This window comes from Mus caroli, chromosome X, assembly GCF_900094665.2.
Source record: "Mus caroli chromosome X, CAROLI_EIJ_v1.1, whole genome shotgun sequence".
Classification (NCBI taxonomy): domain Eukaryota; kingdom Metazoa; phylum Chordata; class Mammalia; order Rodentia; family Muridae; genus Mus; species Mus caroli.
Window position 1 is genome coordinate 95,032,337 of NC_034589.1, and position 71,030 is coordinate 95,103,366.

General features: G+C 46.4%; 1 protein-coding gene across 7 annotated transcripts; it reads left to right on the top strand.

Annotated features, from left to right (window-relative positions):
• Nucleotides 1–6,256: 6,256 nt before the first annotated feature.
• Dlg3 (discs large MAGUK scaffold protein 3) lies at nucleotides 6,257–57,569 on the top strand. 7 transcript variants are annotated; one of them, XM_029473221.1, is made up of 21 exons: nucleotides 6,257–7,352; nucleotides 10,245–10,298; nucleotides 10,553–10,603; nucleotides 10,996–11,120; nucleotides 11,306–11,475; nucleotides 11,762–11,898; nucleotides 12,206–12,350; nucleotides 12,994–13,153; nucleotides 14,691–14,847; nucleotides 15,263–15,365; nucleotides 35,630–35,744; nucleotides 45,661–45,837; nucleotides 46,351–46,426; nucleotides 49,033–49,078; nucleotides 50,640–50,681; nucleotides 51,864–51,914; nucleotides 52,476–52,577; nucleotides 53,339–53,511; nucleotides 53,948–54,057; nucleotides 54,363–54,454; nucleotides 55,373–57,569. In XM_029473221.1, the coding sequence occupies exons 1-21, from the start codon at nucleotides 6,996–6,998 to the stop codon at nucleotides 55,477–55,479; spliced, it is 2,550 nt and encodes an 849-aa protein (XP_029329081.1). In that variant the 5' UTR covers nucleotides 6,257–6,995; the 3' UTR covers nucleotides 55,480–57,569. The 7 variants fall into 7 exon arrangements, with proteins under 7 accessions (XP_029329081.1, XP_029329083.1, XP_029329084.1 ...); XM_021152820.2 differs by lacking the exon at nucleotides 49,033–49,078 and adding an exon at nucleotides 47,225–47,324 and having other exon boundaries at nucleotides 6,690–7,352; XM_029473223.1 differs by lacking the exon at nucleotides 50,640–50,681.
• The last annotated feature ends 13,461 nt before the right edge of the window (nucleotides 57,570–71,030 follow it).

Consider the following 71,030-nt stretch of genomic DNA (forward strand, 5'->3'; position numbering starts at 1 on the left):
CTTCTGTAGTGGTTTGGCTAGGAATGTCCCCCATAGGCTTATATATTTGAACATTTGGTCCTTAGAGTCTGGCAATATTTGGGCTGGATTACGAGGTGTGACCTTGTTGGAGTAGGTTTGGCCTTGTTGGAGAAAGTGTGTCACTGGGGGTGGACTTATGGGTTTCAAGGAACCAAGCCGGAACCAATGGTTCTCTTCCTCTCCCTCTCTCCCTCCCCCCTCTCTCTCTGTATGTATGTATGTATGTATGTATGTATGTATGTATATATGTATGTATGTATATGTATCTTCCTGCTGTGTGCAGATCTGGGTGGAGAACTCTTTACTCTCTCACTAGCACCATGTCTGCATGTCTGCCACTATGCTTTCTGCCAGGATGACAATAGACTTCTGAATCTGTAAGCAAGCCCAGTTAAACATGTTCCTCTATAAGAGTTACCATGGTCATGGTGTCCCTTCACAGTAAACAGAACAATGAGAGGAACTGGTACCAGGGAGCTGGGTATTGTTGTGACAGGCCTGACCACTCTGCTTGTTGGTGGAATGTGGACTTTGAGACTTTGTATTAGGAAAGAAGTTGGATGCTTTAAGCAGATCTTAGTGGGCCATGCTAGCAGGAACATGGAAGGCAGTGGTGCTGAGAGCAATGGAGATCATGATGGCCCAGCTCAGTATGTTTCAGAGGGGAAGAATACTAGTAAGTGGCCTAGAAACTGTTCTTGTGCTGTTTTGGTAAAGAATGTGGCTGTTTTCTGCCCCTGTCCTAACAATCTGCCTGAGGCTAAATTGAAGACTTGGATTAATGGTGTTGGCAGAGGAGATTTCAAAACTGCCTATGTCACATGGTTATTACTGGCCAGTTTAGACATCTATAATGAAAAGGAGCAAACCAGTAAGCAGAATTCCTCTATGACAACTGCATCAGCTCCTGCCTTCAGATTCTTACCGTGTTTGAGTTCCTATTGTGAGTTCCTTTGATGACAAAACGTGATGTGTAAGTTAAGCCAAATAAACCCTTTCCTCCTCTGCTGGTTCTTGGCCACGGTGTCTCGTCACATCTAAGTGTGACTCTCAAACTTGCACCTTTTTCTTTCTGTAGTAGACAGAGATTAATGAACTAAACTCACAACTTGTCAAAGGCCAGAGAATAAGTATCTGTGATAAGCCAGCCACAAATGGCACACCTACATTATCTGTCTGCTTATAGGCTTAGGGACCATTGCAGAAGCAGAGATAGAAAGATTGTGAGAACCAGAGATTGGGGAGGACCAGGATCAAACAGTGTCTTCTAGACATTATAGAACCGCTATACTTATGAAACTACAACATCAGTGTTTGCCAGCAAGAGGCCTCTACAACATCAAGCAAGTCAATATTCTCACATGTTTATCAAACCCAATTATGCATTCTGAAGCTCGGAAAGTAACTACAGTGCAGGTGCGCATTTAACCTACTGCGAATAAGACCTCTGCTAAGATCCCATTGGTTACCTTATGTTCTTAAGTCCCTCTGACTGAAGAGCCATGCTCTCAATGCCATTTGAGATCTCCAGGAATTAATGTCAATTCAGAGCCAATGTAGGTACTAAAACATCTGATTATTTCCTTTCCTCAACATACAGTTATCATGGCAAAAGACTGTAGATTCATTTTAGGAGAGATTGGAAAAAGATTAATAGTAAAAAGAAAATGGCTGGGCAGCAGTAGCACAAGTCTTTAATTCCAGCACCTGGAGGCAGAGATAGGCAGATCTCTGTGAGTTCAAGGCCAGGCTGGTCTATAGAGTGAGTTCCAGAATACCCCGGTCTACACAGAGAAACCTTGTCTTGGAAAACCACACACACACACACACACACACACACACACACACACACATACACACACACATGATTGTATAGTAAGGTCCCTCCTCAAAGGTATCTGGTATCCATTGATTTCATAGGCCTATAAATTGTATAAGGTCTGGAAATTGGTTGAGGAGCTGTGATTCTTTGTGGCTATGATTCAAGATAGACTTTTGCTCATTTGCTCTGGAAATACATTTCTTACATGGATTAAACAAGAACTTAGTAGACTTCCTGTATATTTCACGCCTCGGAATATCATGGTAGATTATCCAGCATCCTAGCTCTACATAAGAGAGACCATCACGGTCATTCCTTTGCTTCTGCTGTCTGTTATGGCCAGCACCCTCACTTTGCCTTTGGTAATTGGTCCTCGGAACTCTTGCACCCTTATACCCATCACATTTAAGTTATCCAATTGAGTGGCTATGGCTCGTACCCTAAGGTCTGCTATACAGAAAAGAGTAATGACAGAGCTCTTCAAGCAGCCTGGTGCTTCTCTCCCAAGTCTGCTTCTTACAGTATTATTTGAAGGCATGTCATCTGAACTTTCCCATGATAGAGGAATAGATACCAATATTTCAGTTACACTGAGCCATTGATTCCCTTCATCAACCTTAAGCCAAAGGACACCAGGCATATCCAGCTCATTCACAGTAGGTCATTTCTTGACTCACACTTCATTCAACTAAATAAACCATTATGTGCAGTGTGGGGGTGGGGTGGGATGCGTCTGGGTGTGTCTGGGTGGATATGTGAAGATATGAATGCAGAATCTGCAAAGGTCAGAAGAGGGCGTTGGATCCCCTGGGGTTGAGGTGACAGGAGGCTGTGAACTGTTCCATGTGGATGCCATGGCAGCTGAAACATTAAACTGAAAATCTATTTGATGAGGTTCACATCAATAAGTCTAGCTTGGAATGGTTTTGTGTTCTACCCACCACTATGCTATGCCCTTAAAATCTATTAGCACACACATTCTCCAGACTTCTACTTGTATGAACTGGAAAATTCAAGCAGTTCTTCTGGAACATAGCACATCTCCTCAGGGTCATAATGTGTTTCTCACCTCTAAGAGCCTGCTAAGACTTCAGTCTAGTTATAGGTGTAGGACTAAAGATGGGTGGTAAGGAGGTGTTCTGAGGGGCATCAGCATTATCTTGCATGGCATCTCCTTTAGAAAAGGTAATTTCTAGTTCTATAGATATTACAGGATTACTTCCATTGGATAAGGATGGAGAGGACAATATTTTGGGAAATAAGTTAGAGGTATACCTACCACTAACACTAACAGTAGGAGACAGACACGGAATTTACATTTGTACACACACACACACACACACACACACACATATGCACACACACACATGCACACACACACACACATACTTTAAAATAATCAAGTCTTAAAACGTGAAACCCAGGGCTGGAGAGTTGGTTCAATGGTTAAGCACACTACTTGTTCAATTCCCAGCACTGACATGGCAGCTCACAACTCTCAGCTCACAACTCTCTGTAACTCCAGTTCCAGGGGATCCAACACCCTCCCTCATACAGACAGACATGCAGGCAAAACACCAATGCATGTATAAATAGATAGATAGATAGATAGATAGATAGATAGATAGATAGATAAATAAATAATTTAAAAAAAAAGAAAGAAAGAAACTCATCAGTAGCTGGGGGCTCAGCATTCTGGCCTCATTAAGGTTCTCCTACACTTCTCCATCTTAAAGTTGTAGGATCCCAATCTTTACCAGTCAGTATCCTCACTTTAACTACAGACAGTTTTTGAGACTCAGACCTAAACTTGTACTGTAAGTCAGATAAACTAATAATGAGAGTTTGTGTTTGGTTTTTGGCAACTTCAGCCCTATGGGTGCCAAAGAGAAGATTCTCTCTCAGGCCAAACATAGCACCTGTAGGATTTTTTTTCTTTCCTCCAAGTCCCTTCCCCCACTTCCCCTCTTCCCTATCCCTAAGCAGTCCTCTCTTTGTCCTCAGAAAAGGGGAGGCCTCCCGTGAATACCAACCAGCCTTGGCATATCAAGTTGCAGTAAGACTAAGACCGCTTCTCCTATTGAGGCTAGGTTGGGCAACCAAGTAGGAGGAAAGGGTCCCCAAGGCAGGCAACAGAGTCAGAGACAGCCCCTGCTCCCACTGTTAGGAGTCCCACATGAAGAATGAACTGTTTCATATGTGCAGACAGCCTAGGCCAGTCCTATGTAGGCTTCCTGCATAGGTTTGTCAGTTCAGTCCCTGTGAGCTCTTACGAACGCAGAGTGGTCGACTCTGTGGGGTTCTTGGGGTGTCCTTCACTCCTCCAGCCTTTAGATTTTTAATGCACACCTGGAGCTGAAACACTGTATCTCTGAACTTATATTTTCCCTTTGTTACTTTGTTTAGAGATATAAGAAGCAAGCAGCCTATAACATTATATTGTCTGTTTCCCAGAAATACTCAAACGTATTATGTATAAACTCACCCAATTCCCTGCCTCTCACAAGTAAGTGTTGAATCAGGAGTGCCCAATGCATTTATTGTGCATATTTCTTTAAACAGTTCACACCATGGATTGTCTGTCAGTGCTCTCCATGCCATCGGGAGGATGTTTAGTAACTTTCGATATAAGTAATCAAATGAGAGACGTGCAGAAATCACGTCTTTCTCTAGAATTGCTTGTAGTACCAAAATCTGCAGTAGACAGGTCTCTGTAAATGAATAGAACCAATTGAATGTATACATATTATAATGTGGGCTTATTTGATTGGCTTACATGATAGGGAAACTAGCAGTCCAACAATGGCTGTCTGTACACTGGCAAGGCATGGAATGTGGTAGCTGCTCAGACCAAAAAAAAAAAAAGACATTTCAGTAGACCCAATCCAGTGCCAAAAGCCTGGAGAGTCACTGAAAAGTCACTCGTGTTAAGTTCACTTGGATAAAGTCTGGTGGCGGCCATTAATGGCAACAGCAGTGATACGTGCAGTCAAAAGGAAGAGAAGAGGGAATAAAGGGATGGCTCAGTAGCTAAGAGCACTCGTTGTTCTTGCAGAGGACCCAAATTTGGTTCTGAGGGACAACTATCTGTAACTTCAATATCCGAGGATCTGACACCCCCTACTGGCCTCTGCCAGAACTGCATGCAAATGGCTCACATACATACATGCAGGTAAAACACTAGAACATAGAAAATAAAACAAGTCTACAAATAATCTTTGAAAAGGAAGTGAAAGCAGGCATAGGCTTGCTGCATTTTACTCAGACCTCTCTGTATCTGGGTGACCCATTGGAAGATGCCACTCCCACTGAGGGTCTGTTCATCCGCACTTGAAATGCCCTCACAGATATGCCTGCCCAATGTGGACCTTCTAGGTGATTCTAATTCTACTGAAGTTGACAACCATGGCCAGTTACCATTACTATATGGTTATCTGTTCTTTGCTGCACTTATGTTTGTCTACATCCTCTCAGGGACTGGGTCTGTTTGTTGTATATCGTACTGATCTATTACTATAATCTAGAACAGTGTTTGACATGAACATCTGTTGAATTAAGCCCAAGTCTCTATTCACAACACCCATGTGATGGCCTTACACTGGGTAAGTGCTCAATTAATGTCTGTTAAATGAAACGGAGACCTAAAATCTGCAGGAGAACTTAAAGCACAGTGCTTATCTGAGTAGTTTAGAGCGTGGGTTCCAGTCAAATGGCAAGAACTTTCATCTCTCAGTTATGCTACCTAGCTGTTAGCACCGCTGAGCTTACAGTTCTTATTGGTAGAATGGAGGTACCTTTAGTACTGCCTTGATAGAGACTTTTGTTTGTACTTCAGACTTTGTAACGATTCAGTCATTGTCTGTTAAGGATAAAACAAGGACAGCAACAAAAAGCTAGCCTGGGTGGCACCTGTAATATCACCAATCAAGTAGTTGAGGCAGGATGATCACTCTGTCTCAAAAAAAAAAAAAAAAAGATTCTTTCTGTCTTATGATTATCCTTTCCCCACCTTCCAACAGCGTGAGTGAGGAGAAGTCAAGGAGACCTCCTTCAATCGGGATTCCTGGGTGCTGTGCCAGACCCACAGAATTGGCTTCTTTCACTTTAGATCTTTTCTTACCACTTCCTTGTACCCGAACTCCCTTTCCTCTTAACATTTCAAGCCTCTTTTCCCTAACATAACCATGGAGTGGAGGCAGAAGTGTCGGAGGCAGGCATAAATAGTTTTCTCTCGTTGCCGGTTCTGAGGTTAAGTCTCTCACTGGTGATGTAAGAAAGGTCGACTGTGAGAGATACTCATTACAGGGCCTAGGAAATGAAAGAACAATGGTCCTGATGAGGATGCGCTGACGGACCTGGATGCTGCCCTTTTCCTTGGTCCCCTGCAGGAGGCAGCACTTCGCACACCCTGTCCAGATGCCCCTTTGGTCGGTTCTATTGCTGCCTTTACTTCTGATGGCCCTAGCTTAGAGCAAGCTTAGGGACCCATTGAGCATCTCACTGCAACTCCCTCTTGCCAGTGGGGCGGGGTAGAGCGGGCAGAAGACAGCCTGAAATTGGCAACACGAGAACACAGGATCGCAGGATCATACTCTTCAGCTCTCTAATGGCCCAAATCTCAGCCACCTAGACTAGGGTTGCCAGTAACTCCACAGAATAGGGGAGATGTGTCTGAGTCCGGGGGGGCGCCTCTGCTTCTGCTCCTTTAAGAAGCCGCTGTTTAGCATTCCTGCTGCTGCCGCTGCCGCTGCCTGACTCTGCGCTCTGATTGGCTGGAATCAATTGAGAAGGGAGCCAGGGAGAGATGCTCTTGACTCCACTCAGATCCATCCTGGGGACCTGAGCAGAAGAGGTTCTCGCCGCACCTAGCCTTTGCCGGATTCTTCTTTTACCGCTGGGCCTCGGCCCAGAAGCCACAACGGGCGACACGGAGCCGCCAGTGCTGGAGGGGGAGCCATGGGTGCGGGGCAGCGTGGGGGCAGAGGCCCCGGGACGCCCGCCCGGCCCCAGGCCCCGCTCAGCCCGGGCACCCCCACGGGTGCCCCCCCCTTCTTGGTCTGAGCAGTGCGAGTGTGCTAGGGAGCCCGGCGGCGGCGGCGGCGGCGTGGAAACTGGCGTGGGCTGGGGGGTCCGAGCCGCGGGGGGCAGTGCCATGCACAAGCACCAGCACTGCTGTAAGTGCCCCGAGTGCTATGAGGTGACCCGCCTGGCCGCCCTGCGGCGTCTTGAGCCTCCTGGCTACGGGGACTGGCAGGTGCCGGACCCCTATGGGCCAAGTGGGGGCAATGGGGCTAGCTCTGGTTATGGAGGCTACAGCTCACAGACCCTGCCTTCACAGGCAGGGGCTACCCCCACCCCTCGCACCAAGGCCAAGCTCATCCCCACAGGCCGAGATGTGGGGCCAGTGCCCCCTAAGCCAGTCCCCGGCAAGAGCACCCCAAAACTCAACGGCAGTGGCCCCGGCTGGTGGCCCGAGTGCACCTGTACCAACCGGGACTGGTATGAGCAGGTAAGGACCGGCAGATGAGGAGGAGGGGAGGCTGGTGGGACAACCCGAAGGACTAGGGATTGGGGTCTAGGAAGTCTAGGGAGCAGTAGAGGTTGCTGGGGCTCCAAGTCTATGGATCTGAGCCTTTAGCAGCTGACCAAAGAGAGACTGTTGAAAATACATCTTCTATGTGTGTCTGTTTAGGGGGTCTCCGTTTGGAGGGGATTGGGAGGAGCTGTCTGTATCAGGGGGTGATGGTATGGCGGAGGGGCACATTTTTCTAGTGTGGGGGATTTGGGTTTGTCTCAGTGCAGGGCGGGGGGTGGCAGTGTCTCTGTGTCTGGCAGGGGGCGGGAGGTTCTGCGGGGGTTGTATGTGGTGTGTGTCTCCATAGGAGGGGAGGAGGGGGCATGGTGCTCTGCGTGGGGGGGGGGACATATGTGTTTGTATGTATGTTGGGGTGTGTGGAAGAAAGCAATGGAGCTTGTGTGAATGTATGTATCGGAGCCCATGTGCCCAGATGGCTGAGCGTCATCTCTCCATACCATGAGTCCCTCTCCATCCCAGTCCCTTTGTGTGTGAACGTGCACATGGATATGTGAGGATGTGTCTCTGAATGTGAAGGTGTCTCTGTCGATGAGGTTGCAGGGATAGCTGTGTTCGCCCAAGGGTGTCTCCATGTATATGTGTGTAAGCATGTGGCTGCAAGAGTGTACACGTGTGTGTGTGTGTGTGTGTGTGTGTGTGTGTGTGTGTTGTCCCTGATCGCTTGACAGGCAAAGGTGGGGGGGGGGGGAGACACATCCCAAGCAAGGCTGAGATGCTGCTGAGAAGGACAGACTCTTTTGTCCAAGCTGCTCTGAAGTGTGTGTGCTGCGGGGGGTTGGGGGGCAGGGGGTGTTAAACAAGCCTTCTTGCTCCAAAGCAGGCATATTGCCTGGAACCAGGCAAAGGGTAGCTGCCCTAATGCAGGGTCTTCTCTGAGTGGGGCATGGCCCTTATGGGTACCCACAGATGTGAGAGAGCTTAGCTCCCCAGCTCTGATTTGGCACAGCTTGGGAGCCCCTGGGTGCTGGGCACAACTCCGGCTTCCACTCCCAGCCTGAACTGCCAGCTTAGAAAATGGAAGGAGCGTCTGTAGGAGAAACAGCAAAATGGAGGCTGGGCCAGCAGAGCCAGGTCTCTGGCACGCATGGCATGGCGGAGGGCCTGTCTAGTTCTTCAGTTCTGCAACCCCCAGGGTGGAAAGAGAAGAGGAGAGGCTTTGCTCTCTATGGAAGGTGCTGACTGTCCCAAGCTGGTGACCATTCTGGTCACCCCTGTCCTCTTCGGAGAATAGGATGTGCTTTTACCTAGAAGGAAAAGAGGGGGCTTCTTGGAGATCAGAATTCTCCATTCTGTATGTCTGTCTGTCTACACCTCTTCCTATGTCCCTAGCCTTGGTTCCTTGCCCTCTCCAGTGAGTCCCCTCTTTTTTGCCCCTCCTTTATAAGCACACGCTCATGCTTGGCCTGCCTAGTGAGAAATAGGTGCCAATTCCAGGGCCGGGCCTGTTGGGTGATCTTTGGATGGCTCCTAACCCTAGAGGCAAGGTCCCTGAGTGGAAGTGGGACCAGAGCTAGAGGGTGGACTACTGGGAGCTGAAACCTCCAGGTGCCACCCAAACTAGGTGGGCATGGCTTATCACATGTGAAACACACATGGTACACTAGGTACACGAAAGAGCTAGCTGCATGGGCTCTCTTCTGCTCTGTAACGGTTGTATGACACTTCAGTTGGCTGTGTTGGTTTTGGGGGGGGGGTCTCTGAAGAAGCAGTGATTTTTCTTCCTGGGACCAGGGTGAGGCTGTAGCTGGAGTCCTCCCCACTGACTCCTTAAGACCACAGAACATGAAGGGGGAGAGAGAGGAGGCTAGCCAGCACTCTTGAAACCAGTGCTGCAGAGGATGAAGGTGGGAAGGGGGAGGCAGAGCAGAATATGTTAGAACATTCACCCTGTGTGCTCTCTTCTGGGGCCACAACTTCAGAAGAGTGTAACACAGCCAGAGAAATTTGGATCAATGCTGGGACACTTGGTGAGAGAGACAAGGGGCTTCCTTCAGTCTTGAAAATGATTGTGGGAATGAGGAAGCAGGTGTACTTGTCTGCGCAGAATCAGATTTCCACTTGAACAAAGGCCACAAGTATGTCCTGTCTGGAAGGCAATGTCTATTTGTTGCTGAAAACAACCTGTGTGTGTGTGTGTGTGTTTTTTTTTTTTTGAACCCCTTACTGGCCTGTCTTGCCATGGCTACTGTGTGCTTAAGATCACAAATTCCACAAATTCTGATCCTACTGTCTATGGGTCATCAGGTTCTCTGTCATTGGGAATTTTGTCCATCCCAGTCCAGTCCTAACCCTGATTTGTCCTCAGACTCCTGGCCAGTTCCCACCCTGACCCTTTCTTCTGGAGCACAGAAAGGGTTCAAATCAAAAGTTGCTTTGGAAAAAAATTGGATTAGGATTTTCACTCCTGTCCATTTGAGAACTTGTATTTCTGGGACCTTTGAAGGAGGTGTAAAAATAGGGCTTCCAGGGAATAACTCTGATGGAAATAACATAGAGAAGGGATGATCAGCCAAATTACCACTGGCCTCGAAGCCTCCTATAATCCAAAGAGTACCTGGAGATACAAGTTCTACATCTTAACTCCCAGTGTCCTTTTGGCACACCCCACAACCACTCTGGGCCTTCTCAACTGTCATGTGAAAGTGGTGTATGTTGTCTTTCCATATCTGACATTGTGGGACTCTATGATCCCAAAGTCAGGGGAGCTGTTGTTCAGAAACGGAGAGGTTCCCTCACCGGGCTTCCTATGGATTTTGGGTGTGGTATGGTTTGCCCACCATGCTCCATCTCTGCCATCCCCCTTAGGCCAGCCCTGCACCCCTCCTAGTGAACCCCGAGGCCCTGGAGCCCAGCCTATCGGTGAGTGCACCACTGGTTGGCTCAGTCTCAGACAATTGATCTGGGCTAAACAAGCAACTGGTTTTGGACTGATATGGTTGGATACAAGGGGAGGGATGTGCTCGCTCAGGGTCAGCCTGTCCCCATCTGTGATCTAGAGATGCCTTGTTGTGTGCTTGGGATCTTTGTGGGAGTGGGGAAGGAGTAAACTGCTGAGAGGGCAGATGAGTAGGTGGGCAGAAGACACTGAAGGAAGTGCTTCTGTCTTCTTTTAGGTGAATGGCAGTGATGGCATGTTCAAGTATGAGGAGATAGTACTGGAACGGGTAAGTTTTCCAGGAGGGAGATTGGGAAACAGGAGGCAAAGTTTACATCCAGGAGAGGGGAGGGCCCTGAGCAGCATTTCAAGACTCACGGGGGAGCCCATACTGAGGGTATGAGGAAACAGGGCCTTCAGAAGCCACATCACTGCAGCTACCAATCAACTTACAAATATTGATCTTGTTGACTGAGGCCTGGAAACTTGGGATGGGGGTTGGTTTGCTGAGGCCTCTCCACCAAAATGGTCAACATAGACTGAGAAACTGCGAGGTTTCTGATGAATGTGCCCCACCCTTCCCTTGGAATCTGGAGAACCGACTCTGGGATATGGAAGGAGATGGAACCCTCCTGTGTGCTCTCAGAATGAAATGACTGTGCCCTTCCACCCCCTTCTCAGGGCAACTCTGGCCTTGGCTTCAGTATCGCAGGTGGCATCGACAACCCTCATGTCCCTGATGACCCTGGCATCTTTATTACCAAGATCATTCCTGGTGGAGCAGCTGCCATGGATGGGAGGCTGGGGTGAGATGGCCTGGAAGCAGGGCTGTGGGTGGAAGGGACAGGATGGAGATGAGGGACAAGGATGACCCTTCCATTATATTGGAGAAGAAGAGGGAAAGGAGGAAGGGAGAGCCGAGGAGAGGGAGGATACAGGCAACAGTAGAGGGGCGGCACACACTGTCATGCCTCTTGGGCTTTCCCTACAGGGTGAATGACTGTGTGCTACGGGTGAATGAGGTGGACGTGTCCGAGGTGGTGCACAGCCGGGCCGTGGAGGCACTGAAGGAGGCAGGCCCTGTGGTGCGGTTGGTGGTGCGGAGGCGACAGCCCCCACCTGAGACTATCATGGAGGTCAACCTGCTCAAAGGGCCAAAAGGTGGGGCCCTCCTGGTTCCCGTGCTCTAGCAACCCACCCCCAGCCCCCGGGTTCATGGCCACCCCATAGGTGAATGGAAGGGAGGGGTTTTTCTCCTGGCATGATTAGTCCAGTCCCAGATCCTAGCCTTCTTTCTTGACCTCCGATTTCAATCCTTACTGACCTTGGAATGATAGGCTGGTGAAGCTTTTGGAGAGGGCCGAGGGAGGTGATTGGCTTCGAAATGGATGAACCATGCTAACTTCTCCCTGTGGCTCTCTCCCACTTCCTGCTGGCTGCCATTTAGGCCTAGGTTTCAGCATTGCTGGGGGCATTGGCAACCAGCACATCCCAGGAGACAACAGCATCTATATCACCAAGATCATTGAAGGAGGAGCTGCTCAGAAGGATGGACGCCTACAGATTGGGGACAGGCTGCTTGCGGTGAGATAGCCTTCAAGGGGATGCCAAAACAGTAGGGTAGGGAGGAACAGCTCTGGTACACCCTCTCACTCCATCAAAACCTCACGTCAGGATAAGGCATTTTGGCAAATTTCAAGATCACCTGAGTTGGTCTTACTCAGCTAACAAGGCCCTAGTTTTTTCCCATGGTGGGGCCAACCATCCTTATATTATATATCCCTTTAACCTTACCCGACTGTGACCTGTTAGTATGCTGAAAGACCACTCCTTTGAGTGCCCCGAGAAGTTTTCCCTTCTAAGACCCACCCTAGGGTGTCTCCTCTTCTAGGTGAACAATACCAATCTGCAGGATGTGAGGCATGAGGAAGCTGTGGCCTCACTCAAGAACACATCAGACATGGTCTATCTGAAGGTGGCCAAGCCAGGCAGCATCCACCTCAACGATATGTATGCTCCCCCTGACTATGCCAGCAGTACGTACTCATTGCTTTTTGGCCCTGGTTTCAGTGGAGACGGTGTCTGGCCCCTTTGTTCAGAAAGAACTAGTACTGATGGTATTGTCATAACTGAGTTCAGGTGCCAGCCTTGTGCTTTGGAGTTGGGTGCCCTTGGGCAAGACCTTTTCACAACTTTAGTTTTTCTCTTTAGTCCAAATAAAGCTAATGGTGTGTGTGTGTGTGTGTGTGTGTGTGTCGCCTTCCTCATAGGACTGGTGCAAGGATTGAATGAGATCATGGATGAGAAAGCCTTTGGAAAACTATTAGGCTACAGAGATGTAAGGGATTATTATTAGTCACCTCTAGTCATGCCTTTCTTTGTAGACTGCTTTGACTTCAGCTCTTTCTAAGACTCACAGGAGTAAGCCCAGGGTTTAGAAAGGGACAGAGGAGGAGGAACCCTGGGGTGAGGGTGGGTAGTAGGTAGAGCAGAGAGCAGTGGCCTAGGGAATCAGCATTCCTTGGTCCTTTTTGTTTTTTTCTTTCTTTCTTTTTGTACCTGAGGTAGGATGTGAGGAAAAAATCCTTTGAGGGGGTTGGGAAAAATTCTATAGTGGGACATCTCTGGACTTCTCTCTCTCTCTGTCTCTGTCTCTGTCTCTCTCTCTCCCCACCTCAGCTTTCACTGCCTTGGCTGACAATCACATAAGCCATAATTCCAGCCTGGGTTATCTTGGGGCAGTGGAGAGCAAGGTCACCTACCCTGCTCCACCTCAGGTGCCCCCTACTCGTTATTCTCCTATTCCCAGACACATGCTGGCTGAGGAAGACTTTACCAGGTAAGACACTCCCCTGTTCTTTCAACCTAGAGGGGGTGAGAATAAATTTTCTGGCTGTTGACAGGCCTTCTTGTTGTATGGCAAAAGGGCAAGGCCCTCAATCATCCCCAGCAGTAAGATCTGGGGCCCTTCTCTGTGAGGCCTTAGGACTTCAGAAACAGAGGTGGCTGCAAGGACGACTACCGCCGTCAGGGGGAGTGCCAAGCAAGTGGCCCAGATCCGAAAATGCAGATCCGGGGTGGGGTGAAGCGCCTAGGGGGCTGAGGAAGTGTGGGCAACGGGGGTCTTCCTGCCCTGCGACAGTAGCAATCCTCTCTTCGGCAGCCATCCATAGTCGCTGAAGAAGGCCTTTTAGCTGACGGGGTTGGCGGGAGTCAGAGAGGCCTCCAAGCCAGCCCGGGACCGCGGGAGGAAGGGTTCCGCCCCATGGTGATGGCGGCGGGCCGGGGCCGTTGAACTGGTCAGGCCGGCCGGGGTTGCAGGGGGACAGGTTTGCAGGGTGGGGCCTAGGTGGCTGCTGGGCCAGCAGTGGTGGAGACAGAACAGTAGGCTGACCCGGGGAGAACCAGAGGAGCCATGGAGACGGCTCGCAAGTTCTCAGGCTCAAGCTTGGCCCTGGGTTTGGGCTCGGCCTCTGCTTCAGCCTGGAGGAGGGCTTCGCAGAGGTGGGCCTGGCCGCTCCGTTCCCTGCGGCCTGGAGGGGATGCCAGGTAGGAAGCATCAACCCCGAGACTCGGAACTGCAAGAAAGGAAGAGGCTCTCTTGAGACCTGGGCTTCCTCTCAGGAAAGATGCTTGTACCAAATGAAGATGGCAGGATGGGACAGTGTCCTGGGGAGTCGGGCTAGTTGTATGGATAGCCATATGCAGATAATTTCCACTCACCTGGTGGCACTGTGTGTGTGTATATATATATATATATATATATATATATATATATATATATACTCCTCTCTTAAGTTTAAGTTTAACCTATTTTGGGACCTGGGATTTCCTCATCCTCATCGATTTCTTCTTCCACACCATTGGTCAGTGGAGGCTGCCATGTTGGGGGAAGGTAGAAAGGGACATATATAGTTGAGAGTAGCTTTTGGATGGTCAGGGAGATCAACCCAGGGTGACTCCACTGCCCTTACCAGGTTTCTCTTTCAGTCCAGGGCCTTTCACAGAGCTGACTAGAACAGAAGACTCAGGGAAGAAAATGAGGGAGTGAGCTGTGAAGTTTGGACTCCAGAGTTCTGGATGACGTTTTTGTGGACCTGAGAGTGCTGAGGAATGCCCATTGGGAAATTGACTAGGAGACTTTAGGAAGGAGGGGCAAGGAACTGAAACTTGGCACCTGGCATAAAAGAGCAGCCAAGCAAGTTTCAGGACTCAAAGGGGAAGCACAGGGCATCACATTAGAGAAGCCCGAGTCTCTACTTCCTATAGCAAGTATAGATTCTGTGATGGCCTGGTCCTCACAGCATCAACAGTTCCTTTCACCCTTTCCTGACTGCCCACCCCACCTTGTCTTATCTTCTTTCATTTCTCTCCAGAGAGCCCCGCAAGATCATCCTGCACAAAGGTTCTACAGGCCTGGGCTTCAACATTGTAGGAGGAGAAGATGGAGAAGGCATTTTTGTTTCCTTCATCCTGGCGGGAGGCCCAGCAGACCTAAGTGGGGAGTTGCGAAGGGGAGACCGGATCTTATCGGTGAGACAAAGTCGGGGTGGGAAGGATGGGTAAAAGGGAGGAGGGGAGTCCCTGTGTCCACCAAAAAGTGTTTCTTGGGACAGAGGGAAGGGCTGAGACCTGAAGAAAATGTAAATTGTTTTTATAAATATCTTTAGGGAAAAGAGAACAAGACTAGACTTATTCTGGAGGAAGAAATTGAATGTCTCTAGATCTTAACTTTGATTGGCATTTGATTCCCACAAAAATAATTATTACCCCAGAGGTATTGTATCCTTTAGGCCTAATTTGTGGGGACAGGGTGGAATTTGTGGAAGACCAGTCCAAATAGGCTGAGAGATAGGTTGTACATCCTCTTTATAACTGCTATAAGGGGGGGGGGGACTCTCTCTCTCTCTTGCCTTTGAGGTAGCTCACAACTCCTTTCTTTGGACAGGTAAATGGAGTCAACCTGAGGAATGCTACCCACGAGCAGGCAGCGGCTGCTCTGAAACGGGCTGGCCAGTCAGTCACCATTGTGGCCCAGTATAGACCTGAAGGTAAGAGAAGGGAAGGTGGAGAAAGATGATGAGTTTCAACGTATGCTTAGCATTGACTTCTCCCACCGTCGGTAACAAAGACATTTGACCAGGTTCGCGATATTCTGGTGCAGTCACCTCTTATTTCCTTTTCCCTCTAGACAGTGTGGTAGCTATGGTGGTTTGGGAGCATCAATCAAGGCAGTGCTAAGATCCTGCAGATGAGGAATGCAGTACTGCAGGAAGCCTGTAGTGGGCAGCAGCCCACGAGAAACACCACTAAGAGATTTTAGGGCAAATGGGAAAGATAGAGGGGGGAATTTAGGGCTCTGAGGCGGTCGTTGGGAATAGTGTGCCCTGAGAAAGAGTAACTCAGTTAGAAGAACTTCAGAGAGTAAGAAATCCGACCTCCTAAGAGATCTCGGAGGTCCCACTTATTTCCCTTCATCAAAATAAGGTGATACCAAGCCCTTGGGATGGGGGATTCAGGAATAGAATCACACCCATTTGGAGATCTTTGTATTCTCAGCTAGTAGGCCCTCCGCAGGGGCGAGTGGGCGGAGCCGGTTATGCAAACAAAGGTGTTTGATTGGCTCGGGCCAGCGGAGGCCCAGGTGAGGAGGTGAACTGTAGGAAGGCGCGCCCCAGCCTGCCAGCCAGCTGGACAACCATTGGTGCGCCGAGCGCGGCCTCCAGCCGTACGCCCCGCCCCCTGACCTAGGCGGAGGGCGACGGGCGCCCCTCCTCCCTTCTCGCCTCTGGCGTCTCCTCCTCTATCCCCTCCCCCTCCTCCCCTTATCCCCTCCTCCCGCGCGCCCCGCTTTGTGTCCGTGGTCTCCCGCGCGGGACAGAGGGACCGGTCGGAGCCGGCGCTTTCTCGACAACTAGACCTGGACTCCGACTGGGCGCCAGGTGAGGTGGGACGGACGGGGGCCAGGCCCCCTCGCAGTCCCCCCAGTCTCTCCACTGTTCTGTTCTCAGCCTCTTTTCCAACATTCCGCCCCATCTCTGTCCTCTTCCCTAAAGCCTGCGCTGTACACCCCGAGGCCCCTTCTCCGCCACCTTGGCTTTCTCGACTGCTCTGCAAGGGGCTCTGCGCCCTCTGAACCTCGTCTGGCTTTTACCTCCGTGCCATCACTTCTTCTCACCCATCAACTGTTGCCCCTTTTCGTCCTAAAGCCTCAGTGCAGCCCACAGCCTCCTTCCTGCTGAGTCCCCAGCTGCCCTCGATCCCTCAGAGGAATTCTAAATCTTCCTCCTTCCCCCCCATGCTCGTTTCTCTCCCTAACCCTAGGAACTCCAGCAACTAGTTTAGGATTCTTGTGTCCCCGGTCTTCTCAAGGCTTTCATTCTTTACCAGACATCTCTCTTCCCTCTTGTAATCCTGGCCTTTGTCCCCTTAGGGCTGCAGTGCCTGGGTTCCTTGGACACCCAGGCCCTGCAGGCCTGTAAGCCCTGTGGAGGAGGAACCTGGTGCTAACAGGTGCTCTAGTAGTGCAAGAAGAACGGAGAAGCTAGGATCCCTGTGACAAAGCTAAGAAGGCTCAAAAGCGACCACCTTTGTCCTTCCCGCCCCTCCCCCACGTTAGTTCCTTGCCCTCCGAGCCCTAAGAGAAAGGGCCCTGTCACCCTTTCTACCAGGCTTGATGCAAGACAGGAGTGCAGGCAGGATAACTAATAGGAGAGCTTGTTGGTCTAAGATAATTGGAGAGAGAGATGCAAAAGGACACTTCAAATCATTTCTCTCCATGTTTGGCTTTCGGCTTCCTGACAGGGAATGCTCCTTAGGGATATTGTTTTTTTATGAATCAGGCTTATGATGTTTGCTTCTGAAGAGAGGCTTCGCCACAGGATTTTTCTTAGCAGCTAATATTTATCATTTTTTTTTTTGCCTTCAATTTAAGAGTAGATTCTGCAAAGGAAATGGCTTCTCAATGCCTGCCTGCCTGTCTGCCTGCCCCCCCCCCCGCCGTGTGTGTGTGTGTGTGTGTGTGTGTGTGTGTGTGTGTAAGAGAAAATGGTTATTCTCTCTGATGCTGGGCACATGGAAACAATACTGAGAATTTGCCTGGTGGCAGTATGCTGGAAAACTGGTGACTAAATATTTCTATGACTTTGGTTTGGGGAATGCAACTGGTCTGCATAAAAAGCCGTGAGTGGCTAAAGTCATTCCTGCAGTGGTTCCTGCTCTCTCAGTGGAGTTTAGGATGTAGACTGAGATGCTGTGTGTGTCAGGTCTTTCTACCCCTTGTTGCTCAAGTCCGCCCTTTCAGAAATTCGAAGCACCGTGCTAAGCAGTGCCTCCCCAGTCTTTATTTTTTCTTTGGTTTGCTCCATACAACAGAGCCCCAATAAGCAAAGTTTTTCTTCATTTGAATATGGACTTTTAGGTGCTGGTATAGATAGGCCATCAAACACTCTTCATTAAATCCATACTTTTCTTAAATTAAATCCTTGTATTTAAGAGTAAGGGTTACATGTGGATAATTGTACAAATACATTAACTATGGCTCTTTGGAGGATTGCATCCTGGTGGCTGTTTGCAAGGTTGAATAATCTAACTTATGTTCATCTGTTGGCAAAAGTGGCAGAGACTTCTCATGTTGTTGGCTAAGCAACCGTTCATTATTTGGATTTTCTCATAGAATGTGAGCACGGGAGGGGGTCAGATCACACTCTGCGTCCCTGCTGTGCAGGCTGGAACTACCCGGGAGAGCTAGAACTCAACTGGCCTGAGGTCACTTGGGGAAAGTTGTGGAGGATCAGCAAACTATTTAATTTTGAGGTCCACTGGGGACACATAGAGTGGTTCTAGCAACGGAGACCTAAGGCTAGTTCAGAGTAGAAGGATAGAAGGGAAGAAATAAGAGCTAGGAGACTAGGGAGGGAATGAGGGAAAGAAAGCAGTGGATGGAAGGAGACTGCAGAGGCACCATTCCAGTGCCCCCTTTGACTACATCAGAGTTAGCATGAGAGCTTAAAAATAGCTTTGCCTAATTAGAACAGTCAGGATAAGAACTTTTTTTTCCTGCCTTTTAAAATGTTTTAAATGAGATATAAGTCATAATAGCATTCACTTCCCACATGTAGGTCTATAGTTCAGTGACACAGAGTTGTGCCTGTGTTGCCACAGATAAATTTAGAACATTTTCATGATCCTCCATTCCTTGGAATACATAAAGAGGGACAAGCATTGGAAGCTGCTTCCTAGTTATCTCCCTTGAGCATGCAGGGGGTGAGGCGGGGGGCGGGCTGGGTGACAACTTAGACATGCTCCTAAAAAGAAATTTTTGGTCTATGTGGCTTGCTTAGTGTGGCTAATGAGGTATAGAAATTGGGTCTTTCTATTGGAGCTTTACAGTGTGCCTAGCACAGGTGCTTTACAAAGTGCTTTCATGATGAAGTTTTAGAAATATTAATTAGAAATAGAAGCAGACTGTTTGGAAATGGGTCTTATTTGTCACTGGCCCATGCAACTGCAGCAGGAAGATAGAGATGGCCTTGGCATTACAGCAGTTTGAGATCCACACCTTCCCCCTGCTTACTCCATTCCAGCCTCTGCTTATCAACTGACCTAGTGTTTTTGTGGAAAGACCTTTTTGTTTTTCAAGTAGAAACCTGATCTCTCAGTCAATAAATAAGCCAGAAATGGATCATATAAAGTAGCCCAACTGGGGACTGATCCTTTGTGAAGTTTTGTTTTTGGTTTGGTTCAGTTTTAGTTTTGGGTTTTGTTCTTTTACTGGAATGTAAATCTACATAGGGTAGAAGTTTGCTAAGTGAGAGAATTCTTTTTCCATTTTAAGGTGCCCAATGGGCTCATCACAGAAACCCCTCCACCTAAGCCCTGGAAGAGCTAGGAAATCAGGGCTGATACCATGAAAGTTCCAAAAGGTTATTTTTTTAAACAGCATTTCCCCATATTTAGGAATGAAGGATGTAAACATAGCTATCCTATCAATATGATCTCTCACGAGGGCAGAGGTCAAGGCAAAGAAAGTTTTGAAATTCCTGCTTTCCTAAAGCAAGGCTCAGGCAAGGGGAAGATGAGTCCTCAGAGTGAAAAGGTGGAAAGAACCTAAATGTCCATCGAGCCTAGAATGGGTAAACAAAATGCTCTAATTTAGACCGACTTTTTTGTTCTACCATAAATAGAGTAAAAACTGGTTGTCACAACACAGCTTAACCTTGAAAACATTAAGTAAAAGAAAGCCAGGCACACCTTTAATTCCACCAACAACTCCAGAGGCAGGCAGATCTTGGAATCCCAGGCCAGCCCGGTTTACATAGTGAGTTCCAGAATAGCCAGGGCTACATAGTGAGACCCTGTCTTAAAAACCAAACAAAGACAACACAAACAAAAAGAAACGAGACATATTGAATGATTTCATTTACATAAATTAGCCATAAGAGACAAATTAATGGAAGCGAAAGACCTAGGGCTCTAGTGAGGGGAGGGATGGGGGACTTTCTCTGTCTCTTTTTAATAGACAAGGACAGGGATAAGCTTTGGGAGTGATAGGATTAAAACACTTGCTTCCTAATGTATCGCCCCTCCCAGGTAGGGCTTGGGTGCCATGTAATCTCTGGGCTTCTAACATACTTTGGGGGAGGGGTTCCAAACAGGGTTTCTCTGTAATCGTGGCTTCCTGGACCCCTACTCAAACTAGCCTCAAACTCACGGAGATTCTCCTGCTTCTTCCTCCCTGTGCTGGGACTAAAGGTGTGCACCACCACTGCCTGCCTGTACTTTTTTGTCTTTGTGTGTTTTTGTTGTTGTGTTGTTTTTGAGATAAGGTCTCATTACCCGGCTTTGGTTGGCCTGGAACTTGCTGTATAGATCACGCTGGTTGGCAGACCAGATCTTGCTTCTGCCTTCCCAAATGCTGGTGGGATTAAAGGTGTGTGCTACTACACCTTGTTTATCTCAGCTCTTCAGTCGTGGAGGTCATACAGTCCTGCACGAAGAGACGTAGTAGTAGGGAAGAGATTTCTGGAAGCATGTGGGTGTCTCTCCGACAGAAGCAAAGTGAGTTCCCACAAGGAATGGTTGTGTTGGGGAGGGGGAGTTGCTTTGTTCAATTGAATAGCGAATGTGACCAGGTCTAGAATATTAATGGTGTAAGTAGGCATTTCTCATTTCTTCAACTGGAGTTGGGTCATTCCTTTTGAGTACTGGGGATGGTATCCAGGGCCTTATGTGTGCTAACCAGGGGCTGTGCCACTGAGTGACACCCCAACCCTGTTATTCATTCATTCATTATTTATTTATTTAGGCTTCCCCCCCTATTTATTTATTTATTTAGGTTTTTTTTTGAGACAGGGATTCTCTGTGTAGCCCTGACTGTACTGAAACTCACTCTGTAGACCAGGCTGGCCTCGAACACAGAAATCCGCCTGCCTCTGCCTCCCGAGTGCTGGGATTAAAGGCGTGTGTCACCACTGCCCAGCTGTCATTCATTTTTATGACAACAATTAATTCAAGGCTACACATAAATGGAGTTTAATAGTTTAACCATCATCCCTAAACTTCTTATCCCTCTCAGCCCTAGGCAACCACAAATCGCCTTTCTGATGCTTACAAAGTTATTGTTTATTCTGAATTTTTCGTGTAAGTGAAATTACATGCTATGGGGCCTTTTGAGATTGGCTCCTTTCACTTAGCACATGATCAAGGTTAATTTATGTTATAGCATGTAGTGGTACTTCTTTACCTTTTATAGATAAATAATCTGTGTGTGTGTGTGTGTGTGTAGTTTTTGAACTGTTATCAGTAATACTCCATGACCGTCAATGTGCAATCTTTCAGTGGACATAAACTTACATATTTCTTGGACATATTCTCTGGCTCAAATCTCATTACCATTCCCCTTTGAGGACTGTCCAGGCTGCTCTCCACTGGGCCTGCACCATCTCTGCATCCTCCCCAACACTCATCAGTCCTTTTGGTTGTCACCATCCTGCTGGGTGTGAAGTGGTATCTCCTTGTGGTCTCGATTTGCATTCCCCAGTAGTAATGTTGAGCATATTTTAAGGGCTTATTATTTGTTGTTCAATTTTGCTTTGATTTGGTTCTCACCCTGTTTACAAATTAGCTGGAGAATAAATAGGGCCAGGCATGCTATTGCTTCAGTGATTAGAAGGAACCAGAGGGTCGCTAGCTCAGTCTTCTCAGCTGAGTGTACTGGAGGGCTTTAAGGCTTTAGTGAAGGTGCTTTAGCTAGAAATGCTGATCTGATAAAAATAATAGGGTCCATCTTCTTTTGGAATCAGGTTATTGAGATATAATTCACATGCCATAATATGAGCATGTCCACTTAAGATATACATTCCAGTTCTTTCTGCAATTTTCAGTTTTTATTACAGTCAATTTTAGAATACTTTCATCACTCCCAGAAGCCTTGACCCATTAGCAGTCGTGTTTCCCCCTGGCTCTTTCTCTCATCACAGCCCTAGGCACCTTCTAATGTTTTGCATGCAGTTCATGTAAACATTGCAATGTGTGGCCTCTGGTGCCCAGCTTCTCTTAGTGTAACCTCTTCAAGGTTTGGCCATGTTGTGACACGTGTCTGTTCCTCATTCTTCTAGGGTGGGATAATAGCGTAGTCTACGGTGAGAGTCCATTTTGTCTCTCCATTCTCGTGTTCTTTTCGCTTTTTTACTGTGATGAATACTGCTGTTAGGAACATTCCTGAAGAACTTTTCCTGTGAACAGATGTTTTCTGCTCTCTTGTATTTTACACCTAGAAGTAAGATTGCTGTGGGTCAGAAGGTAATAACATTTTTGAGGCACTGCCAGACTTCTTAAAGTGACTACACCCTTTCAGGCCCACCCAGTTTTGTAAACTTAGGAGGGAAGGTGAAGCTCTCCTTCTTTACAGTTTTGTCCCCTGAAGCTGAATGTGTGTTTGTGTTGGGCTTTTCCGTCTTCTGTGTTTCTGTAGCCCAAGGACATTGGAGTGAAACTTGGCACGGGGTTTTGAACCTCGCTAGACAGGTGCTTTCTTGTCCTTGCTACGTGGTGTGAGTCAAAATCTTAGGAGCTTGGCACTTTGTAAAATATCAGATCTTCCTGCTAGGTGGAATGATTACAATGATATGTAATAATAAGAATGGGTGATTTCTTAATGTAATCATAGAGTTTGACAGCTTCTTTTTCTGTCTATTGTGTTAGGTGTTGAAATCTTGACCTTGATATTGACAGTGATTTTTAAAAAAAAAAAAAAAAAAAAGAAAGAACACTTTAGTATATTCTACAACAGGGTAAATGTCCTGTTGTCTTATAAAGAGGAACAGAGGCAGAATAATTTGGGACTGCCACTGTCACTGAAATTAAAGCTACTGTTTTTACTACTCTTGTGTAAGATACATGCACACACACATGCACACCCACACACACATATCTATTAGCACAATATATAGACATTAGGCTCCTACATACATGATATAGAGGTCATGTATTATCTATCTATATCAGAGAAGCCAAGCTTCTCAGATCCACTTCTGAGTTTTCTCTGAATGAATAAAAATTCTTAATTCTTGGACTCAGTTTCCTAATGTCTAAAATGAGATTATATAAAATGTTTTGTGATCTGTTTTCTTACTAAAATTCTGTGTTAGATGAGTGGAAGTGAGTTTTTAGTTCAATTTATGAATTTTTGTTTGTACTTATTAAATCACATGGTCTTGAACTAATAACCACTTTGCTTTAATAAAGGTCCCCCACCCCCGTCTTTCTTGAGTAGGCTTTTATCCTCTTGAGAAAGGTTTCTGCTCACTTTTCACTGACTTCACAGCTCCTTTAAAAGCAAAGGCCCCAGAGATGTTTTGAATTTTCTGTTTGACAACATTGAGTTATGAAATATTTTGTTAGATAAAAAAATGAAGATAACATGTTTTGTATAAATAATGTACTTTAAGGATTTGGATTTCAAAAAAGAAAGAATTTTGTAAATGTGGGGTTAAATTCCAAACTGGATTTTCCTAGTGTTTTGTTATAACTGCTCCGAAGAAGAAAGTGGTAAGCACCAAAGTCAGATAGGGCAGCTTGCTCGCATTCTTTCAGTGGACTGGGTTACTGCGGTATGGGTCAGGCAAGTATGGCTGTGGTCGATGGAGATTTCAGTAAGGCTCTAAATGCCTGGGTTATAACGCTATGTGTTCATGTGGATTTGTTTGCATCTGGTTGCTAAGTTAGGAGCAGTGTAGATTGAAATTTCTAGTGCAAGTGTATGCTGGCTTTGCCCTGGCATACCGTTGGTCTGCTCAGTGTGTCTCCTTACTCGGATCCCTTAGATTTACATACAACTGAATATTTTGAAAACACAAAGTCTGCCGGGCGTGGTGGCGCACGCCTTTAATCCCAGCACTCCGGAGGCAGAGGCAGGCGGATTTCTGAGTTCGAGGCCAGCCTGGTCTACAAAGTGAGTTCCAGGACAGCCAGGGCTATACAGAGAAACCCTATCTCGAAAAACCAAAAAAAAAAAATAATAATAAATAAAACACAAAGTCAAAAAGTTCAAATCAATTGACTAGTGCATGCACATCTTTGTATATTTCTTTTCAAACCATATATATTTATATTTTATATATCATGCAATGTGTCTGTAGCTTTAAAAATGGGATTATTAGATTGAGGCAGTTTTTATATTCTTTTCCATTATTCTAAACTACATCATGAATATTTTCTTAGGTCATTATATGTTATTTGAAAACAATTTTTGAAGTAGTTAACAAATAGTTCCTCATGTATGTGCCATGATTCAGGTAGCCATTCTTCTGTTAGTGGCTATTTAGGTGCCCCACCCCCAAGATTTTGTTCTTCTAAAAATGCCTTAATGAATATCCTTGTACAAGGTTTCTTTGAATCTATAATTATTTCCTGAGAATATGTTCTTTCAAATGGAATTATTCATTTAAAGGATATGAACATGTTTAATGCTTTTGATGCATTTTTTTTCCAAATTAGCTTTTACCTCTGCGGGCAGTATAAGCCCCCCCCCCTACACCCCAGAAAACTTCTCACTAATGTGGAGTAATTTTATTTATTTTCATTCTTTTGACAGTTTTCTACAAGCATAGAATGAATCTCAAACTTTGCCACCTTCTAACATTTTTCCCCTCCCCTGCCCTCCCCTCCCCTGCCCTGCTGAGCCCTTTCATGTCCTTTTGCTTGGGGGCCCCCACTGAGTTTAATTAGAGTTCCTTGCGTGAACATGGGTGGGAGGTTATTTACTGGAGCATGGGCACCTTATCATCAATCACCACACCATTAAAGAAAGGGACCCCCCTTCCCTGTGCCACCGTTAATTGGCCGTAGCTCCAAGTGGGGCTGGGGCTTCATGAGCCCTTCCCCCTCCCAGGATTCAAAGTTGTCGGCTCTCCCCAGTCTTGTGCCAGTCTTCCGTATATAAGCAATGAGTTTGTTCGTGAAGTGCTCAGGCTTTTTTGACAGCATACCTCTCCAGCCCCCAGCTCTTCCCTTCTTTTCACCCCATCTTGATATTCCCAAGCCTGGGAAATGGGTTTATGCTGCTGTCGCATTTAGGGCTGAACTTGAACATCCGTTACTCTCAGCACTTCTGTCAGTTAGGAGTCTCTTCATTAAGCACCGTCTGGTGCAGTAAGAAGCTTTTCTGATTGAAGGCTCACAGCACTGACTTACGGACATAAACATGAGTGCTCCAAAGGCTGTTTGAACACATGTTCATCCAGAAAAAAAAAATAGGGCCTGTGACCTCTCCAGCCCCCTGCTTCTTGACTAGGTTTACAGTACTAAGTGTGGATTCCCCGTGTGGAATGGGCTTCACATCCACTTGCAGTGTGTTAACTAGTCCACAGTATTCATGCCATGATTGCACTAACGAATACATCTTGCCAAGCTGGTCTTTATTGTAGCTTACAGGGTTCACAGCTGGGTTGAGACGGTTGCTAACCTTTCTTGTCAAAGCCTGGGTAGCACTTTCTAGCACTATGAAAACTAGCCAGCTAGGAGGAAGCTATCAGCTCAGCTCCATGGCCTGTGACTAAAGTGTGTGGTCTCTTCAGCAGTAGGATCTTACCATCCAGTTCTGGTGGGTAACCAACAAGGCCACCAATCTGCATTGCTTTGGGGGCCTCTGGGGCCTCTCTGACCAACAACTAACTTATAGGGTGTTATCCCACATCTGCCACTGGGGTTTTCTTTAATAATCTATGGCTTCTATGTTAGGTTGTTATTTGTGTGATAAAGACCATGGCTAAACACAACTCGAAGAAACGGTTTATCTCACCTTCCAACTCACAGATCACCTTACAACTGAAAGATCACACTCTATCACTTCTATCACTAAGGGAAGTCAGGGTAGGAACCTGGTGGCAGAAACTTGAATCAGGGGCCATGCTGCTTTGTTAGGCCTGCCTTCATTCATATGTATATGCATAAGTATACATATATGTGTGCGTATATATACATATATATGGGTGCACACACACACACACACACACACACACACAGGGTTTCTCTGTGTACTTGGTTTTCCTGGAACTCTCTCTATAGACCAGACTGGCCCTGAACTCAGAGATCTGCCTGCCTCTGCCTCCTGACTGCTGGGATTCAAGGTGTCCACCGCCATCCCCTTTCTTTTATATTTGTATTTTGTGTAAGAATCTTCAAAGGGGCAGAAGAGGGCATCAGGCAGGTTCCTTTTACTGCAGTAACAGATGGTTGTCAGGTGCTGCAGCGGGGGCTGGAGATTGAACCTAAGAGCAGTCAGTGCTCTTAGCCACTGAGCTGTTGCTCCAGCCACCAATTTGCTTTCCTTTACACTCCAGGACCATCTGCCCTAGGGCTAGCACCACCCACAATTGGCTGGGTCCTCCTGCATCAATCATTAATTAAGAAAATGCCCTACAGGCTTGCCTGCAGGCCAGTCTTTTGGAGCCATTTTCTCCATTGAGGTTCCCGCCTCTCAAATGACTAGCTTATGTCAAGTTGACAAACAAACAAAAACCGCATCCAGATAGTTTCTATAAACACTTGAGAGGCAGAAGTATGCAAGTCTCTGAGTTAGAGGCCATCCTGGTCTGAGTTGCTAGGCAGGAGTACAAAACAAAAAAATAACCTGGGGCTTTGGGAGAAACGGCTCTCTGTGCAGTGCAGGATACCTCCATTCTAAGTCTTTTTTAAATCATATTTTAATAAGCTCATAAAATAGTAGGCTCCTTATGGCTTTTTCATAATCCTTAGTGTTGGTTCCCCACTCCCCACCCCCTCTCCTACCATGTCTTTCACCCCTGGCAGTCCCCTTTCCACTTTCCTCTCACTTGGGTTTTATAATCCTCCATCTCTGGCTTTAAGGTCTCCCCCCACCTTCCCTTCCCTCTAATGTTTTTTTCTAACTTCCTAGCCTCTATGTGGACCTGGTCTACTTTATTAGAGACCCTCCACACACTTGATACATACCAAGCTCTATTGGATGGATTTTTTTTTGTTAGTAATAGAATTGAGCCAGGTGTGATGGAGCAAGCCTGTCATCCTAGCACTCAGGAGGTCCAAGACCGCCCTAAGCTACATAGCTAGATTATGACTCAAAACCAGGCTCGGGGGTTAAAGTGGGAGGTCACTTCCCTATCATGTAGGTCTGGTCCCCAGCACTGAATGGAACAAACAAAAGTGGATAATAGAATTGAACATTTGTGTCTGTTTATTGGTTGTTGTTGTCCTGTGGCTGTGGTTATGTCTTTTTGAGACAAGTGGGATTCCTCATGTCGTCTAGGCAGGCCTCAATCTCGCTGTCCTTCCGAGTCTCCTGAATGCTAGGATTTATAGGTCACACAAGCCACACATGTGGGTATCATCTCTCTTTAAAAAAAAGATTTATTTATTTATTTTATGTATATAAGTACACTGTAGCTGTATAGATGGTTGTGAGCCATCATGTGGTTGTTAGGAATTGAACTCAGGACCTCTGCTCGCTCTGGCCCCACTCGCTCCGGTCAGTGGGTATCATCTCTTGCACCCTTCCCCCACGTTCCTGTTTATGCCCTTTTTTCATTCCCTGTTGTGGTATGTTCAGCTTTGAAGGTTTAATAGAGGTAAATTTCTAGTTCTTTGTTAGATATATTGCAAAGGCTTTTGTAATTTGCTTTTTTTTGTTGTTTATTAATTATTTCAGTGGTGGGAATCAAATCCCAAGGCTGCAAATAAGCTAGGCAAACTACTACTGAGCTACATACACTCTTGGCCCTTTGTGTTGGAGACAGGGTATTGCTGTGTAGACTGCTCAGGCTTTGAACTCAACTATCCTGCCTCAGCTCCCTCTGTGCTGGCATTACAAATCAGCTTTCATTCAGTGTTTCCCGCTCATGCTTTTGGTCTGTATTGAGAGATCTTGAAGGTCCTTTCCTATTCTGAGAGAAAATAAATACCCAACTGTGTTTTCTTGTGGTTACTTAATGTTTTTTGTTTCACATTAAAGCCATCGACTTGAAGTCTTACCTTTATTAGCAAAATTATTTAATACTCTCATAATTTGGATTTTGGGGTTTCTTACTCTCTTCTGTCATGGCTTACCTTGGACTATTGATTATTTTACAAAGAGATTACTTGAAAGCAACCACAGATATTTTAGCAACTCTAAACTAGAGGATAGGGGTCTTTCTCTAGGTCCCTTTTTCTCTGGTCTCCTTTTACCGAAATTTGACCTAAAAGAGATTCAGATGATACTACAGTAAAGATTGTTGGACAGTTTATGATTCTGGGGGAAGTATTACAGTAAAGGGCATTTGCAACTGGATTGTTGACCTGGTAAGATATAGAAATTGGTTATATTAATTTAGATTGGCAGCCGGGCGTGGTGGCGCACGCCTTTAATCCCAGCACTTGGGAGGCAGAGGCTGGCGGATTTCTGAGTTCAAGGCCAGCCTGGTCTACAAAGTGAGTGCCAGGACTGCCAGGGCTATACAGAGAAACCCTGTCTCGAAAAACCAAAAAAACCCAACTTAGACTGGCAAGCTTCCTCATAAGCTGTGTGTGTTTTGGTCGTTATGAGGTAGCATCACCATTAAGTGTAGAAGATTGTTCCGAGAATGTCTTTTTGGTACTGAGAGCACAGTAAAGGTAGAATTCTGCCTTTGTTCTCGGGCTTTCTACAAGAGAAGACCTGCCTTGGGTGACCTTTCCATATACTTTGACTTGTGGGTTAAGAGAGCTAAACACTTGGTAATCTTTCATTGAGGCATGCTATGTGAAATTTCCTTTGAAGTAGGGAGAAGGCCCTGTTTGAAGCTTTTCCCCACTCTGACTACTTGATGGATGTGAAAGCAAGGTACTTTTGTACTCATTTCAGACCAGGTGGCTGAGTGTAATAAAGCCTTCAATGAGCATAGCACTTTCACCTAAACAGCCAGTTCTTCCTACATCCTCACTTCCTGGGGAGACAGACCTGTCAGACAGACAGACAGATAAACACACACACACACACACACACACACACACACACACACACCAACAAAAAACAAGCACACAGTTGGTAGGGAGAACTGGAATTTTTAGAGCATGCTTACCGAGTGCATCTTGTTTTCTGTTTTATTCTCAGCGTCCTTCAAAATGCTCTCCAGAGCCTTGGCTGAGTGTATGCCGCTGAGGAAGTACATTGTGACAGCTCAGGGACCAGAACAGGTTTCTGTTTAGGGTTAGTCACAATTTAGAGTCATTGTTCTAAGGGGAGAGCTGGAATTATTTTTCCTTAAGTAATATTTGTCCATATGGAAGCTGTTTGTCACTTCTGCTGGCTTATATATCTTTGAGACTTTTTTTGCAATTTATATATTTTGCTTTTTTAAATGCAAAGAGTTTGAGGCTATTTGTAGATTTTTAAATTTTGTTAAATAAATTAAAGACTATCCTAGGTTTGATTCTTCATGAGCCTTATTGATTTTTCTTAAAATCATAGTGTTATAATTAGAATAGACTTTCAAAATTGTTTAGCTTTAGAGATGTTGGATTCTTGAAGTAGTGGGCCCATAATGAGAAACCAACCCAAGTTTTCTTAATTGTATAGAGGCAAGTTGTGATTCCAAGAAATGTACTTTTTGGCAATTCATATATGCTGTACTTAAAGGTTTCTTATTGCTGTTGTTTTGGGACATGTATCATTGTAGCCCAGGCTGGCCTGGAACTCTCTGTGTAGCCTAGGCTAGTCTTGACATTAAGGCAATCCTATGTCTTGACCGCCTGAGTGTAGGATTTCATGGTGTATGCCACCATGTCTGGCTTGCTAATACATATCTTGATGGACTTCTTTAGCTCTATCCATCCATACTTTGGAGACATGGCGAGCTGTAGCATTTCCATAGGTTATACTCATCAGAATCTGGGCCTCTCTGTGGAGCTTGTAACTTTATTTCCACCGGCGCTCGGTAATTTTTCATAATTAGCGATTCCTTAAAGCCTTGGGGGCAGCTCAGCAAGGGCAAATGAGAAGCGTGTGAGTTTGAGATCTGAATGGATGCACTTCCATAAGGCCTGATGAGCTTTTGGGTAGCTGTTGATTCATTCTGAGCATGAGCTAGGTAGGATTCGGCTTTGCATTCTCTACTCAGCATTTTGTGGGGCCTCAAGATCAGAAAGTTCATATTCTCTCTCCCTACTTCTCTTTCCTCCCCCCCTCCTTTCCATGGACTTAAATGTCACTTCTCCCAGGGAAAACTGTTGAAATCTATCTCCCTAAGTAGATTGGCTCATTCTGTCTGAATCTCCCTCTACTGTTTAGTCATTGCACTTTTAAAGGTTGTAATTGAAATTATAATTAAGTAGTTGTTTGTTGATATGATTGCAATTTATAGAGAGTGTTTTGATTACTGGTATATTCTCTACAGCTAACACAGTGACTGGTATGCAGTAGATACTTGGTAAATACCTGAATAAGTATATGAATGGATAAAACATACAGTGATCAAGGAATGCTATTGAAGGGGACAAAGAATGCTTGACTTTAGGCAGTGAAAATCAATGCAGGAGCAGGGCATGACAGATGTGAATGAATTGTATTCAAGGGTCCCAGGCCAGGGAGTTCAAGAGCATTTGTGGAATGAGAAATAGGTAGATAATATGCCGGAGTGGTGGGGCAATCCTTGAATATTTACTTCAGATATTAAGGTAAGATTCTTTAGTTGCTACGATTGTACTTACTTAGATGGTATGGGGAAGTCTAGAAACTGTAGTTTTTTGGTGGCCAAATAAGGATCTAAAGACCAGTTACCACAATAGAGCAGTGGCCCAGAGGAAAAGAGATGACACAGTGTGACCTAAGTCACGGCAGAGGCAATGTGACCTAAGTCATGGCTGGGGGGCAGAGATAAAACCTTATGACACTGGTGTCATAGCACATACTTGTAGTTCCAGTTATTCAGGAGGTTGAGGCTGGAGGGTCTTTTGAGGCCAGGATTTTCAGTAGGCCTGGGCAACAAAGCCTGGTCTTTTAAAGAAACTAAAATAGTCAAGAGAAAACAAAGAAGTTAAATCAACAGAAAATCAATAGCAGTGAAAGGGAGAGATGGAGTGAGGGTATGATGTGATCAAGAAGAAAGATCAGAACTTGAAAGATACTGGCTGTGCACAGAAAAGTATGGTGTCAGTCATAGTAAGGGGACATTTTAGTGGAAAGAAAGAAAGGCTTGGGTTTCAGGTAGGAGAAGGCACAATGGGTGGTAAAGCTAGTCCTTAGATGCCTACAAAGGCAGGTAGACCATCTTACAGGTAGTAGCTGAAACAGACTTAACACTACCCGGAAGAAGGAGGAGGAGGCCTGGAACCCAGGCCCTAATGCAAGAGTACCAGCAACTCACTAGTAGAGCAGCCTTTTGCATTACTGTGCAGAGAACATCTCTTTTGTATACTTCATCTCTACCAAAAGTCCAGGAAGTAGTTGTCTGTTCCAGAGTAAAATCTTGGCTTCACTTTTGTATAGCTGAAAGGCTCGTTAAAGTCTAGTCCCCAAACAAAAGGTTTCCCAAACACAAGATCAGTCTGTCCTCAAAAGTAAATTTCGCCTCTACTTCTACAGAAACCAAAAGGCTTCTGGCAGCTTCCAAATACCATTTTATCTTTACAGTCAGAAAGGCTTCAGAATGGTTTCAGAATGCCAGGGCTTCATATAGTAGTTACAATAAAGATGTTGCTTTTTTTGTGGTGCTGAGATAAAACTCAGGGTCACATGCATGACAGGCAAGTGTGCTACCGCTGTACTGGGTCCTCCCTCAGCTCTGTGATGATTCGAGTGTGCATTGATTGCACATTTGACTGCACTTTCACATTTAGAAATCTATGCCTCAGACAGATTCATCCAATTATACAGTGCAGTATTGATTGAACGTTTAAAAAAATGTCGGCTGCGTGTGTTGGTGCACACCTATCATCCCATCACTGCGGAGTCTGAGAGGCAGACTTGCCAGCCTGGGCTACACAGCAACTGTAGGTTATCGAGCTATATAGCAAGAGTCGCAGCTCAATGAGCAAACCATTTAAATGTACATTGCATTATGTCTTCTCTAATATGCAATACTGTGTGGCCATGAATGTGTATGTGGTCTTTATTTGTGTGCTGTTGTGAATGGGTTTCTATGACATCAGAGAATGAAAACAAGCATGTGTGTGAACCTGTCTGGGCTGTGAATACATGGGTATATATGGAGGGAAGCCTGCAACGACACATATGAAACATACTAACAGTGATTGTTTCCAAATAGTGGAAGGGGGAAACCAGACAGAAATTTCTAAATTAGAAACTGGAAATAGTTTTTGAAAGTCAGGGCCTGGGCTTGTGGCTCAGTGGTAGAGGGCCTGCTTAGCATGCATGAAGCCCTGAGTTTGAACACCAATACTGCAAATTTTTACAAATAAATCATGTGTTCCTTTTGTGGATTTTTTTTTCACTTGAAAAGGCATTTATTGGAGGTGAAGGGGCACATATATGTAACAGACAAGCAGGATGGGGACTCAGAAGGCTGAAAAATTCCACTGTTGTAGTTTTTGAAACCCTCAGACACGTTGGGCAGTGGCTTTTTTCTGTGGATTTGGGATTGCATTAACTTTTGGGGGAGTGTGCCATCCCTCTTGCCTTGCCTTCCTTTGGAAACGTTCTGCAGGATCATTGCCTTGCCATTACCCAAAACCAAACTGTAAGTCCAGACCAGCGGGTTCCAACTTGATGGGGCATCACGGTTACTTAATGCGTTCTGAAGACAGATTTCTGGGCTCTGCTTCTTTCAGGGGCTAATGATATAGCGTATCAGGGTAGGGTGGGGGGCTTCCCAGAATTCTGATCTTAGGGCGCACTCCGTTCCCTGAGAAATCCTCTTTCTGTACTGGCTTCTGCTCATGCACCTCTGGCTTCTTTCTCCCTGTGTGATTCGCGCTGGTAAAAGGGAAGGAGGAAGCAGAGTATGACTCATCGTGGAGATCTTTGTGGGTCACAAATGGTTGGGTTTATCTGAATGGGAAAAATGAATAAAGCGCAGTTTAATAGACTTGAGATTTTCGTAATATGTGCTGCTTCTTGAAAGTAGCCTATTTGAAGTGGGGCCCTCTCTCAGAAGGAAGACTGGTCAAGCAGCTTCCTACGCAGTGACTTGGCCTAAGAGATGCCCTCCAAATAATGGCTGCTTTACTGGTAAGTGGAACAGGAGGAACAATCTCGGGAAGTCTTAGAATTTAGCGGTTTTATAAGTGAAGCTTTTGTCTTGGGGAAATATTTAATAATATTAAGAGTCACTGTCATAAGTCCATTCCACATACATTATTGTTAGAATGCCTTTGTCTTTCTTCTATATAAAGTATGTTAACCATTCCAGGATGTAGCTTACTGGTAAAGGGGCTTGTCTGGGCCTCTGTTCCTTCCCTAGCACTGTGGATCTATTAACTGGGTGACCAGTGGGGGTTATTATTGTCTTAAAACAGTGTTGAGCAGCCTCAGTTGCTCCCAACAGTAACCCTTGGAACTAAAGCATCAACTCTCGTGAACTGCAGTTAGGGACTGTTGTGAGCTGTATGTGGGTGCTGGGGATTGAACTGGGGTCCTCTGCAAGAGCAGCCAGTGCTCTTAACCACTAACCCATCTCTCCAGCCTCCCAATACTTCTTTATTACCTTTGGAAATCCTCTGTGAAGCTGGTGGCTATCAGTTAAAGAAATCATTTGCTTTATTTGATAACAGATCCTTCCATTTGGACAGTTTTCCTCAACAATCATTTAGCACAGGGCTCTTTGTGTCTAGTGGTCAGTAGGTAAGTATCTAGCTAGAAGCTAGACATTGATAAGGAGTGAAACTCTGGGGGGTTCATCTGAATAAGAAAAGTGAATAACGCAGTCCAAGGAACTTGAAAACCAATAACAGATTCCTCAAAGCAGCAACTTTGCTCCCCTGCCCTTTCTTACTTTAATTGGGTCCCGAGGCTCAGAATTATCAACCTTGGATTATGAGTTTTGAGGAAATGGTGGCTTGGTAGTTGTTTTTAAAGGATTTTTTTTTTTTTTTTTTGAGAAACATAGTTACTAAGCAACCGCTGTGGCCTGCTGCTGCTCTGTTAGAGTTCAGTGGGTAGGGTCACCTCCAAAGAAGGTACTGCATAGACAAGAGCGAAACCCTTGCGGATAGATTGGATATCATCCGTTGTTGTTCTGAGTTTGGGGATTGGGTTGTTGTAGTAAGGCAGGGTCTTGGACTGTATTGCAGGCTGGCCTGGAATTTATGACCCTTCTACCCTAGCCTTCTGGGCGCTATGGTTACTGGTATGAGCCACTGTGTCAGTCCAGATTCTGTGTACAGTTCTTTGATTCATCATCACCAAGGAAGTCCTGCCTGGTCAAATCTCTTGCCCGCATGGTTCTTCCCTGAGTGAGTGAGCTAGAAGGGAGGGAGGGTCTGGAAGGAAGGAACAAGAAATGATCTCTGATTCAGGGGTTAGAGGTCAAGCCCTGGGGTGAGGCAAGTATCCTGTCTCTCTGTGCAGCCCAAGGCTTCTATGACAAACCCGTCACCACCCTTTACATTTAGATTAGGACAGCTTATTTCTATTGGTGTGTTGCCTCGCAAGTCTCAGAAGAGGCACAGTGTCCAGCTGCTGTGTCCCCCCCTCCCCGCACCACCATTTAATAGGTGAGTCAGTGAGTCGACTGCTTCCTTCAGGATTGTAGGGACATGGGGTAGGTAATGAGGACAGCTCAGTAACACTCAGTGCGTGATGAATGAAAGGACATTCGAATTTAACCAGTTGACTTCATTGATACTGCAGTGTCGAACAAGCAACTCTGAGAGGAGGGGATTTATGTGACTTTTTAGCTGCGCCCCGTCCTCGACTTGGCTTCTGCACATTTCCCTTTTCACCCAGCTGAAGGTCAGGTCGCTTTGCCCAGGGAGCTGAGAGAGCGGAGGGGAGGGCAGGTGTTGGAGCAGGTGTTGTGTTTTCTCCCACAGAGTCACACTGACTAGGTGGGGTTGCTTCTTGCCAACCCCTCTATGGTGCAGAAAAAAAAATGCTTTTGTGAAAAATTTACCCTGGAAGGGGTTTTTAAGCAGTTGCTCAACCTTCAACCTTCAGTATAAATTTTGACTGCCTTTAAAGTCAGCTTGTCACTGAAGTCTGCCTTGTTTTCTGACATTTCTATGTGCTGTGCCTCCCAGTATACCCCAGTTTACAAAGCAGTGATAGAGCTGAACCTGTTGTGTAAGGAGAGCTCTAGCTTTAATACTGGGCAAATGGTTGCAGCTTGTTTCTTCTTCGACTCTGTGCTGGGATCCACTCCGTTTCCACTGAGAGAGTCCTCCTGGGAAAGCTGCCCTCCTTACCTAACAGTGATTGACTAGCCTCTGCTTCTTTCCAGCCCCCCTGCCCTGTGTCTCAGGGCCATCTGTTCTCTGCAGTCAGCTTTTTGGGAAAGTCTCCTTGCCCATCTGCTCTCCTTGGGCCTTAGTGCCTGCTCTAAAGATTTATAAAGGCTGCCCTGGAACCTCTTTCCAGTTGTTATTTTTTAAGGATCAGTGAGATTTTGAAGCAGATAAAAAGCTGTTTCCATTTGCTATGCCCAAATGCAACTCTTTTTTTTTTTCTAGGTGCTTTTTTCTCCCTTCTTGGTGGGGAGGGTTGGTCTGTCTTTCTCAACTTGGGGGAGGGACTTTGCTTATCAAAGCAAAGAGTCCACCTCCTGGTTGCTTTGAAGCCAAGTGTCCTCCTGACTTTTTGGCCAAGGGTGTGCTGGCCTGGCCGCGGAGCTCCTTGGGTTCATTCTTTTCCTTGTCTCCCTGACAGAGTACAGTCGCTTTGAATCCAAGATCCATGACTTGCGGGAACAAATGATGAACAGCAGCATGAGTTCTGGGTCTGGGTCTCTCCGAACCAGTGAGAAGAGGTCCTTGTATGTCAGGTAAGCAGTCCCTCTGAGCACCCGGCCTAGCTGCTCTTGTCTAACTGGTAGGGTGGGGACTGTGTACGCCCTGCACTAAGCCAACACCTTGTACCGGTGTGTATTTTATGGTCGGTATCTCCTCCCTTCTGAGAACTGCCTTCTTCCTTTTCACTTACAAATGAGTCAGTTGGGAAATGTCTGCTCTGCCCCACTATGGAGGACTCATTAGGCGATTGTTGCTAGTCAGCATTCAAATAACACTTGAACATTTAAACTCTGTTACTTGCACTCTATGCTTTGAGGGGAAAGTTAGCGTCTCCTTTCACATATGCATGATAGTCACAGAGTCCTCATACAGGGCCCCTTAAGAATCCAAAGTGGCACACACCTTTAATCCCAGCACTTGGGAGGCAGAGGCAGGCCTGGTCTACAGAGTGAGTTCCAGGACAGCCAGGGCTACACAGAGAAACCCTTGTCTCGAAAAACCAAAAGAAAAACCAAAAACCAACCAAACAAACAAACAAAAAAACCAAAAACAAAACAAAACAAAACAAAAAGAAACCAAAGAGCTGGCAGCTTGCTGTATTCTAGATGTTTTGCTAGATTCCTGTCCCCCTTTCTCCACTGGAGGCATGTGATTCATAGGACAAGATGGCGTCTGCACCTTAAGAAGGGAAAGGCAGGGACAGCTTATTGCTGAAAGGTATGCACTGGCATTGTCAAAGACTGAGCTTTTGACCCTTGTTAGGGCCAAAGTATAAGCCCTTCAGTTAGCAAGCAGACTGATAAGGGAACACTGGCCTTTTCTTAGAATTCGGGGTAGCTTCCTTCTTCCTGCCACGCTCTTGAACACCAACAGGCTGGTCGCTAGTACTCTAAGGCCAGCTGTCTTATGGAAAGGTGGTGGGGTTACTCCCCAGAGCCAGCAGTTCTCCCAGGCTTATTTAACTGGTTGAACGGTTTATGGTGGCCTCTGCTACTTGCTGGAGGCGGGAAGGAGAGGCCAGTTGCCTGGTAACGTGACAATTACTGTGTCCTTGGGGTGTGAAATGACGGTAGCTAACTGCTGTCAAAGCTAATTGCAGCTCTCACGTGCTGGCTTTTCTTTTTCCACAGTTGGTTGTCAGTGACCCGGCTGCATGGGGAGTCAGCCTAGGGAGCCTTCTGTGCATCTGAGGCCCACTAGACTCCTTAGAGTTCTTTTCTAAAGTGAACCCTGCACTCTGCTCTTAGTGGGTGGAGAATGGGTGCTGCTTGCACCCTCCTGCTGGTGGCACAGGACCAGAGAGAGGCTTGGCAAGGCCCAGCCATCTTTCCAGTCTCCTTCCTAGAGAAGAAGGCCTGCTGGTGGTCACCAAAGCTCTTGCTCGGGATCTACAACATGGACAGTGGGTCTCTGATGGGGGGTCTCTGTCCATCATGTGCTGTCACCCCCAAAGTGGGTACTATTTGTGTGACTTGGTCAGGATTGTTCCGTTCCATGCTTCCAGCCCCCGCAGATGCGGCTCTTCAGTGTGCGTGGGAAGCTCTCTTTAGGCAAGACAGTTCCTTCAGAGAGCTTTATTTTTAGAGCTCTCCTCTCCGCCTAGCCTCTGCTACTGCTGTCCCTGCCTGGGTAGACGAACCGGGCACTGGCTCTTGATGTGGAACACCATTCTGTGGCCCAGGCAAGGTAGCCACTCACCTGGTCTCTGGGAAGGAAAGCCCATGCCTCTCTTTCTAGTGACTCAGTTTTATATAACCTGCTCCTAACCTTGGCTAGATAACTTTGTCCTCTGAAGAAAGTAGATGTGCTTTAGAATAGGAACTGCGCTCAAGCAGGCAATCAGGGGAAATCCTGTTTTATGGTGACTGCTGGGAGTGGGAGCAGTCACCCCACTTTCCTGGACTAACCCCTTGGTTTGCTCTCTGTAGCCCGATTATAGTCTTTGAACTTACAATCCTCTTCCTTCAGCTTTTTGAGTAGCAGGGATTACAGGCCTGCACAACTAGTTTCAGCTTGCTTCTTAAATCCTTAAACAGAAAAAAAAAATCCATTGATACCAACAGTTCCCTAAACTATTACCTCCTGTCTTTCTCTGAATTCTGTGGCAGGAAACACTAGTTCCCTAAGAGACTACTCTGACTGTAGAACAACAGGTCCTGTAGTGAAACTGGGCAAATGCAGGCATGGATAGAGGAAAATAAAAATGGGGTTCTTTTTTGGTGCATGTTGCACTCAACAACTCTATGCCTGCATACTTGTGTGTATATGTGCATGCATGTGCTTGTGGGGGGTAGGGGGTGAAGGCTAGGTGGACTGCCTGTGAGCCCAGGCTATTGCACTGCCTCCGTTTCCCCAGTACTGGGATTGCAAGCAGGCATATACATACCATCACGTCCAGCACTTTTGTGCAGGCGCTAGGGATTGAACTCAGGTTCTCATGTTTACATAGCAAGTGCTTTTCTGGTGAAGCTGTGTCCCCACCCCCAAGAACAGAATTCTTCACTGCTTTCAGTGACCAGAAAACACCATCTTGGGCAGTAGGCCATGTTGACCCCTAGAAATATGACTAGAGGAATATCATTTGCAGAAACCTAGCCTCCTAACATCCAGGCTGGGAAAGTTTAGAGTCACATACTCCCCACTGCCACTTGTTCCAGTCACTTCTTCAGTGGCTTCACATGTTGGGAGCACCAACTTTTCAGCCTGGTGACATGATTCCTGAGCAGCCCAGGAAGGCTCCAGAGGAGCCTCTGGCAGGGATCAGTGGTAACCGCATGGCCGCCATAGTCAATGACTGGTTCACTGGTGCTTCCCGGCCAGTCTGGCCTCCTCATCACCTGTGTTCCTACAAGGCATTTGCTTGATGCTTTCAAGGCTCTGTCTGCCTTGCTAATTGTCCTGAAATATCTCCTTAGCTCTGGGCCTGAGATGGCACTCCCATTGCTTTTCAGAGCTTCACATCATATTGTTGTGTAAGCGACAGCCCCAAACCTGCGTAACAACAACCTGATGGACACGTGCAAAAAATATAGCTGCCCACCTCATGCCTCTGATAGGGGCATATTCGAGCTGGACTCCTTCCCTCCTCCGAGCCTTCCTTAAATTCATTTCCTTACCTTGTCATGTGGAAAAGGATTAGATTTGTTCTGTCACCCAAGGCCTATTTCAGTTCAATGGAAGGATGAAAGAGCTCAGAATAAAAAGTCTGAAATGGAATGGACTGGCTCTTGAGAGAAGACACTTGATTTTTTTGTTACTGAAGGGGTTATACAAGAGCCTGGGTGATTTTTTGCCCTGGGCGTTGCAGAGTTAGAGCAAAAACATGATTCTGGGCCTGTTGTGTTCGGAAGCTTTTAGTGGAGTGCTGGCGTCTTCAGCTTAGAGGGAACCCAAGGTCGCCCCTGCATCATGACCTTTAGTATTCTCTTGAAAGGGTTCTTAAATCCTTTTAATAAGGGTGTGTTATGATCCCATTTTGCATATGAGAAAACTGAGGCTTGACCGAGACAACCAGGAAACTCTTAAACTGGAACATGAACTGATCTTTAATAAAGTGCAATTCATTCAGTTTTCCCAACTCCCTTACTGACGGGATTAGCGGGAGTGCTGGTGGAAAAAATACATCCCTAGCTGCCTCTTCTAGAGCTTTAGGTCACTGTGATAGTGATTGTTTTTTCTTTTTTGGTTGTTGCTACTGTTTGGTCAGTTGGTATTTCCCCCAGTACTCAGGATTGATTGAGCCTAGGGCCTCACACATGCACCATTAGGCTCTGTTCTCAGCCCTCTTTCCTTTTTCTTTCTTTTGAGACAGAATCTCACTGTGTAACCCAGGCTGACTTCAGTCTTGGGCTCCACCCACCCCAGCATCTCAAGTGGCTGGGATTACAGGCCTATGCCAACGGGTCTGGTACAAAATGTGTTTTTAACAGTCAGAATGCTCAAGAATGGCCACTTTATACTGTGACTGACACTTATTTTTACATCAGTGGAGCAACTAAACATTCTGTTTCCTGTTCTGTGGAAGGCAGTAGTGCAGAACTAATAACTTGAGCCTCCTTGCTGGGATAGATTCAGGGAAGTGGTGGTCTGGTTCCTGTCCTCCTGCAGCCGACCTTTACCCAGAGGGCGATGTGGCTGCATTCAGTTTGGGTCTCAGGTCTCCTCCTCTCCTCTCCTCTCCTCTCCTCTCCTCTCCTCTCCTCCCCTCCTTCTCTCCTCTCCTCTCCTCCCCTCCTTCTCTCCTCTCCTCTCCTCTCCTTTCCTCTCCTCTCCTCCTCTCCCCTCCCCTCAATCTATCTCCCTCTTGTTTGCATGAGTTTGCAAAGCTATTTTGAAGGAGGTAACCCCCTCTCACAGCTGCACTGGGTTATACCAGGTGAAACCCTAGGGTGCTGCAGGGGGAGAAGGAAAGGTAACAGTGTTTGGATACTGGCAATCGGCTGTAAACCCACCATGACCTTAAGGAGAAAGCCCTTTCCTTCTTCTCTTTACTACACTAGAACCATCTCTTATTAGGTGAGTGTGATGATGAACAGAGCCTTTACGTGTGCTCAGCCTAGGGCTTTTGCTCTGTTACTGTGGTGTTTGCTGAACTGGACCACAGAAATCACCTCTCTTGCCCCTGGCTCACAGTGCATTGGCTAGATGTTTGGTTTAGAAGGCAAGACAATGCTGCTGAGTAGGTTCGAATTCCAGACCCCACTTTGATTTTATAAATGAATGAATCAATAAATGAATGAATGAATGAATGACCCAGGACTCTAAAGGTTGCCCAAGAGGCTCAGTTGTGCAAGTAGCTTTTGAAAGTCTCTGCAGACTCATCTGACTGCATTCTTTGCAGCCTCAGGACAACATACTGGCAGTTCAGGAATTTTGGCCTCCTGGCTGGCTATCTCCCAGTCTGCTTCCCACTCTAAAATGGAAATCCTGTTGAGGCATCTGTAGTTTTGGTTCAGTGAAACAATGTTAGTATATTGGCTTGGTCATCAAAAAAGACTGGAGAATGCTTCTTCCGTCAACAAGAAGACACTTTGCCCAGGGTGGTGTTCTTTGAAGCTCAGCCTGATTTATTCATTAAGTTCCAGTAGGGGATGTCGAGATGCTAAAAAGAAAATATTGGCAGACTTCTCTGTCTGACAGAATTGGAGGTGGTGACAATATTATTTATTTTTGCAGGGTTAGGGGTCAACTCTAGAGCGTCACATGTACTAGCGAGCACTCTACTGATGAACTGAACTGCCCACCCAGGCTTGTGTTAAAAGCACCAGTAAATGCATGGAAATCAGCGGTGCTACCAGTGGCTACTGGAACTGCCTGCTTCCAAGCAGTTAGTGCCAGTAATCATTCCATTCCACTCAGCATCTACAGGACCTGTGAGCCCTGCATGGTCTCTTATTATGGGTTGTTGGTTCTTGAATGTCTTAAAATCCATGGTTGCCCTTTAAGGCCTGACACTTTAAATAGATAAGAGCTGAAGTCGCTGACCTGCTCCTTTTTTGAAGGTGCATCAAGATCCCTGACTCTGGGGGCCACATTTGCTGCTACCCTTATGACCCACACTCAGCATCCCCTGAAGATTTGGCTTTAGAGTTTTAGGTTGTTCTGGGAAACTGCTGGAAACTTTAATTTTCTACTAAGGTCAAGAGCTGATGTATAACTGCTACTGTATAGTTTTCTGTGCTCATATTAGGCCAACCAGGCAATAGATAGGCTGTTCTGTCTTCAAATTATATGCTCCCTTTGACACTTTAGTGATACCCCAGACCCCAGCTTCAACGGAAGGGAAACACAGCAGAACACCGAGGAAGAATAACATGAGAGTGTTCTGTGGGACAGCCTGGGCTCATCCACTCTCCACAAGCACCGAGAAGGGCTTCCTTCTGCTGTGAAAATTCAAAAATCATCATGCAAGAATTAAATTGCAGTAGATAGAAATTATAAAGGAAGGTTGCTACCAAATGTCTGGAATGGATTGCAAAGGACATTTGGGGTGTGCAGTATCACAAAGCAGGAGAGCTTGGGCTGGACCATGGAGGATTTAGACACGGGGTAAGGCAGGTGGCCTGTAGGTTAGGAGGTCAGCACCGTCCTGAGTGCGCTCTGTAGAAGCAGCCTCTAGCCTTCTAGGCTATTAGTCCTAAAGTGTTCTTGTTTGCTCTGTGTTGGGAAACCGGCCTAACCAGTTCCCTCTGGGGAGTTGCATTTTCATTGTATTTCCTTGCTTGTTAAGTTTAAGGTGCCACAGTGGCTGTGCTAGGTGCTCAGGACTTCTTTGGATCTTTTATATGCAACCCTCACAAGTTTATCTCTTTGAAGAGATTTAAAAAGTCACCTCTTAAACAATATAGCTCCTAAGACCTTCAGAAGCATTGTCTCCTTAGAGGGGCAGGCAGTGACCTTCAGGGCTGAAGGTCAGTCTGGGACATGAACCTGGACACTCCTGGTCTATCCCACCGTGTGCAGATGGAACAGCAGTGGAGGTTCTCAGGGACCTTACTGGCTCTTAATTTAACCCTAACTTCATAAAATTCTTTTGATGGGGCCAACAAGATGACTCAGTGAGTAAAGGTGCTTCCCATGGAATCTGAAATCCTGGTAACCCGAGTTTGATTGGCCTGATCCCACCTGAAGGCTAAGGCAGATAACCAAGTCCAAAAAGTTGTTCTTTGTTTTCCACGATGTGCTGTGACATTCATGGCCAACAACAACAACAACAACAACAATACTAATAATTGAGGAAGAAGTTAAAAATTCTATTATGATTCAGAAGGAAAGGGGGTTTCTTGAACTCTTAGTCTTCCAACACACCTGACCTCGGGGAAGCTTGTGTATGTGTACACACACACACACACACACACACACACTGCAGATCTTTTTATTATGTCCTTTTTTAAACATGTGTGAGGACAGAGGTTTGATTTTCTTTTTCCCTTCCTGCTGTCTCTTTGAATCAGAGATTGAAATGGTTCTGTGCCATTTGGGCCTTGCATATGGTAAACTTGAATTCTGGGACACTGATTCAGAGTAGCTTTAAAAGAGCTAGTATCTACCTTAATTCCCTTAGGCTAAAGGTGGAAAGGGAGGAACTGTGAGAGGCTGAGAGGAAGGAGGTGCTTAGAATAAAAGGACTCTAGGCTGCTTGGCCAACTGTCATTGATAGAAGGCCACAATTTTTTCTTGTAATTTTTTTTTTTTTTTACAATTTCGTGGGTGTGTGTGGAGGGGAGCATGAATTTTGGCCCTTTTCACCCCCATTTCTCTTTCGTGTTCCTTTTGTGTGTGACCCACTGAGGTTAATTATGGCTGTTTGCATGAGCATGGATGGAGTTCTTTACTGGGGTTTGAGAAGCAGATCAGTGAAGAAAATGACCCCCTCTCTTCCAGCAACCATGGTAGAGGTTGTTCACTGTTTAGATTGTTAAAACTTATGTATATGAGTGTTTTACCTGCAGGTATGTATATGCACGTGTATATGCCTGGTATCTGTGGAGGTCAGAAGTTAAGATCAAGTCCCCTGGAACTGGAATTATGAACGCTTTTGACATCTAAGGGGCCTGGTCTGGTGGTGTTGAATGATGGCCTTCTGGGTCTGCCCTTCATTTGGAGGGTATCTTCTAGTTCTCAGCATGTTGGAATTTCTGCAGGAAAAGGGGAGTAGATTTGGAGAAAAACCCATATCCTAGGTTTTAAAAACAGATCAAAATCAGGACAAAGGAAGGAATTGTTGAAGGAAAGAGCCCAGCTAGAGCTAGAAAGAAGCTTCAAGAATGTCTAAGAAATTTCCTCTTGTAGACAGAGTGAACTTTGAGGCCCCGGTGCTCTGCTGGTTTCTCTTCCGATTGGCAGCCCTGATTGATAGAGAGGGGAAGTCTCAATTCATCATTTTAGTTCATTACTGCATGCATTAATTCAGAACTTAACACTGAGATATCATGTTTGTATGTCCTTAACAGTCATAGCTTACAAGCATTGTCCATCCCTTTCTTTGCTCTAGCCTTGTCCAGTCATTCATAAAGCTGTCAAACAAAAGCCAAATGGAACAGGTGCTGCTTTTTAATGGGAGTTGGGAGTTATATAACCTTTTGACTTGGTTTGCCAGGGAACTTCAAGCCTCTCCTGAAGTAAAAGGCTCAAGCCTGTACTTAGTGGAGCTGTTTCTCAATCTCTCCGTTAATCGACTTACAGTTTTAGAAATTGTAAAGGGAACACATGCTGTGCTTATAAAACCAAGTGAGCAGTACAGTCCTAATGTGGCTGGCTTGCTGGCTTGACTCTGTGTGCACGGAGTGTTGTGCAGCGCCTGAACTTATCTCAGAAGTAGATGCCATATAGGTTTTAGGCAAACTTTCAAATGTTTTAAAATGACAAATGATTGGATTCTTGGCACCGAGAAAACTCACTTGTAGTAACTCTCCCTATAGCCCCTGCTTGCTGTTGTCGTCACCAAAGGTGAAACCCAATGCTTTGGGTGCTAAAACACACTTTATGTTTCTACCCAGTCAACTCGACATTCATTCATATATATATATATATATACACACACACACATACACACATATATACAGTCTACTGCAGTTCTTCTGTTTGGCTTTAGTTTTATTTTCAGTTTTTGAGATAGGAGCTTACTAGTTCTCTTAGTTACTTTTTTATTACTGTGACAAAACACCATGACTGAGGCAACTAATAAAAGAAAGCATTTGATCGTGGTGGGGGAGCATGTCAGCAGGAGGGAGGCATGGTGCTGGAGCAGTAGCCAGAAGCTTATAGCTGATCATCAAGCAGCAGGCAGAGAGCTGAGAATGGCAAACTTTAAAGCCCGCCCCCAGTGACATACCTCCTCCCGCAAGGCCACACCTCCTAATCCTTCCCAAATGGTTCTTTCAAGTGGACCAAGCATTGCAATGTATGAGCCTACTGGGGGGGAGGCATTCTCATTCGAACCATCATACCAGGTATGTCACATTCATGATCCTTCTGCCTTAGCCTCTCTGGTGCTTTAACTACTAGCCTGTGCTACTACACCCAATTCTTCATTCGTTTTGGCATCTTTCTCTTTCCTGCCCTAAACTTCCAAATTAATGTGTGCTTAATACAAATTCTGTTCTTCCACTTCAGTTTTGGAACTCCTAATGCCATTGTGTATTAGTCATCAGTTAGAATTCCCTTGCTCAAGCTCGTTGGTCTTTGTAGAACAGCTGACAGATGCCTGCTTTGTGTTTGGTTGCATGGAAATCAATTCATTTCAAATGCATTGCTCCTGTTACATAGTTTGGAAAAGACTTTGTAGACCAAATGCCTTATCTGCTGGCCTCTGCCCCTGCCCTTATTGCTAGGAGTGCATGCTTTGTGAATTAAAGGGGTTTTTTGTTAGAGCTTGGATATTTTCATCGTCAAGTTGTCTTGACACCATTCTCAAGAGGGTTTTGTTTCTATACCATATGACATACCCTTTAACACACATACATATGCATAGATAACACGTTACCGAAGTCTCCTATTTGTGCTGACTCCACACACTTAGTTACAAAGGGATGAGATTAACCATCTCATTTATTTAGGCTTTTTCCCTGATGGTACATGGTAGCCTAGCTTCACTAGGACCTGAAATTTGGACCTTTCTTTTACATTTGCTTCCAAATCTCCTCCTCTCTCATATCCCACTGCATTTTAGGGTGGGGCCTAGGCAGTAGAACAGGTCCTACTTTGGGCTGCTATTGTGTGGCTAGAAGCTCGGAAGAGATGGGATTTGTAGAAGAACACACATGTCTACACGCGCGCGTGCGCACACACACACATACACACACACACATTGGGGCCTGAAATGAGGTGCCGTCTCCCAGTCTCTTCCTGTGTGCTGTGTTATTAGGTTGGCTCACTTTCAGTAGCCTATCTGGCTGCCCAAAATTCAGGAGCAGGATGACCTATCTTCACTTTTTATGTCTGTTTCAGGGCCCTGTTTGATTATGATCGGACTCGTGACAGCTGCCTACCAAGCCAGGGACTCAGTTTCTCTTATGGTGACATTCTGCACGTCATTAACGCCTCTGATGATGAGTGGTGGCAAGCAAGGCTGGTGACTCCTCATGGAGAGAGTGAACAGATCGGTGTGATCCCTAGTAAAAAGAGGTGAGCTGTCAGGGGTTTGAAGCATGGCTTTTCCTGGCTTCTTGTTCTCATTCTCTGCCTCTGTCTATGTCTCTGTGTCTCTTCGTTTCCCTCTCCCTCTTCCTCCCTATCCCTCCCTTTCTCACCCTCTCTCCCCCCTCTTTTGCTTCCCACCCACCCTCTGATTGCTTTATTTATTTTATGAGACAATGTCTCACTCTGTAGCACAGGCTAGACTGGAAATCTTTGTAGCCTAGACTGGCCCTTAAACTTGCTGCAGTCTTACTGCCTCTGCGTCCAGAGTGCTAAGACTCAGTAGTGCTCCAGCACAGCAGTCCTTGTCTTTGTCTTTGCTTGCCTGTCATACTGTGAGTTACTTGAGAGCCCTGTGTATGCCTGGTTAGGCCTTTTGGGATAGAGTCAGTACTTGAGACATGGTACTCACTGAATGAGCCAGTGTGGTTGTTGTGCCTACCACAGCCCATTGTTGAGACTTTGTGCTGGCAGTAACTAGACTTCTTGACTTCCAAACAGGGTGGAAAAGAAAGAGCGAGCTCGATTGAAAACTGTGAAGTTCCATGCCAGGACAGGGATGATTGAGTCTAATCGGGTAAGTGGGGACCCCCACCCTCCCAAGGCAGTCAACCAGAGTGTAAAGCAGGGTGAGAGAGAGGCTTGGAGTTTGGGTTGAAATACAGGAGAACTGGGAAGCATGAAAGGCTGTCTGTTATTCAAGGGCTGGCTCTGTCCTGCTAGGAAATTGCCTGCTCTTTTAGCAAGCTGCAGGAGCCCTGAAAGGCCACAGTTGGGTGCTATTGGGTGACTGGTTCCGGAAGGGGTGGAGCTGGCTGACTTGGTGGGGAAGGTGAAACCATTCGTGGTTGTCTTCTGGCAGCAGAGCCTGCCAGAGCTGTGGGGACCCTGATCAGAACCTGTTCTTCCCATACCATCTTGCCAAGAAGGCCATCCCCAGAGCAGCCGCTTGCCTTCAGACAGCATGGGACACGGGGATGTGACCAACACACAGTTCCATTTATGAGCTTTGCAGCCAAGGCCAAAGAACTTGAGGAGCAGTAGAGGGAAGAGAGGCATGGAGTAGATGACTGTATCAGTGGCACCTTAGGGCTGTGTCTAGGAGGCAACAATGACCTTTACTCTGTAGGAAGGTCAGCGAGTGATGCTGGACTCAGTAGAGCATCTAACATCTCTACATTTTCCTGTTAAACATAATTTTCCTCTTAACATCAACTTTCATTTAATCTCATAGACTCCATTTGTGAAAGCTGGTCTTTTATTTAGCTCATCATTGTCTCCATTTTAGTTTTTCTTGCATGCTTTAAAATCCATTGTTGTTGTTTTTTTTCTCCTTTTGTCCTTCCCTCCCTTCCATCTTCATGTTCTTTCACAGTCGATCAAAACGAAACGTAAAAAGAGTTTTCGCCTCTCTCGAAAGTTTCCATTTTACAAGAGCAAAGAAAACATGGCCCAGGAGAACAGCATACAGGAACGTAAGTAGTGGCAGAGTCCAGAGAGCGAGCAGCCCATGCGCAGCCCTCCCTTCCTGTCCTTAGTCGCCTCTCCCCTTTTATGTAGTCAGGATAGAACCTGACTTGCACAGGGAGATGTTGGGGCTTATTTGTCCAGCTCCTCACTTAGAGGCTCTGAGGATATCCCAGGCACCTAGGTTAGAAGTGGGAGACAGAGCTGTGCTCCCGTGATCAGGAATGGTTTTCAGCTAGTGTCAGCATTAGAAAACGGTTTTTCAAGAGAACAAGTTCAAGGGACTATGTGTTGCTCTCTTGGTTGTCACCTCTTGTATTTTCTTTCCCGTAATTTCTTTCATGAATGTTAAGAGAAGAGCCTGTGCCTCCTCAGAGCCCAAAGGTTGTGGTGCTTCTGGAATGCTCATGTGTGTCTAAGCAGGCTTCCTATTATGTCAGGGCACCTGCAGAGCCAGTTATCACAAGAAAACCTTCCTGCTTCTCTGAGTTGATGTGGACACAGTGTTGCTCAGCATTATCCAAATAAAGATTTATTGAGAAACACAAAGCTGACTTGGTAGAACAGGCTACAACACTGGGCTGCATTAGGAACCAATTGAATCCTCCTAACTCCCCTTACTCTACCACACGCCTCAGAAACAAGTTACTCTGACAGTAATCTTAAACACCAGGTCAGGTTTGTACAGTACGTCCTCATTCATGTCATTGTGAAATTGTAAACTGTAAATGTCTCATTTACCAATCACTCCTCCATCTTTCATGGAGCAATTTTGTCATCCAGGACCATGGGGTTTGACAGGAGAATGACTAGTTTGGGTAGAAATGGCTGCTAGTAGGCTCACCTGGTTTATGATCATGCTATATGTAAGTTGTGACCACCTGGGATAACTCTGACAGAATGAGGTATCTTCAAAAAGATGAAGACTGGGGCTTACTGTCCAAGGCTTGCTCAGTGATAAGGGAGAGAAGAGGTTGATTGGACTTGTGAGCAATGGGAGCCTAAGACAAAGATCTGAGATAATGTTGCCACAGTTTATTAGATTAGCCCTGAAGCCCCCCAAGGAGCCCAGCCTGGGACATGTCACTATTTACTGACCTAGCCAGTTAGGGGTGTCCATTGGCCAATAGGGTTGCAACTTTCTGGTACCTGCTCTCCAGAAACAAAGCTTAGGGAAGCTCTGTACACGATACCACAGAGAAGTTTTCTATGAAGGGCTTGGACAGACTAAGGTATAGTATGGGAGAAAGCTCCTAGGGTGATGATAATTCTGTCTGTATACTTGGCATATAGACATGTCTTTTTCATGCACCAATGGGAGATGTGTTGCAGGGGCAAAGCAGAGACAGGACCTCCACAATTACACCTTTGGTCAAAGAAGGTACTTTTAAGCCTTGAAGTGTTGCCTGTCATGTATGTGGGCTGTCGACTACCTCAGAAAGCCTGTCTACTCCAAGGCCTTCTGGCCACAAGCTGACTAGCACAACGCCAGACATCTTACCTGAGCTGGGCTATTGTTTCTTCAGCAGATGTCTTCACCTCACTGTAGTTCTAAGTCTTATTGGATACTCCTATCACTAATGCTCAACTGCCTCTGTATTCTTCCTTCCCTTCGTTGTTTTTCTCTGTTTTCTCTCTTTTCCCTGGTTTTCTTCTCCTTTCCTCCCCTCCCTCCCCTTCCCTGACCCTTTCTGTCCCTGTTGTCTGTGAAATCAGGACTTCCCTGGGTTAAGTGACGATTATTATGGAGCAAAGAACCTGAGTAAGTCAAACTTACACACCATTAACTGTATTTGTGGCATGAATGGAGCTCATGGGGTGGGGGTGGGGATGTAGGGGACATGGTTTAAAGGGAAGGGTGAGGGAGGGGAGTGTTTGTGAGACCCTTTCCTGTGGCAGGAGGAAATCCGTGGCTCCAAATGGTCACTGGTGTTCTAACAAATCTCTAGCATTCCTATCTGCATTCTTTCTACACCTCTGGATGACAGGGCAGGAGCTTAGCGGCCCCCTAGAAGTGGGTTGGGTGGAAATGCATGGTCAGGGTGAGTGCTCAGCTCATGTAGAGCTGCCTGGAGACCATGGAGCCTGCTTATTGAATCTTCTCCCAAGTCTCCCTGTGCCGATGAGTTGAGCTTGGGAGCCACAGCTTTACCAGGTCTGCTAACCAGGGATGGGGTGAACCAACTCCACATCTGAGTGGTCTCCACAAGACCAGCTGTCCGGGGCTAGCTATGCCACTGAGTGATTTTTTTTTTTTTATCCCAGAGAAGCTCTGACTGACATCTCCATGCTGGAGGAGCTAGGTGAAGGTTCCTTAGGAGCCATCTTTGCTCACTGCCAATCCAGAGTCCAGCCTTCCAGATGGGCTCTGTCCACATAAATTGCCCCTCAATCAAGGATAAAGGTGGAAGACATAGGACCTGTCCTTAAGAGGAACTCAGGGACTAGCCACGTGTGATAGGCAACCCAGCAAGTCCTTGGGGAGGTGTGCACAGCATATTATGGTCCTGGCTCAAACGAGCAGCATCTCTCCATAGTTCGGTGTGTCTGTGTCTCATTTCCATTTGCCTGTTGTCCTTTGAGAGGGCTGCCATGTCTGTGCCTCCTGTGAATGCATCTCTTGGCTTGAGCTTTCTCCACCCACACTCTGAGCTAGACAGGTCCCAACTCTCTGTGATGGGAGGGGTAGCCTGTCTTCCAGATAGTCTTCCTAGCTTGTTGTTTCTGTGGATTTGACATGTGTCTTGTGGTGGATCAAGGTGCATCCCCCTCACTACTGAAGCCAAGTTCTCCTGAGCATTGGTAGAAGGAGGGCTGTGGGTTGCATCAAAGTTCAGAGTAGTGTTTCTGGTGACTGTTACATCCATCCAGTGATGGGCCTCTACGTTGGAGAGTGTCACACAATTCTGTACCTTTGGTGGCTCTGTCTTGGGAGGGCATGCGTGAGCAGCGCATGCCTGAGCTTTTCTCTTTGACTGTCCTTATCCATTTCCTTCCTGCCCATTAGCCTTAGGATATGAGTTCTGAGGCAGGATTTGGAAACCATCCAAATCAGCTGGCTTGATTCAGATGAAGAAAACGCTATGAAAGGAAATAAGGCTCCTAGTGCCAATGGAGGGACTTGGCAAACTGAGTGGGCTCTGGGGACATGGAGGAGGTGGCCAGAACATCAGGATTGGAGCTGTGCTTCCCAGTTGGTGGCCTCCTGTGGCCTGACTTGGTTGGCCGCTTGCTGTCTCACTCCTGGCGCATTTGAGTTTGTGCTGCATGTGACCTCTCAGTGGTGTGTTCTGAATTGGAGTCTCTTTTTTGTTGGCTTGCAGAGGGAGTGACATCCAACACCAGTGACAGCGAAAGCAGTTCCAGTAAGTGTGTGTCATGCCCCCGTGTCCTGTAGTTTCCCCATGTCTCCCTGCCATCACCATTCCAGTGTCCACCACTGCCATCACCGCACAGAGGCTGCTGCTCCTTTTAGCCATGTATACTTTGAGCCCCTGGAGATGCTGTGGCCAGCTCATTCACCTTGTGGGCTGGAATTTGGAGATTAGAGGGAGAGAATAAGCCCTATAGCTCTAGCTAGGTCCTAGCTTGAAACCATCCCTGGGGTGCTGGGAAGGATAAACTGCCACTGATCAGGTCCCTGCCATGGGCTTCTAGGCTGCTAAGACTACCAGCTGGACAGATTTGCTCAGAGACCACAAATAAAATGGCTTCTGCCTTCCATCTGCCTTTCTGGACTCCTAGGACCACCTTACCTTCTGGCTGGGTTACATAGTCAGGAAAGGAATTGTCCCAAATGCCTTGGGAACTCTTATGACTACAGCATTGAAGCCATAGTTCAAATCTCACACGCTCTGGGAACACTGGTCTTTGAGTCTCATGTTCAAGAGCATCCCTGTAGCAAGTATCCTGTGGCTCTGTGCAGCTCTTGCTGCCTTCCCTAGGACTGCTGTCAGCTCATTTGGGAACCATAGGCACCCAACACCAAGTGTCTTGGGGACTTTTTTTAGGAAGGCCTCATCATTGCCAGGTCACATGGGGATTTACCTTGAGCAGAGATGAGGCTCAGTATTGCTCTTAAAGGATGCTGGGACTTTAGCTCAAGCATGCACCAGTTTCCTTGGATGCTTCTTAGAGATGTGATGTAGGTAAATAAATGGACCTTTAAAGGGGCATCATTAGGCTGTAGGTTTGGAAGTTGGGCCTAAGGGTCTGGACTCAGGTAAAGTGACTCTGCAGGTGTGTTTCAACCAGTTGGAGCTTCTCTGATTGTTCTTAGAACAAGGGGGCTACTGAATATAACTATTACCTATAAGAAGTAACTCCCTAGAGCTTGGGGTGGTTTGGTGGAGACTTGACTTATGGGCCTAGCCCCATAATTGGGCAATATTTCACTGAATGAAAACAGCCCAGCCCAAGGCTGGTGAATGGCTCCTTAGCCTTCTTGCCAACAGAAAGTGAGCCTGTTTTGTGGTGGGCGTGGGGTGTGGTGAATGCTGTACACAGTCATCAGATCATAAAGTGCTGACGTGTTTCCCTTTTTGCAGAAGGACAAGAGGATGCTATTTTGTCATATGAGCCAGTGACACGACAAGAAAGTAAGCCCCCTTCTGAGAGTCTTGCCTTTGTGCTAGTCTCCCGGTCATGGGGCTTAGTAAAGAGGATGGCTTGGGGAGCAGGGGAGGAGGAGGAGGCGGCACATCCAGCCCCTGGCTCATCCCTAGCATCACTGGGTGGATGTCATGCTGCACACACCTCTTGTGATAATTTTGCCCACTGCTAGGATGCCTTCCAAAGGGTGGGTGGATTTCAGAGGAAAGCAGGGAAGGCCTTTTTCAGCAGAGGTGGTTGTTGCTGCCCAGGCAAAGGACCTGTATTCTCCCCTGGGCACCTGCTTTGCAAGCACCTTGCTTAGTGCTAGGGTCTGTGTGAAACTTGCTCCTGAATCTGTTGGAAATGGAAAGGCTTCTGATTTCAGACTTGCCCGAGACGTTAGATTGTCAAATTTAAAGGCTCTTTGAAGTCTTTAATTAAAAGCCAGAGAGTAACCATAGTTGCTTCACCTTGTCTGAGTGGTGGCCACCAAGCCTCTGTCCGCGGAGGTGGGGCAGGTTGTCTTGTGGGAGCTCTATTCACTGTCTTGTCCTCTCCTTCCCCAGTTCACTATGCCAGGCCTGTGATCATCTTGGGCCCAATGAAGGACCGAGTCAATGATGACCTCATCTCTGAGTTCCCGCATAAATTTGGATCCTGTGTGCCACGTAAGAGCCCAGGCAGACTCAGATGAGTCAGGTTTGCTACTCTTGGAAGTGCTACTTTTTCGAAAGTGTCTAGGATCAGGGCCATGTGGGACCTCCTGGAAGAGAGTAGGTAGCAATGGATACCCCCAGAGTAAGTGGTATTATTGGTAAGGTTGGCATCCAACTTGGCTCTTTGCCTCATGCTATGAAGTTAAAGTTTGGGTGGTGATGGTCAGGATCGATTTTACAAACCCATCATTGTTTTGGTTTTTGTTTCCTTGTGCTAGGAATTAAACAAAGTGGTTTGAGGAAGCATTTCTCGGGTGTTTGTTTGGTTGGTTGGTTTTTGGTTTTTCGAGACAGGGTTTCTCTGTAGCCCTGGGTGTCCTGGAACTTACTCTGTAGACCAGGTTGGCCTTGAACTCAGAAATCCACCAGCCTCTGCCTCCCAAGTGCTGGGATTAAAGGCATGCATCACCACCGCTCGGCTATTTCTTGGGCTTCTTATATGCCAAGTATTGCATCCTTTACCAGGCCATTGCTCAGGAAGCCCCACCTTTTTGGTCCATATTACCCTCAAGGACCCTGTGTATAATATCTGGAGTTTGGAAGAATAAATAGGCCAGACAAAATCTTTCCGAGTGTTTTACTCATTCATCTGAAAAATATTGAAGTAGCCTTGTGTTCTAGCCTTGTGAGAAAGGATGAAGTTGGCTTTTAATAGCCCAGATCATTGCCTTTGGAGCATACAACATTTCCTTCCTTCTTTGTCCTTCCTTCAGATACCACCCGGCCTCGGCGTGATAACGAGGTAGATGGACAGGATTACCACTTTGTGGTTTCCCGGGAACAAATGGAGAAGGATATTCAGGACAACAAGTTCATTGAGGCGGGCCAGTTCAATGATAATCTCTATGGGACCAGCATCCAGTCTGTGCGGGCAGTTGCAGAGAGGGTAAGCAAAGAGGAGGTGGCCTGGCTACCCTTGAGGGAAGGCCCTCACAGACATAGCAAAGAGCTTCACTAATATGTAAGGTAGTACTTAAAAAAAATACTTTTTTTATTCCATGTGCTTTGGTATTTTTCCAGTATGTATGATGGTGTTTGAGCGTTGTATCCCCTGGAATTGGAGTTACAGACAGTTGTTCACTGCCATGTGGGTACTGGGTATTGAGCCCCAGTCTTTTGGAAGAGCAGAGCCAGTGCTTTTAACCTCTGAGCCCCAACCAGATCTTTTTAACAGTCATAAGGAACCGTCACAGAAACAAGAAACTTCCAGGAACTTTTGGGGGCCTCGAGGATGTACGGGCCTGGGGTCTTCTCAGGCTGCTGGATTTCTTGGGGACCTGCAGCCAGGGACTCGATGAGCTGATGCAGGTCTGCTTTTTCAGGGCAAGCACTGCATCTTAGATGTCTCCGGCAACGCCATAAAGAGACTGCAGCAAGCACAACTTTACCCCATTGCCATTTTCATCAAGCCCAAGTCCATTGAAGCACTTATGTAAGTATCCACGGGCCTCAGCTGGCCCCGGAGAGGAAAGAAAATTGATTTGCTGGGCAGGGTTAACACCCAGAGAAAGGCTGAAACCAACTCTTGAGTACCTGCTGTTCCTCCCGTGTGGGGGTCTAGGCATCTTCCTCCTTCCTAGTTGGGCTTCTAGGCATGGAGGTTTTGAGGAGGGAGTTAGCCATGGTCTATTTTAAGGTGGCTGTTTAGCAGCGTTTCAGGAAGCCTAGAACATTTTGTTGTGTTCATTAAGACATAGGATCTCCCTTGGAAATGGATTGCTTCTGTGTCTTTGGCAGGGAAATGAACCGACGGCAGACATACGAACAAGCAAATAAGATCTTTGATAAAGCCATGAAACTGGAGCAAGAATTTGGAGAATACTTTACAGGTAAGGATCCGGAGTCCTCTGGGCAGGCCAGACTCGAGCTCAGAGAGTCTTAGACAGGGCTAAAATGCCCAGGGAGCTTTGCAGTCACTGAGCCCAAACCTTTCCCCAGGCAGCCAGCCTTCTCGTCAGTCACAGGTTAGCCAGGTTCCAGCACAAGCCACTCCCAGGCATGGCCTTTGCTGGTTCCTTTGTTGGTAAATGTTCGTTGGTGGTTTCTTAGTGTGGTGTTTAAGTTGTCCATCAGTCTTCATGTGTGTACTTTATGAAGGTCGGTTCTAAAGGGGGGGGGGTTCCCTTTAAAGTACAGCACTAGATGGACGTGAGCAGGCTGGTGAGTAAATTCAAACTCATAACATTGGGTTAGCCAAGTAAAGAATTCAGAACATATTCACATACCATGGGTCTTGGAATCTTTTGTCATCCATCTGTATGTCCTTGTTTGCTGGGCTGACCTCTGACACAGCAGATGTGATGGCCTCTAGGAGCTCTGCCTCTTGCCAGAAATTGTGACTTTCTGCTCTTCCCCTGGGTTACTGGGATTTTCCAAATCTTTGAGTGAAACTGCTTTAGAATTATAGGCTGCCAACCCACGGCTAAAGCAATGGCAGCTTCCGTGTCTGGCACGCACTGGGTACTCAGTAAGCATCTTTCCCATTAACACACTGCCCGTGTATTGCTAGGCTCACTGACTCTGCCAGTTGATGTCCAGCCCTGGGCTCTGGGCACTTAGCCAGCTATAGACTTCTGCTCAGAACCGTAGGCAGAGAACTCAAGAAGCCCAACCCTATGCTTCTGTGAGCATCCATCATACCCTGGGGACATCACAGGAGGGTTGATACTAGAGGCAGGATGGCCGGGGCTTGGGGTCACTATTGTGGACCACAGTGGTAATTTTATTTTGTTCTCTCTTCACTCCAGCCATTGTACAGGGTGACTCACTGGAAGAGATTTATAACAAAATCAAACAAATCATTGAGGACCAGTCTGGGCACTACATTTGGGTCCCATCCCCTGAAAAACTCTGAAGAATCCCCTCCAACCATTCTCTTGTGAACAGAAGAAATGAAGCCCCTCTTCCCTCCTTCCTCTTCATTCCTGTCCCCACGGGGAGAACAAATGACTACTGTTCTTGTCCTCCTTTTTAGATATGTCAAAAATTGAGTTTTCTAGTCCTGTTCTTTTTTAAAAAATGTTGTTTTGTTTTGGTTTCTCTTTCGGGATGATGCCATCTCACTCATCACGTGACCGTGCCCATTCCTGCATGGACCTTTCCCACGCGCTAGCACAGGTGCAAATCCATCAGAGTTGTTGTTCTCATAAACACCCAGCAGAAGCGAAGAGAAGAGAGGAGGACTGATGGAAAGACAGACTCTGGACAACTGCACAGCTTGTGAAGTGAGCGAAACAGCCCACGTGAGGAGGCGCTCCCGGGCATTCCTACCCTGTACTGCGGCTTGCAGCTCTGAACGGTGCAACGTAACGGCTACAGAAAGGATCTTATTTATATATAGATATATATATGTAATTTATATAAAATATATAGAAATTATTATATATATATATTATACACTCTTCTATAATATATATATATATTCACATACATTGGGACTAGAAAATCTATGGAGACGTCCATCAACGGTACTATGTTATTAGAGAAATGCTTTAATTTTCATATTCCAATCAGATGACATCTTAATGTTCCACCTGGTTGGGAAGGGGTTGACAACAGTAGTAAGTGCTATACCAAAGCACTCGAATTTGGTCATTCTCTTCAGAGCTAAGGCTTGCTCCAGGTGGGGCCAACCTACAGCATAAGAGAAGGGGCTTTGGCTGGGAGCTGGAGATTGGAGACATGACTAAAGCAGTTGCTGCCCCTGCAGGGCAGTCAGTTGTTCCTGTGCAGAAAGAGAGAATGAATGGTTAATGATGCTCCGGATGAAACTGCCTGTTGTTTTATGCCGCCTGATGTGTCTGCATGAGAGGTTTCCTTTTTGTTCATTTTTAAGCTGCTGTTAAACCAAAACCATGTTGTGCTACTGTGTCAGCCTTTTCATTATTCCAGATTTTACTTTTACTATTTAAGTGAATGCGTAGAATCCTATTTGCCAGTGTTCTAAAGGCTTGTGAGGTTCTGAAGGAGCCAGGCCTGGGATACAGCGGTAACTTAGGCCTGGCCATCCAGTCAACAGAGGGAAAGCAGGGGCTGGTGAGGGCAGAGAGTACAAGCTGGGGCTCGGAGTTACCATGCTGGACTTAGCTAGGGGTTCCTTCACGGGGCCACTGACAGGCATAGGGAGGTGCTTGCCTTCTGGCTCTGTGCTGGGACAGTGGAAGAGCACCAGGCTTGGCCAGCCGTGTAGTGAGTTGGATTTGGGTTCTTTTCTTTTGCAACTGCTCCATTTGCCCTACCCCAGCCCCCTCACCAACAGCTGGTAGCTTACTGTTTCTTCAAGAAGAAAGTAGAATTTAACGCTGTAAATTTGAGCTGTAGAGCTAAGACTCGCTTACTGGTGAGCTGTGAAATCTTGTTGCTTTTTTCCCAGAGTCTGATGGCAGTGACTGGTCCAGGTAGTTTTCCTCCCGCAGCCAGTGCAGGCAGCAGGTGTGGTCCAGGCCCTACCCCACCCCACTATGCTCCTTTGAAGCCAACGTGCCTCCCTCACCTCCACACTGGAGGGATGACGCAGGGGAGAACATAGAATTGCTTGGCCCTCAACTGGGTTAGGACCATCGCAGGTGATGCAGGGTTGACACTTTAAAGCACTACCAGCCACATTCAGGAACTCTGTTCACAGGTATCCTACCAGCATAATGAGGCTAACTGTGACTCGTGGGGCCCAGAGTTAGAAGAAAGAAAAGGCAGCAGCTTTCTCTTGGGCAGTACACTGGATTGAAGGCAAAGAGGGATAAAGTGACAGATGATTGTGACTCTCGCGAGGGGGGGGGTGAGCCGGAAGTGTTGATTCTCTGATGGTAACTAACCGCAGTGGACAGTGCTCAATCCTCCCTCCCAGGGAAGAAAAGCAAAGATTCGAAGTAAGCATGATAATAGTTGGTTTACCAGTGTTCCTTCCAAGGAGACATATATTTTTTAATAAATGATAGTTGCAATGAACAATGGCTCAGAGGTCTTCTTGAAGTCGTCGAGTAGGGTGGTTGGGGCCCAACAGCAGGAAGAATTCAGACCAATGGTTCCTAGTGCGGGGGTAGGGGTGGTGGCTGACCGGGCAGTCCATGAGAAGGGTGTGGTCGTGGGTGGTGCTGGATCCTTTGCTAAAAGTGTCTACGGAGGCTTCTACCCTGGCCTAGAAGCTGCCCTTAGCACTCTCTGCTGGGCAGGGGCCATGACCTTGGTGGCAAAATGCCGACACTTTTCTAACAATTCTGGGTGGTGGAAAATGCTACCGTAACCAAGAAGCATGCTAGAGAAGAGGGGCCAGCCTGCCATCGCAGCACTGAGAGGAATGGTAAGAGAGACAGCTGCCTGCCCGCCCGCCTGTGTGCCTACCAGCCACAGCTTTCCTACCATGGAGGTGGGGTGGGCCCAGCTTGGAGAGGGTGCCAGCCGTCCTGGTGGCTCTCAAGAGCTGGGAGAAGGGCTTGAAGCAGGTATTTCTGACAATGGCTGATGGCATGCAGGCAGCTTGTGGGAAGAAACCTGAATTGGTGCTGCCAGAAAAGGTGCCCTAGTGAGCCCTCAATGGTTGAGCCACCCCTGAGCTGTGTGGGCTGAACCCCAGGAAGGATGGGCGCCCTCTCTCATTTGTGGGCTTTCATGGTATGCACAGAGCTTTGCCTCGCTAGATATATTCTCTTGTGTGTTATAAGGTAGCCTAATAATAGGGAACCCCTAAAGAGCTCTGTAGGGCTGAGGAAATTCACTTGGCTTGTAAGTGCGCTGTGCTGAGACTCTTCACAGCTGATGTCCTGTCTACAGGAAGTACAGCTGGAGGAAATTGAGCCCTGCACAAGAAAACAACTGAGTAACTTGGAAACCCCAAAGGGAGACGGGCCCCCTGGTGTGTGGGGCCAGACTATAAGCAGGGCCTTGTCTCTGTGAAGAGTCAGGTGGGTCCTCTCCAGTCTGGTGCTGACTGAAGCCAAGCCTGACTAAATGTCTTCATCTCTAACAAGAACTCAAAAATAGCCAGTTTGATGCCTATGACTACATAAACTATTCAAACACAAATGAGATCAACTTTATCCTCCTTTCAGTGCTTTGCAGACCTTAGCTCAGGAAGCAAGTGCAGAGATGAAGCTGCCAGGAGTGAAGAATAAGGACACACAAGAATGAATGTGCGGTTGAGGACTGAGCCTGCGAAGGAACCTTGGGTTCAAGCACAAGGCGTTACTAACGGCCGCCCGTCTTTTGTGATGGGACAATGCCTGGCTGGTTTTAAGCACTGTCTAAGCCAAGGGAGCAAAAGGATGAGCAGGGGCTCCCAGGGAAGCCTGTGCTGAGCAAAGCCCAGGCCTAGAGGCCTCTCTCTCCCCACGGATGGCCTGTCTCCCCTTAGTCTTGCCACTCCTCAGGTTTTGTCTGTTGGCTTGCTTTCCAGCTGGGCTTCCATAGCTTCAATTCCACAAATCTTTTTTTAATCCACTCAGTAATTTCCTTGGCACCTCTAGGACATCATATTGTCATTGCGAATAACTTTGGAAGCTCAAATTCCAATTTCCTCAAAAGCCTCTGCTTCCATTGCTTCCAAGAGAAAGCAAAACTAGCTCCTGCACTTCTGGATTCCTTCCTAGAGGTGGATACCCGTGCTCTGTCAGAAGGTAGAACTTCCATAATGACACCCCAAGTATTTGTATATGCACAGCCATGACCACTGGGCACAGCGATTCCCTCCAGTGGGTTGTTCCGTATACCCTGTGGCCATCCCCTCCGACTGGCTTGCTCATCACCACTCAGCCAGGGAGGAGCAGGGAGGGGCCAGAGGTGTACTGCCTGCCTCACTGTCCACCCCCCCCCCCCAGACGTACCCCCGAGGGGCCATTGCTCTTTGGTGTGTAGCCTATCTGTCAAATCTCAGTTGGTTTCTTCCATAGCAGCCCCTCTGTAGCCATTTGCTTTCTCTAAAAGCAGTACCACCACTCCTGACCCCCAAACCTGATCTGGGCTCATGGTCTTCCTCTGCCTGTAATGCCACCTGCCCGCCCATCTTAGTTACCTATATGGCTCCTTAATATGCCAAGACTTGATACACGGATCTCATTCATTTCATGCTGCAGCCTCTCCCAAGGCCACTCCCTCTTCCCACGGGGAGATGGAATTGACCTCTTCTTTTGTGCCTTGTCATTTGTCACCATTCACACTCGTGTGTTCCTTCATCAGTTGCCAAAAACGGCTGTGAAGGAGATGTCTTGGTATCACTGTTTTTCAGATAAGGAAACCAAGGCACAGTGGGATCGTATGGCTTATATGTGCCAGAGGGTCGAGCCAAACACAGCCTAGGGCTCCTCAGCAGCCCAGCAGCCTGATCCTTTGCTGTGCTTAAGACCGTGGCCTGTCCCTGTTTACATGCCTTTTCTCACAGAGAGCTGTCTGCTCTTTCACACATGCCCTCAAGTGTGGCCCCAGAGAGGAAGGTGGATGAATGAGCAGCAGTCTGTCTGAACCTTGGTCTTGCTTTACCTCTGACCTCGCGTCTCCCACTGGGATCTTGCTCCATTTGCTTGCTTTCCATTTTCCTTCAACTGCTTGGTCTTGCTCGGCTTCTTCCACTTTTCACTCTGCCGTGCCTCATACAAGTGACAGCACACTCTCAACTAGGGATGTCTTGTAACAGCAACTGAGAGCTGTCGGAGGCCAGCACTTACTTCCCCAACAGGACATTTCAAGACCCTGGAACCTTGACCAGGCCCTGTCCCCACCCTTTCCCAGGGGATTTCATTTTACTCTGAGCATGCTCCCCCAGCCAGCAGCTCTGACCCTATCCCTCTGGATGCCCCCAGGCTGATCTGACTCCTTGGGTCATCATTTAGCATTTCCAGCTAAACCATGTTGAATATTTATGACCCCTTAGCGTGCTTCTTTGTCTCTATCCCTGCTCCAGCCTGTATGTCAGGAGCTGCTGCCTGCAGAGCACTCATGGAGGAGGCCTTCCTCTTGGTGATAGAAAGACAAGGGCACAAGACAGCCCTAGTCTCCAGGAGCCTGCGATCTAGATGGAAACAAGGAAGAAATAGAATTTTACAGTAAGGCAGAAGGCGAGGAAGGAAAAGCCCGGGAAGGGGATTTATTAGAAAAAGTGCATAGGTGGGGCCTGTCTAGAAGCGATGCGATATTCATATTCACACCTTTAGTGTCTGCAGGAGCAAGCCACTCTCTTTGGAGTGGGGAAGGGGACAAGATTTGCTGAGCACTCTTTGCAGTGCAGATGCTCTCGAAAGCAGTATAGATTCCTTAATTTTTGTTTTAACCTAGGAACAAGGCCTCTGAAGTGTCTGTAATCCACATCTCTCCTGTTACAAAACCTTCAAGCTTATTCATGGTAATGTCGCTGACCTCTTGAGAAGAAACCCCCTTTTGTAGCCTCCTAGCACTTTCTACTGACTTGCCCTTTGCGTGTTACATGTACTTCTCCAAGTAGACAAAATGCTTCTAGAAGGCCTGGGGTGTATCTGGTGTGTTTCCATAATACATGGCCTGTATATCACAGGCGCTGGTAAATGACTGTTGAAATGGCCCTTTCTAGCCCTCAGTCTTATTTAAAACTAAGGTTTGGGGCAGATGATCTCAAGGCTCTTCCAGCTCTCATACCGAAAATGATTCAGTAGACTTCTAAAGGGTGTGGCTCTGCCAAGTCCTTCACAAAACCATGTTTTTGTGAACTTGCACTTAAAGCCAATGAGGCAGGTGACATAAACATTGTAATAACTGCTCTTGAAGAACAGGATAGTTACTATATGTCTTCGTTAGGGTTTTACTGCTGTGAGCAGACACCATGGCCAAGGCAACTCTTATAATGAGGACAACATTTAATTGGGGCTGGCTTACAGGTTCAGAGGTTCAGTCCATTAACATCAAGGCAGGAACATGGCAGCATCCAGGCAGGCATGGAGCTGGAGGAGCTGAGAGTTCTACATCTTCATCTGAAGGCCAGTAGGAGAAGGCTGACTCCCATGTGGTTAGGAGGAAGGTCTCATTGCCCACCCCCACAGTGACACACCTCCTCCAACAATGCCATGCCTCCTAATAGTGCCACTCCGTGGGCGCTGGCAGGCTAGGAGGCTTTCCTCTAATAAGGAGCAAGGGTGCAAATGATCATGGGGCTGGGAGCAGGGGAAATTCTTTCTATTGACTGGCAGTGGTGTCAAATTCCAGAACAGACTGAAAAATGAGAAAGCTTTGGGTTAAAGCTTTGGATTATTTGAATTTTATGAAGAAGTTGTGCTAGGGAAATTAGGGAATGAAAGTGCCAAAAAAAAAAAAAGCCCATGTCTACCTTTGGGGAGATGAGGTGGTCCTTGGCTTGAATTGAAGCTACCAAAACAGCAAAACAAAGGTGACAGGGTAGCAATCCTGGATGAGATTAACCAGCTAGTGAGGGGCTTGGTTTGTCTTTCTGGTGGGCTTATAGAATATGGGTGAGGGGTTAGGGACAGAGTCTGACTAACTGCACACCACCAAAGTCTCCCCTCAGGATGAATGATGGCTTCCCCATAGGTGCAGAGGTAGAATCACCTCTACACTAGACTCTTATTGTCCCCAGTGACCAGGAGAATTGCATACAGCTTCAAGAGAAGTGTAAGAAGGAATAGCCAGAAGCTTAGGTGAGCTTCCAATGGCCCTCCCCAGTCCCCCATTTAGGAGGGAATGTCAACAGATCCAATCTGGAAGGTGTCCTGCAATGAGTGAGCTGCTTTGATAAGGGTGGTTATAGCTATAACTCCACCCCTTCTAGACCTTGGAGTCTTTCTGCTTCAACGTCTTGCATGTTCCCTGAGCCTTGGAGGGGATGACATAAATGACAATTTTCTTCCATTTGGCTGAGCATTGGGTCACTATGCCACAGCAACAGTCACTTAACTCTTGAGCAGCTTGGCCAATCGCACCTCTTTAGGAGCTATTCACTGTGAAACAAGCATTCTTGTTTTTTGTTTGTTTTTTTTGGGGGGGGTTGTTTGTTTGTTTGTTTGTTTGTTTTTCGAGACAGGGTTTCTCTGTATTGCCCTGGCTGTCCTGGAACTCACTCTGTAGACCAGGCTGGCCTTGAACTCAGAAATCCGCCTGCCTCTGCCTCCCGAGTGCTGGGATTAAAGGCATGCACCACCATGTCTGGCCTAAAACAAGCGTTCTTGATCAAGGCTGATAGCTGCAATAATCTATGTGCACAACACATGTTTAGGAGGCACTAGGCAGGAACATTATATTTAACAATAACAGTTATTTTCCCCCCAGGGCCTTTGACCTCCTTAGCCATAAGTTTCGTTTTGCCTTATACTACCAGTTATAAATTCCCTCCTTTGGAGCAGGCCTTAAGTGCAATGGGAAAGTTGCTAGTTGCAATCATAACACTCTATGTCACTACTGTAGCAGCTACCAATTTTGCCTCCCTTGTAGATGATGTAGTATATAGGGTTAGCAGTCTGCAAGTACTGATGACAATTCTCAGACCGCATAATGCACCTTCCAGTACTGTGAAAGCTAGCCAACTGGGAGTGAACCTTCAGCTTAGTCCCAGATCGATTTCTTCATGTCCTGCAACCAAAGCATAAAGTATTTTTGGCAGTGGAAGAGGGGGTCCTTAAAGCCATCACGTTGTGGCACACAACCAACAGCAATAGCTTTTCTCATTTTTCAGTATTCTGGGGCTTCACCGGCCAGCAAGTCAGGGTGGTAGTCCATTCCTGGCACTGAGCTTGTTCAATTGATAATGTTATGGCTTTTGGGAACATCTTCCCCCCTCAACACAGAGTACTTTTTGTTCATTCATTAGTCACTCTTCTAACATTTACAGGTAAAAAAAAACTATTGTAGTGCTTTTATTTTCAATTACCCTGTTGTGTATAACCTGTGCCTTACACAAACAAAAGCTCCCAAGAATCACATCTATGCCTTGCCTTTACACCTTATATGAACTGATTTCCTGTGCTTGCTAAGGTAGGTACACTGTCTTTGGGGCGATGTTCTACATCTTCAAAATACTCAGAGGTTAGCATTATACCTAATCAATCCGATGAAATCTTTTTATAGCGATTAGGCAGGATCTCTGAAAGTCCGCCACTGTTCATGGCACCAAGCAAGTATCAGTTGATCTAGGAGTCAGCATCGACTCAGTAATGGGTACTCAAGAAAAATATTACCAAGGTTCAATACGTGAAAATATCTCCTCAATTTTGTCAATTGTTTCATCAAAAGAGCAAAGATTGGAACAGTGGCATGATGGGAGGTAGTACTACTTATATAATGTATAATCTTTATATTCTACAATCTACAACCTCTATCTCTCTGTAGTCAATCATTCTACATAATCCATTTTGCTACCTCATCCAGTGGTACTGCCGTGGGCACCCACACGTCACCCAGACCAAATGGGCTTGGTACGGTGACTCAAGCTGCTTGGCCTAGTCCAAGGTCAAGAGAGAATGAGGTTGTGTTGCCTCCTGGCTTATTCACTGTCTTGGCTGTCCCCGAGAGGGCTGGGAGAGGGCGGTTTGACAGATACCTTCTGGCTGTTTCTGGGGTATATTCTGACATCTTCATCCCCTAATTTCCCTAGTACAACTTCATGAAATTCAAAGAATCTAATCTAACCCAGAGTTCTCCATCAACCACATCTGGCTGCTAAGAGAAGCCTGGGCTGGGTAACAATCTCCGCCTTTGCTTAATTTTTTTTTTTTTTTTTTTTTTTTGTAGGAGAGAAATGTACATAGTGTACTCTAGAGGGATAACTACCCACTCTTGGGACATACCATCTGCACCTGTATTGTTTTTATCATTTATGCCTTCTATGAACTATTTTTTAGGCTTTAAAGCCTTCTAGAAGCTTAGTAGCACAACATTTGGCTGTCATTTTTTCCCCCTTGGGAAGGCTAACCTGACACAAATCTTGCTATACTTGCCTTCAAATAAGTCAGACACCTTTTCGTCCCTTTTTTTTTTATTTGAATCATCTCTGTGTTGCTTTATCACTTTACAGACCCAATTTATATGTCAGTCTAAGTCACTCAGATCAGTCAGAGCCAAAGCCTCTACAGTTCCTTACTGGTTCCAAAGTCCATATTGAATGAAATTCTTAACTCTCTGGTGATCAGTGAGCTAGGCAGCAGACATCACCCCTGGCATTCCCTCAGTAACTCTGGACTTCTCTGTTGTCTTCCAGTTACTGATATACAAAGGGACCTCAGCCTGTGATAACCAAGTGTCCCTAATGGTTCACATGAACCAGTCCAGCGACTGATTCCCCTCACACTGCTTGGGGTTATGTAGCTTTGGATGGAGAGTTATATTGCTTGGTTTCTATCACTTTCAACGCACTGTCATCCTACATGTTCCCATGTCTGACAGTCTCATAAGCCAGGCTGTGAGAGGCTCTTTCATTCATTTGTAAGAATTTTCCTGTCACTCAAGAAGCCCCAGTGGTAGGAGTTCTCAGATTATCATAGTTTCTTGTACTGGGCCATTTAAAGGCTTCAGTCTGCATGCCAAGTCATGGGTTTTCCCTTCTTCTGTAATAAATGTTGGATCTAAGGGCTAGCTTGTATCACGTGTACCATACACTCTTCCTTTTTGCTATACAATTCTTCCCATGGTTCCCAAGGTTTTAGGTCACAAGGGCTCTCTAGCATAGATATAACATGGTCTCCTTCCTTGCACCTTGCCAGCTTTAAGAAACAGCAAACCAAGGTTGGGCTGGGGCTGAATATAGCTTCAACTCAGCTGGTAGAGTACCTAGTATGCACAAAGCCATGGGTCTGATCCACATTACTGCATACCGGGCTCAGTGGCACATGCCTCTAAGTCCAGTACCAGGGATATGAAGACATGAAGAGCATAAATTCAAGGCTACCCTTGGCTACATAGGGAGTTCAAGGCCAGTCTGGGCCACATGAGACCCTGTCTCAAGCAAGCAAAGAATAAAGCACAATAAGCTAGCATCTCCATGCCCTCCTTCCCTCTCCCAGTTCACAAGTCAGGATTCTTCTTGAAATTCCCCCTTACATGGTCAAGGTTTTTGTTTTTGTTTTTTCTGTGATGATAGCCATATCTCAGTTGCATGTCTTGTCACCCACCCATGCAACTGACACCCCAGCTCCTTCTAGGGACTATTATATGTTCTCTAGTTCATCAATGATTTGGGGGACATTCCATTCATCAAGTAAGCATGACACCCCACACTAAAGAGAGAGGATGGTCCCCATAGGGTTCCGACCAAGGATGCCCACCTCTCAGGTTCTCTTTGGTCGCATGTCCTATCATCCACTGTAGAAGGCATGAAATTACCACCACAGCAAGGAAGGCACATCCCCCATACCATATGGAGAAATGTAGCCATATCAGGGTGCCCCAGCGGACTCTACACTGCTACAGGGATCAGTCTCAGTTATATATCTCAGCACCTGTTCTGTTGGTTCTGTCATGTCTCTGTTGTAGGTATCAAGTGTTTGGAGAGGTTTTTCTAAGGAGATAGGAACAAATGCCTACTTCCCCTAGATAAGACACCAATCACAAGCCAAAGTACAATTTTACCAAAGTCCAGTTTGGTGAACAAGTATATTTAACATACTTATTTAGAAGCATGGGTAAGGAGTAACTGTAATGGTCTGCAAACTAGCTTTTCTTCCTCTTCACTCTCCCTTCTACAATTTACCCACTGTCGTCTAGGTTAACATTCTTAGGGGTCATTTCTGACTCTACCAATTCCCAGCTTAAACTCCTTCAGTGCTTAAGTTGGTCCTGACTCAGAAAAGCACAGCGGTTCCTGACTCTTTCCTTTGGATGCCTCTTAAAACCTAAGTCTGTTTCTTCTGATACTTTGAGCTTCCTCAGTCTTCCTCAACAGGTCCCATATTAGTTATTTCTCTGTTGCTGTGATTCAACACCATGAGCAGAACAAGGGAGAACTGGTTTAGTTTGGCTCACGGTTTCAGAGGAAGAGTCCCCAATGGTGGGGGAGACAGCAGGTGACCAGAGCAGGACGCAGAAGAAGAACAGCTCCAACTGCAAACATGGAACAGAAAAGGCAAACTGAAAGTGGGGTGGGCTGTGAGCTCTTAAAACCTGCCCCCAGTAACACACTTCCTCCAGCAAAGCTCTACCTCCTAAGGGTTTTACAACTCAAACCAAGTGGGGGCAAGTGTTTCAAATACATAAGCCTATGGTGTGGGGCATCACATTCAAAGCACTCCATTCTCTTGCTCCCGTAGCCCTGTAGCCATATCATGATGCAAAAATGCATTTAGTCCAACTTCAAAAACCCTCAGAGTCTTTCACAGTCTTGATGGTGTTTCAAAGTTCAAAGTCTCCTTTGAGACTCAAGGTACACTTTTGATTGTAACTCCCTGTAAAATAAAATAAAATAATCACCCACTTCTAGCACCTAATGGTCCCAGAATATGCACTGCCATTCGAAAAGGAAGGAATGGAGTGACAGTGAGGACATACCGGACAAAAATAATGGAACCCGTCAGGCACACACAGATCCTGCCATTCCATCTGTGGTGCCTGGGACTTCACCTCTAGAGGGCTTACATGGCCCCACTTTCCTTCTTTGTTTCCTACAACACACAACTCTTTCCTGGCCTGGTTCTACTCTCTGTATGCAGCTTTTATTGACAGGTGTCTTACAGCTCTGGCATCTCCAACATCTTGCAGTCTTCACTACAACGCAGGTCTCACCTTCACAGCTCCACACTCTCTCAGGCTCCACTTCTTGCAGTGACTCCAGCACTGCCACACTTTGCCTGCCCTCAGTGGTTCTCTGAAAACTGTAGAGGAACAGCACATGGCCCCTTCACGCTTGCTCTTTTCATGCCTCCAAAGCCTGTGGACCTTGGGATGGACCCAAGTCCCTTAAGACGTATTTGCAGTAATGATTGCATGCTGTTTTCTGGGAGCAGAAAACTCACTAGGCCTTTTCATTTCACAAATTAGAAGCTTAGCTATGTGGGAATCCTTGACCTGAGGGCCCGTTCCCATTGTTCCACGGCTTGGTGGCACTAATCTCCTTGATAATCAGTCTCTCTCAGTACATGCTGTACATTAAGCTTCTCTGTACAAACTGTATCCTTTTGATTCTCTTCTACCCCACTTGCTCTTTACATTGTCCACTCAGTCATCACGTTTTTCTTAGGTGTCTGTTACTGTGATGAAACGCTATGACCCTAAGGAACTTAGGAGGACAGGGTTTCTTTTGCTTGTGCTTCCACATTATAGTCCAGCATCCCTGGAAGTCAAGGAAGGAACTCAAGGTAGAATTCTGGAGACAGGAGCTGAAGCAGAAGCATGGAGGAGTGCTGCTTACTGGCTTGTTCTTCGTGGCCCATTCAGCTTGACTTCATATAGCACTAAGGACTACCCAAAGGTGGGCGCATATCAACGAGTAATCAAAAATAATGCATCACAGGCTTGTCTACAAGCCAATATGGTGGGGGGCTTTTTCTCAGTTTAGGTTCTTTTTCCCAAAATGACTAGCTTGTGTCAAGGTGACATACAACTAGACAGAACAATTGTCAACTTGACACACAGACATAACACTATTCAACTAGAACCATTTCTTTCTCATTTATCCCCAAGATGGCATATTTAATATTAATACCATAATGCAACAGAAATAACTAACATTTCCCAGTCTGTAAAAGTTTAAAATATCCAAAGTTTCTTTCAAAGTTTCTCTACAATATCCAAACTTTCTCTAAAATATCCAAAGTCTCTCTAAAATGTTCAAAATCTCCGTAAAATTTCAAAGTCTCTTAACTGTGGGTCCTATAAAATGAAAAAAATAAGTCTCATAGTTATTTAACTCCAGGAAGAACCAGGGCACAGGGGCGATTTGAACAAAGTAAAACTGAACTCTAACACTGGCAAAGAACCCAGTGTCTAATATGTGAACTACACTCATAATCTTCTGGGCTCCAAAGGGCTTGTGGAAACATCCACACACGGCACACTTAGCTTGTTTTGCAGGATCAGGTCAGCACCACTTCCAGGGTTTCTGTTGTCCTAGTATACTGGCATCTTTACAATGCTGACTCTCCATTGCAACTGTGGCTGCAATAGCTTCGCCAGTACCTTCACCAATAGTGTCTACTTGGCTCTCTTTAGGGATTCTAAACCTGCCTCATAGTTCAAAGCCTCAGTTTCTCTCTAACCTCCTTCCACACACGCATTGGATCTCACCAATGACCTGTCCTTGCATATCATGGTGTTAAGCCTCAGTTGTTCTTCATGACTCTGTTAGACTTTCAAAACAATACCACCTGGAAGACTCTTTTTAAAAAAGATGTATTTATTTATTTTATAAATGTGAGTACACTGTAGCTGTACAGATGGTTGTGAGCCTTCATGTGGTTGTTGGGAATTGAATTTTTAGGACCTCTGCTCGCACGGGTTGGCCCCGCTCACTCTGGCCAACCCTGCTCGCTAAGGCCCAAAGATTTATTTATTATTATACATAAGTACACTGTAGCTAATTTCAGACACCCCAGACGAGGACATCAGATCTCATTATGGATGGTTGTGAGCCATGATGTGGCTGCTGGGATTTGAACTCAGGACCTTTGGAAGAGCAGTCAGTGCTCTTATCCGCTGAGCCATCTCGCCAACCCTGGAAGACTCTTAAAACACCAAATTCAGCTACCAGCATGAGATTCAGCCTCAGACCCCTCTGGATCATAGTTTGTTTCACTTTCCAGGAAACACTTCCCAGAAGATTTCTATTGTCCCAGCTTCCACTTTAGTGGCTCTGGTTGTTTGTTAATGACAGATGACTCTTCAGCCCCCCCCCCGCCCCCATGACCAGAACCACAAATTCTTTTATTATTTATTTATTTATTTATTTATTTCACTTTATACCTCACTGACTGACCCCTCCTGGTCACCCCCTCCCACAATCTTTCCCTTTTCCCACTCCCTTTCTCCTCTGAGCGGGTGGGGGTCCCCTGGGTATCCTCCCTCCACCCTGGCACATCAAGTCTCTGCAAAGCTACACACATCCTCTCCCACTGAGACCAGACAAGGCAGCCCAGCTAAGAGAACATATCTATCCCAAGCACAGGCAACAGCTTTTGGGATGGCCACTGCTCCAGTTTGGGACTCACATGAAGACCGAGCTGTACCACAAGTTCTTAGTAAAAATATATAGAATTGCCCTTATAGTCTTCATAAACCTCCATCATCTGCATGTCTCCCAACATTCTTATTCTCCATGCTCTCACAGAACAGCCCACTGAGCTCTGAGCATTCGATGTTGATTTTTTCCAACCCAGAGGTCAGATGCCACTAAAACATTCACCTAAACATATGGTCATATCTGTCCAAGCAATACCCCATAACCTTGTACCAATTTAGGTCTTAGAATTTCAATAGCTATGATAAAATATCATGACTATAAGCAATTTGAGGAAAGAGTTTCTTTTGCTTACACTCCCACATCATAATCCATTACTAAGGGAAGGAAGTCAAGGCAGGATCCTAGAGGCAGGAACTGAGGCAGAGGTCATGGAGGAGCTCTGCTTACTGGCTTGTTTCTCCTGGTTTGCTCAGCCTGATTATAGCACCCTTGATCACCAGCCCAGGGAAGACATTATCCACCATGAGCTGGTCCCTCCCACATCAGTCATGAATCAAGAAAATGCACCACAGGCTTGCCCACAGGCCAGTCTAGGAAGGACATTTTCTCAATTGAGGTTCCCCTTTCCAAAATGACTCTAGCTTATATCGGGTTGACATAAAACTAGCCAGCACACCATGCCACAGATAGTTAAGATATCATGCAGTCTTGAGATTTCCTTTGCCAAAGAAATTAGCCCATTACTTTCTATTTCACTTCAGGTAAGTTTCCAGAACATGGGCTTAGAAAGCAGAAGGTGCCACCCATATTTAGAGTGTGTTTCCCTGCTTTAAACAATATGATCAAGAATATCCCTCACAGGAGTCCCAGCAGCTAGTGCTTTAGTTGGTTCCAGAAGCAGTCAAGTTGACAACCAAGATATAGCCACCACAGCCCCATCGCTCTGCCACATAGCTGCCTACCACCACGTGGCATGTCCATGCTTATAACTCAAATGGTGTGGCTGGTTTTCCTTGACTCTTACAATCTTATCTAGGCAGATGCTAAGATTTACAACTTGTTTGCTGGTGTCTTTTCCTTTCAATCTCTAATAAAATTATTCTTGAGCATCATAAAAATAATCCTTCAGTGGATTGTATGATAAAGTCCAAAGTCCTTAGAAAGATAGTGGGAACTCTTCACTCAACCTTTCACTCTTCTTCACCCAGCATTCCCCATTGACTCCTCCGTACAGCAAGTACACAGAGCCATTCATGGTGCCTTGTACAGAAAGACTCCACCTTTGCTCTGCGGTTTGCTCACTCCGGGTACACCCTTCTCATTTCTTATGTTCAAAT

What these genes read in the sequence shown, in the direction of transcription:
- Dlg3 (XM_021152820.2), top strand. Translation starts at nt 6,996, where the DNA reads ATGCACAAGCACCAGCACTGCTGTAAGTGCCCCGAGTGCTATGAGGTG. An exon ending in TGACAGCGAAAGCAGTTCCA is followed by an intron (nt 50,682 to 51,863) that starts GTAAGTGTGTGT and finishes CCCTTTTTGCAG; the next exon opens with AAGGACAAGAGGATGCTATT. An exon ending in GCCAGTGACACGACAAGAAA is followed by an intron (nt 51,915 to 52,475) that starts GTAAGCCCCCTT and finishes CTCCTTCCCCAG; the next exon opens with TTCACTATGCCAGGCCTGTG.